The sequence below is a fragment of the Phodopus roborovskii genome, unplaced genomic scaffold (genome assembly GCF_943737965.1).
Source record: "Phodopus roborovskii unplaced genomic scaffold, PHOROB, whole genome shotgun sequence".
In the NCBI taxonomy this organism is placed as follows: Eukaryota; Metazoa; Chordata; class Mammalia; order Rodentia; family Cricetidae; genus Phodopus; species Phodopus roborovskii.
In genome coordinates this window covers 4,262,009-4,325,941 of record NW_026126434.1, presented here as the reverse complement: position 1 = coordinate 4,325,941, position 63,933 = coordinate 4,262,009, and the positions used below count along the sequence as shown (strand labels likewise).

At 48.0% G+C, this 63,933-nt stretch overlaps 2 protein-coding genes across 2 annotated transcripts; one reads left to right on the top strand and one right to left on the bottom strand.

Annotated features, from left to right (window-relative positions):
• Positions 1–3,735: 3,735 nt before the first annotated feature.
• Lamb3 (laminin subunit beta 3) lies at positions 3,736–42,731 on the bottom strand. Its single transcript, XM_051186684.1, has 23 exons — positions 42,658–42,731; positions 40,894–40,953; positions 39,754–39,908; positions 27,705–27,819; positions 27,104–27,177; positions 22,924–23,115; positions 21,530–21,593; positions 21,050–21,243; positions 18,914–19,034; positions 18,103–18,291; positions 16,484–16,639; positions 15,743–15,939; positions 15,278–15,389; positions 14,026–14,404; positions 12,204–12,364; positions 11,908–12,125; positions 11,496–11,693; positions 11,038–11,182; positions 8,636–8,843; positions 8,115–8,256; positions 7,583–7,759; positions 6,727–6,880; positions 3,736–4,288 (listed from the first exon to the last, which is right to left on the bottom strand). Exons 2-23 carry the CDS (start codon positions 40,919–40,921, stop codon positions 4,152–4,154), a joined length of 3,516 nt encoding a protein of 1,171 aa, XP_051042641.1. The 5' UTR covers positions 40,922–40,953; positions 42,658–42,731; the 3' UTR covers positions 3,736–4,151.
• Positions 42,732–60,943: 18,212 nt separating this feature from the next.
• Positions 60,944–61,875, top strand: G0s2 (G0/G1 switch 2). Its single transcript, XM_051186548.1, has 2 exons — positions 60,944–61,026; positions 61,207–61,875. Exon 2 carries the CDS (start codon positions 61,235–61,237, stop codon positions 61,538–61,540), a length of 306 nt encoding a protein of 101 aa, XP_051042505.1. The 5' UTR covers positions 60,944–61,026; positions 61,207–61,234; the 3' UTR covers positions 61,541–61,875.
• Positions 61,876–63,933: the final 2,058 nt, after the last annotated feature.

Sequence of the window (63,933 nt, the reverse complement as noted above, 5' to 3'; positions counted from 1 at the left end):
GCCAGACTGGGCTCTTTACCATAGTACCTGCCTAGTCGCATGAATGCCAGGCTGTTCCCCAGAGACCTGGGGGCAATCACAACTCTAGTCCTTCCCTCCAGGATCAGCTTCCTACTGCACTGAGACCCAGAACACTTCAAAGTGCTCCCTGCCTCTGAAGCACAGCAGTGCCCATCCTCCATGGTGGAGTAGAGAAAGCCAAGACCATGGACTGTGAGCACTCCTCTCCCAGCCACACACCTCACACACCACTAATAAGAATTCGGGGAACTGTTTTCCTGTCAGCCAGGTCTCCTGCCTCTGGCTTCCTCTTTTCCCCTGAAAGTCAGGTGCATTGTTCTGTCTGTCTGTGTTCGTGCAGTCACACCCTCAAGCTTCATGCTCTGTGTTGTGTTCAAATAAAATGGACATATTTTCTCTATGAGGTTTCATTCATTCTGTCCAAGTCAGAACAGCTCACGGATAGCTGGACAGCTAGAGATTGGTGCAGGAAACGTATATTGGAAGCCAACGGTCTGAACATATGAATCACCCAGCTCAAGTGACTGTGCACACTGAGCCCTTGGGTGACTGTGCACACTGAGACCATGGGGGACTGTGCACACTGAGACAGACCATGGGGGACTGTGCACACTGAGACAGACCATGGGGGACTGTGCACACTGAGACCTCGGGGGACTGTGCACACTGAGACCTCGGGGGACTGTGCACACTGAGACCTCGGGGGACGGTGCACACCAAGACCATGGGGGACTGTGCACACCGAGACCATGGGGGACTGTGCACACCGAGACCTCAGGGGACTGTGCACACTGAGACCTCGGGGGACTGCACACTGAGACCTCAGGGAACTGTGCACACTGAGACCTCGGGGGACTGTGCACACTGAGACCATGGGGGACTATGCACACTGAGACCATGGGGGACTGTGCACACTGAGACAGACCATGGGGGACTGTGCACACTGAGACCTCGGGGGACTGTGCACACTGAGACCTCGGGGGACTGTGCACACTGAGACCTCGGGGGACGGTGCACACCAAGACCATGGGGGACTGTGCACACCGAGACCATGGGGGACTGTGCACACCGAGACCTCAGGGGACTGTGCACACTGAGACCTCGGGGGACTGCACACTGAGACCTCAGGGAACTGTGCACACTGAGACCTCGGGGGACTGTGCACACTGAGACCATGGGGGACTATGCACACTGAGACCATGGGGGACTGTGCACACTGAGACCATGGGGGACTGTGCACACTGAGACCATGGGGGACTGTGCACACTGAGACCATGGGGGACTATGCTTAATTTCTCTCACTTGTCTGATAGAGTGCCCATTACATCATGGATAAATGTAGCATGCGAGACACACTGCTCAAAACCACCCAAATGATCAATAATCATGAAGAAATTAATTTAAGCCAGGCCTGATGGTATGTACCTATAATCTTAGCATTCAGGAGGCTGGGGCAGAGGACTGTGAGCTCAAGGCCAGCCTTTGCTGCATAAATAGTGAGACCATATCTCAAAGAAAGGGAGAAACAGAGAAGAGGAAGGGAAAAGGAGAGAAAAGAAGAAATGAGATGAGAAGGAAAAGGGTGGGAGAGAGAAAAAGTGCCAGCATAGTGCCTGGGCTATGGCTAGCATCCAAATATTTGTGACATTTCATATCAAGATACACAGTCATTTTATAAACAGTTTCTAGCCTTTACCCTACCTCTAGGACAAGTAAAATGACCCAATTCTCCCATTGGGACATTTGGCTAAGTGCAGAACTGATGGGAGATGTCATTCTGTATATGTTTTTCATACTGGTTAATGAATAAAGCACTGTTGGCCAATAGGAAAGGAAGATAGGAGGGACTAGGAGACAAGGAGGAAAGAGGAAGGAGAAAGAAGGAGTCAAGATGGAGAATCTGGAGAGAATAGAACCGCCAGCTGCCTTTCACTGGTAAGACCACGTGGAAATACATAAAAATGGGTTAATAATTAAGACAAAGCTAGCCGATAAAAAACAAGTACCTGGCCAACAAAATTATATCAAATACAGAGTCTCAATGTGTTAATTGGGGCAGGCGCAGTTGCGGGACAAGACCAGGCGGTAGGTGGAAAAACCCTATACCTTACACAGAACACTAAATTCTGTTAACACAATGTCAGTGTTAGGAACAGGCCATTATTATAAGCAGAGTTTTAAATGTTTATTTTCCTTTAAATAATAAATGTTGAGAGTGGAGGATGATGGGGTATGGATTTGTTTCCTTAGTTGGACCCCTTCCTTGGTGTCCAGTTGCCTTGAACAGAGGAGTTCCAGGCAAGCAGCTCCTCCCTAACAGCTGTGTAGATTGCATCCTGACTGCTTCAACCCCACAAGGATGCCTTAAGGAAGCTACCGTACGTCGCAGCTGCTTGTTACAGCTCTGCTTCAGACAACAATATTCCACTTACAACAAACATTCTACCATCACAAGCCTCAGTGAACTCCATAAGCCATTTTCACCAGGACCAGAGAAGGAGCACTTGGCCCAGCAGAAGAGACTGCGATTAGTACAAACACAGTCTGTGGTGGTTTGAATAAGAATGGTGTCCAGTGGGCTGATATATTTGAATGCTTGGAGAGAGGCACTATTTGAAAGGATTAGGAGGTGTGGCCTTGTTGGGGTAGGTGTGGCCTTGCTGGAGGAAATGTGTCACTGAGGGTGAACTTTGAGATTTCAAAAGCTCAAGCCAGACCCTCTCTTTCTCTCTTCCTGCTGCCTTCGGATCCAAATGTAAATCTCTCAGCTACCATGTCTGTCTGCGTGCCACCACACTACCCGCCATGGAAATAATGGATTAAATCTCTGAAACTGCAAGCAAGCCCCAATGACTTGATCATGGCTTCTCTTCACAGCAATAGGACCCTGACCAAGACACGGTCCTTCATGAAAACGTAGAGGGCTGTGCAACGACAGCACACCCTTCTGTGCTCCTTTCAACTGTACTTTTCAAGTTAACAGGGAGACAGCCCCCTGTGGCCGTAAGGCCGCCTGAGGTGTGAACACAAGGAAGAGATGGCAGAAGCACCAACAGGAAAAATACAGCAGTGAAGGGAAAGCAGACAGAAAGCCAAAGCTAAAAAGAGACTCAAGTTTTCCAACAGCCAAAGATAAGAAACTGTGGGTCCTGATGCCCAAAGAGTTCCAGAGAGCTGCCAAGCCTTAAGGGATTTAGGGTGCAATGAAAGCTAAGGAGTGTATGAGCTGCCCAGTGCCCTGGCTGCTAGTGGTGAAAACGAAGAGAAAATACACCAGATTGAGCATTGGCGTCCACATGGCTCCAGCTTCAAAAGTCTGGCTCTCGGGGCTGGAAGCTGAGAGCACTGGGGCCTGCTAAACCAGCCCTGACCTTGGGCAATCACAGGCCTGGGACTGCCACCTAGACAGCCTCCCCTCCTCTGGTACCAGCCCCAACCTTGGGCAATCATAGGCCAGGGACTACCAACTAGAGTCTCCCCTTTCCTCCACTGCCTAGGCAGAGCAAAGGATGCTGAGAAGTAGAAATAGATGAACTCCAGTCCTGAGACAGAGGAGCTGGAGATGCCTCAGTCCAGGAGCCAATTGAGCTAGACTGAATAATCAGGGCAAGCAGTAAGACTGAGTTCACAGGAACCTCAGCAGGGGGCAGAAAAGGTGAGGAAGGTTACTTAATGCAGAGTCAGGTCGTTTTCTTCTTGAGTTCCCAGGCTTCTGCTCAAAGATTATTTTTATTATTATTTTATTGTGCTTTGTATTTGTCCATCACTCTGTTCAGTTTTTGTGTTGATCCCAGATTCCACCACAGTGCAGGGCAAGAGTAGGTGCTGGGGGTAATACTGTGCAGCCCAGCTTCCTGAGCTGGAGTACCTTCAGCTATGACAGCCCTCCCCCTGCCACACACACACACACACACACACACACACACACACACACAAACACACAAAATCTCTCCCTTAAATGTGGTCATGCAAAAACAGGCTCAATGGCAGTCAGATACCTAGCAGCTGCACAGCCAGAGTGACCAGATGGTGCTATCAATGGTTTGGGAGTGTCCCAGGGCTAGGAAACGCTCCCTGCCAATGTGCCCTTCCAAGGCAGAGGGGAATGTGTATGAGGTTGAGGCTCAAGGTCACTTGCAGGTGGCATAGTAGAGCACACGCCCATTGATGTAACTGCGGATCTGCTCCACGTGCTTCTCTAGCCCCGAAAGGTCAGCCGAGCGCAGCATGATGGCCTCACTCCCACGAAGCAGCTCCGACTCCATGTCTGAGGCAGATGGAAAAGCCATGGGGAAGAATCAGAATGTGAGACACCCAAGGACTCCCAGCCTGTCCTTCCCCTCCCTCATCCTGGAGGCAGCAGGGACAAGAGTCGCCCCTGAGCACAGTCAACCACTGAAGCAGACGGTTATCACTTATGACCCACCTCTCCAGCCACCTCCCACTCAAAACCTGGCCAGCCCTACTCTTGGTTTTCCCTTTGCCTGTCCCTTTTCCTCCACTCCAGGCCCCCGGTTATCAACCCAGGTGAAGAGGGAGTGTGCAACCCAAATTGGGCTTGCAGACCTTTGAATCCCACCAATGAGCTTCAATGGATGCTGGAAAAAAATGGCCAGATAATCTTTCACAACTTTTTCCTCCCTAAAATATCACTTCAGGAAAATTTAGTTGCTCCTCACCCTTAGGGCATTCTCATACCATTCCCAGATAAGACACAAGGTCTGAAGTCCTCTAGAATGAACCAGGCAGCCTGGCCTCAAGCAGGAGTCCCTGCTACCATACTGCGATAGCTGTATTTTGCCAGGAGTGGGGAGGGAGTGTGGACTGCCTCACAGGGTAGCCCAGAGCAGCCCTAGCTGTGTCAGAAGCCATCTTCTCACAAAGACCAAATCTGACCACTTCTTGCTTCCGCCCTCACAGCTGTCCCACACCTACCTCCTGGGGGATAGGAGTCTGTCTCTTGTGCTCCTGTGGGATGATCCGTCCAAGACAAACACCTCAAGTCCTCAGTTGCTACAGCATACCTTCCCCTGCCTATCCCAATTACTCCTCTCCTATGGATGCAGGTCTAGCAGTATCATTTTCTAAAGATGAGGTAGCCCTCAACATCTCCAGCAGAGTGCAGCAGCATTGGCCATAGGCCGACATTCAGCCAGTGAACCTCTACATAGAATTTCAGGCTGATTGACACTGGAAACATCTATAATGTTAAAAAGCTACTCTTCCTTTCCTTGGTCCCCAGTCCCAGAGGATCCCATACAGACAAATCCTAGAAAGTAGATAAACTCCTGCTCCCGTGCTACGTGCTGAGCCTTTTCCATTTGCTGAGACCAGGCCACACCGGGTCTTAAGACATCTCACTGTCACCCTTGAGTGTTGCCTCCTGTTTGTCCAGATGCCTTGTGTCTTCTGGCAGTGAACAAGACATTGCTGGCTTACAACAACTTGCAGTAGCTCAGAACTCTTGAGTCTCTTTCATGTGAGCGACAGCTTGAGCTGGCCACCATTTACCAGGCACAAAACACAAGCCATGTTTTAGTGATGAGGCCCAAACAGTGGTAGAGGTAACTTCCCTTCTTATATAATTCCATCTAGCTGGTTCCAGACCACCATTTTAGACTTTTGCAGTGATTCTGTATCCTGTGCATTTTCTGCCGTCTCCACATATGATAAACAAATTGTCTGTAGACACAGAATTGCTGGACAAGGCCAGGGCAAATGCTGATCCAGCCTCCAACCCTCCTCTGGGGTACATGGCCACACTTCTCAGCAATTCACCATAAACCCTGGCTATAAATGAGACTTCTGCCAACCATTTTTATTGAAATTCAGGTGAACAATGTGTTTAGCATTTGCTGGACACAACAGTCAGTTCAGCAGTCCCACTATCACATCTGTAGACTGTCAGGTTCCTTAGGAATGCCGCCTTTCCAGGGCTATTATTGCTAAGTTTCCATGTTCCATACCCTCAGATGGTTCACAGCTGTGTCCATGGCTATCCTCGCCATCAGGGCAGCATGCTGCCGTTCCCCTCAGATTCCTCACCTATGTTCCTCTCCTTCAGGGTGTGAGGCCTGTCACGTCCTCCAAACACCCCTCTTCCTTCTCACCACCATCCTCCTGAGGTCCTTCATCATCCTCTAGCCTCTCCCAGGCCTGCCTGTACCTGCTTCCTCAGATCTGAACTTTTCTCTCCGGCGTTGCTTGCCCTCTGAGCCCCTGGAGATCTGTGTCTTTATCACCGACACAGGTGCCACTATATATACAGCCAAAGCACACATTTTGAGGGTCACAGGAGAAAAGGCTGCAGCTGGACTGTGAGCTTCTCTGTGACCTGCTCGTCTCTGCATTCCTGCAGCCTCATCACATGTACTAGCTGCTCAGTTAAGTCTTGGCTGCTTGTATTCCCTTAGCACTCCTGACTTGGTTCCAATAAGAAAGAGTTTTAGGAGCCCCGGATGGGATGGGCTAGTGAGATGGCTCACTGGGTAAAGGCCCCTGCCACCAAGCCTGACAACCTGAATTGGATCTCCAGAACCCCCAAGGCGGAAGGAGATAGCCATCTTCTACAAGCTGACCTGTGTCAATGTGTACTCACACACATGCACATACACACATATAGAACAAAAATATAATTTAAAAATTATTTTAAAGAAGTCATGGCTGGTGACTGTCCAGCAGTCTGTGGTCCTGGATCGTACTCACCTTTCATTTTGTCCATCATTTCCATGGTCTCCCCAAACAGCTCCTCTGCCTCTGTCCTGATGCTCAGGATTCGACTGCCTTGCTCACCCAGCATAGGACTCTGACCCAGACGGTCCCTCAACTCTGTATACTTTTGCTTGAGTCTCTCAAAGCCCTGGAAAGGTAAGTAGGTTATTCTTGATGTCACCCTCAACATCATCTAAAGTCCTAAATGCCAGTGGCTAACTGGCATTACCCAAATCAGTACACAGTCTCCTAGTATCCCCCAAGGGCTGGGTTTGCCTATAAATGCCCTACCTCTGAGCTCCAAGGAATGTCTTAAAATTTTGCCTTCCCTCCTGTTGTGTCACAACCCACCACACTTGCCGGCACAGAATGGCAAGTTAATGTCAAGACACACTGGAAACTTGGCCACTGGTCCAGGGTCGCATGTGCCCATCTTCCTGCTCCGAGTAAAGCAAGTGGTACACCTGAGATACCAAAATGATTCTTTGAATTTCTTTGTCCTGGTTCTGAATAGGATGGAACCAAGCATGTCTGTTTGAGCCATGGATGTCTAACGAGGCTGGAGACTCTGGAGGTGAGCCCCAGGGTAGGTATCAAGAAAACTACTTTGTAGATGAACTTGGACCTGGGCACAAGTCACTACCTCATTTGTAAAGGGACAGTATCTAAGATGGTCCTCGTGTCCTGTGTCAGCTACCCAGAGGAGCAGGGATGGGATTCAGACACAGACAGTGTCTGAGTCCACCTTGAACCATTCTGGTTCTGTCCGTGTGGTCTCATATAAGACCTTCCTGGCTCAAGAGTCCCACTCTGGTCCCATGTCACTGGGATGGCTCCACCCTATTTGTACCTCTTGGGCACTCAATGCCTGCTTGCTGGCACCCTCTGCAAGCTTCCGGGCCTGATTTGCCTGTGCCTGCTCCTCCTGGGCCTGGTGGCGGAGATTCTCCATCCGTACCCAAAATCCACTCATCTGCTCCTTCATGTCTCTCACCAGCCTTTTAGCTGGCACCAGGACCTGCTGGACCTTTGGGGGAAAACAGAGGAATCAGGGTTTGTGTTGGGTCTCACAGGCATCAAGGGACCTCATTTCCCTAGCTTGTCTCTCGCTCTTCAGGGAGGAAAATCTTCCTGACCATGACACTTTGACTCAAGCCACCAACCCAGCAGTACCCAGGCTTTCCCCTTTTCCAGCTCCACTGACTTCATCCCCAGTGCAGCTCAGAGTCCAGCTACCCTCCCCTCCCCGCATTTTGCATCCTGGACAAGTGAGACAAACCTGAAGCTCAAAGCCAAGTGAATCCAACCAGGTCACATTCTAGCACCTTCTGTCTTGTACGTAACTGGTTCATTCCCAAACATGGGGAGTTCCAATGCCTCACCTCAGCAACCCTTTCCTGGATGAGCCGAAGAGAGCGGCTGGTGCCCTGCATAGTGTCCTGAGCTTCCTGGAGAGCCACGGTACCTTGCCGAAGGTTCCCAACCACATCATCTACCTGGCCTTCCACAGTGTGGGCTCGGTTTCTGAGTAAAGGAAGAGGAAGGAGAATGAGCAAGCAGCAAATGAACAAAGATGAGCTCAGGCACCATCCACGAAGAACATTGTGCTTAGGCAGAGAAAAATCAGGGAAACATTAATTGTCTCCCCACAGGTCCCACCTAGAGGCAGGTGAGTATGAGAGTGATGCCTATGAGACTCTCGGGACACAAGCTCCCTGCATGAAGGACTAGGTCGTATGAATGAAATGTAGCCTGAACCATGTAGAAACCCCAACTTCCCTGGCATGGTAAGCCCCTCCCACATTACAGCCCTTGTACCCTCTCCCAGCCACAAGGTTGGGGAGCAAACATGAGCCCACATGAGCCCAGTTCCATTAAAAAGGCACTGGAGCCAGTGGCCTACCTGGCCTTCTCAGCCTCTGCCTGGAGCCTGCGGGCCCGTGCGATGTCCTGCTTGGTCTGGGACAGTACCAGGTCCACATTGGGAAGCCTGGCAGCAATGGCCTGGATCTCTTTCATCTTATGCAACACTGTGGCTGAGTCTGTGGGCAGCCAGAGCGCCAACACTGCTTCACTGACCTCTTGGATGGTGGCTGCATCTGTGTCAGGGTCTGGAAGACAGCCAACCAAGCCATCGAATTAGAGACTCCACTTGGCTCCTCTGGGATCCACAGCCCCTCCAGCACTATCAGAGGATGTCTGCTGTAGCCCCTCTATTTTGTTTCCCCAAGAGCCCTGCTCCTGGACAAACCCAGGCACCTTTCTCTGCTGCTGCTGCTGCTGCTGGTAGAGTGTGGGGTGGGGTGTTTGGGGAAGCTATAGAATTCTTGTCCTGTGTTCTACTGAGGGGAGGAGGAGTGTGAGCACAGCTGCGGCAGCTAAGTGTCTGGTGCCACAGGAAGCTGTGGGCTTGGAAGAGGAGGTGGTACCAGGCAGCTGGTACTGAACAATGCCAGCAGCACATACATAATCAGCTCCAAATTGGAAGAGAGAGGCCAGGAATTGGAGCTGCTTCCTTGGCAATAGGGCCCCTTCCCTGCACCCCTCTTTAGGCCTAAGTGCTCATTTTTTGCAAAGGCAGAAAAGGACTGCCATTCCCCCCCCCCAAATATCACCATCTCAGATAGGCCAATCCTAGCAATGGATCTAGAATCAACATTTCTATACCCTCACCCCACCACTCTCACCTCATCTTTCTCCCAAGCATGCGGCTTGTCCCTCCACCCCATGAAAGCACTCATCTTACTGGTTCTCCTGCTGCATTGTGAACCCCCTGAGGACAGAGACTGACTGGGTTTCATCCCATTTCTGTCCCTAGATCCCAGCTCAGGCCAGGCGTCTGGAGGTCCTTTGTATCTGAGGAGTAAATCAATGACTGCAAGGACACTCGTCCTTCACCTCTCAGGACACTCGGGTTCAGTTTCCTGGCCTGTGAAATACTTTGAATGATCCCCTTGTCCCCATGCTGAGCTGTGACATGTCACCATCAGTTAGCAAGACTTCTTCTTCTTCTTCTTCTTTTTTTTTTTTTTTAACAAAGTGTCTCAGAGAGATCCAGGAGACAAGGACAGAGGTGGTACCATCTCATCTCTCAGCTGCTTCTACAGATACCACTCTGGGAAGAAGTGTTCACTCGACCAGAGGTGCAGCATGGCTGAGAGCGAGGAGGGTCCTGGAAGCTCCCACCTGTTCCTAGGAGCAGATCACAAGCTACACAGAGAAGTCAGCCCCTCCCAGCCTGATCTGGGCCAGCTCAAGTTAACACAAGAAGGCTACTCAGCCTCAAGCCCCAAACCTTGTTGTCCTTTTGTCCTTACATGCCAGGCATCTTTGCCCTGTACTACTATAACCTGTTTCCCAGTGACTCCTCCTACTTAAGTCACAGGGCTGCTGTAAACCCCTCCTGGGCTTAAGCCATGCTTCTCCACCCACAGCTCCACGCATGGCCTACTACTGTCTGCACTCAGGAGACAGCTTTGGCTTACTTGGGGTGAAAACACTGCAGTAGTAGCATGAGCCATCACTGTGTGCCTAGCCCTCAGCTCATATTAACCAGGCTTCCAGCCAAGCAAATCCTGGCAAAGACCTGAGAGCTAATAATATCAATTCACACTCCAGAGGCACCTTTAATTTGTCAAAGCTCATTTTACAGCAGTTACTAGGTTCTTGGGATAAACCTGTAGAACACTACCAACTCCATTTTCAAGGGAAAGATAAGGTCAAGAGAAACAGCATGCCCCAAGTCAAGTCCCCTGAGTCCTACCTCATCCCCTAGGCCACGAAAGCAAGGATCTGGCCCATCCATTCATTTTTTATTCATCCATTCATTCATTCTGCCAGTCTTATATATGTGCTATGAACAAAACAGACATCCATCCTTGCCGTCCTAGAGGCACACTCATAACAATATTTCTGCATGGACAAATAAACAGGAGGGGGAAGGATACACAGACAAGGAGGCTATAAAAGGTCTCTCTGGGGAGGTGGTGTAACTGCAATGGGCAAGGGCCTGACAAGTTCAAAGTGATGCCCAGTGAGCAAAGGAAAGAGAAACATAAAGTCACAGAGAAGAGATGGACAGAAGTCAAGAAAGGAGCCTGTGTTCATCCAAGAACAAGGTGGGGAAGTTGGAGGAAGGGTAGAAGGGCAACAAAATTAATAGGCAAAGACCAGGCAAGAGATATTGCCAAACCAGTGGACAGAAGGCATGGTGGGAAGGAGGTGGTAGGCTAAAGAACTAGATGTGTTGTGTGCATGAGAGACAGATGGAAGCCAGAGCACCCACAGAGATGAAGGCCTGCTCACCTGTGAGGAAGCCCCGGACCTGCTGGATGAGAAGACGTGTGCGCTGGACATCCTCTTCCATCTGCAAGCGGCTGGTGCTCACCTGGGTCTCAAGGCGCTGAGCATCTGACTGGACCTTTGATGCAGCTTCCTCAGCTGCCCTAATCTGTTGAAACACAACGTGGGTCAAAAAAGGACAACACCTCCCAGGAGCCTCTTGGCAGCTCCCAAGAAAATCTGTGGGGCATCCTCTCTCTTGGGACTTGCAACTCACTTAGTCTGCGAATGATATTTATGTAGGACTTTAAGAGAAAGATCAAGATATCAACTCCGAATTCTCCCTCACACTTGCTGTGAGGCATTAGACAAATCACCTGAAATATCTGGGCTTTACTTTCCTGACTGTAAAATGTGAACTCTGAATCAATCCAGGGACTCTGCACCCTCTGCCTCTTGCCCCCATACTTTGTGGTACCTACCATTTGCCTGGTCTGCTGGAGCTGGGAGTTGAATCCCCGTAGCTGCTCAGCTACTTGCCCTGCTATGTGGAAGGCCCCTCTGGCTTTGGGCAGGGTTCCCACGCAGTGAGAACCACAGGCTGTGCCATTGTCATGGGGACACAGCTCTCCAGGGCATGCTCCTGGGGTGCAGGCTGTATGTCTAGAGCCTCCACAAAGCTGTAGAGAGAAGAGGGTGTCAAAGAGGCTCCTCTATAACCACTCCCATCCCATACTAAACAGCCACACATCTCCATGGCAACTAGAACCATGTTTCCTCGGCAACCCCTCAGTGCACAGCACAGACATGGGGTCATGAGGAATGAAATAGGTTCTGAATGAGACAGATTACAGGTATGAGGGCTTAGGACACTGGGCTCTCATTCCCAGTCACCTTGTTGATGGTGGGTGTCAAGTCAGGCAGAGAAGCCATCTCCAGGCGCAGGGTCACGAGCTGGGCTCCTCCAGCTCCTCCTCCCGCAGCCCGACTCTCCAGCCCTTCTATCTCCCTTCGGTTGTCCCTCAACTGGCTCAGTAGGCTGGAACTGTCAGACACCTGCTGTGCAGCCCGGGAGGACTGCTCATAGGCAGTGGTCAGCATGTGGAAGGATCCTGAGGAAGGAGGATAAGGAGTGGAGGCCGTGGGGTGCCTTTCTCCCTAGGGAGAGTAGCCTGTGCCCAGATCCTCACCTGAAGGGTCTGCATTGCCGAGCTTCTCAAATTGCTCCTTCTTGCTCTGGTATATAAGGAGGAGGCGATTGAAGCTTCTGTCCAGGTTTCCCAGGTCTCCAGAGAAGGACTCCATCTCCTCCTCTAAGGGTAGGTCCAACTGCAGGCCCTGAAGAGTCCGCCTGAGACAGAAGGATATTTGCTGAGACATAGGGACATGCTGTAACTGAGTCAGGAGAAGCAGACTATATGGTGAAGAACCTTCCACAAGGGCATGAGAGGGGACAATCCACATGCTACTAAGAATTCTGTTCAGCAGAGGCCGGACAAGCTGGAGTCCAGGCATAGCCTATGCCACCTCTTTGCAGGTGACTCGGAATGCTCTTTCTCCTTGACTTCTGTCAGCCTAACATCTGAGATACACCTCCATCTCCTGGCTGTTCCTGGTTTCCCTGAGAGAGCCATTCTGCCGGCTGCCCTGGATCCCCAGCTGATTGCAGCTTTCTCCTTATGTTTGGGATGGTTCTCAGTCTCTCCTCTGTAGCCCAAACCTGCCCATGGAGCTCCAACCCCATTGCATGCTCACTAGCCATTCCCATCTGACAGAGGCTTGAGGTATCATTCCAAACCCTGGGTCCTAAGCTTGAAAGCCAGTGGCTCTCTGTCTTCATGTCTCATGCCCTCTGCTACACCACTATGCTTTCCCCCCTTCTACACATCTCTACCACACATTCTTGACCAGGCATAACATGCCTTTCCAGAACCTACCAAAACACAGCGCATTCCTATGTTGACCATCCACAGACTGGTCATCTAATTCTGAGACTTAGGGCATAAAGTCCCTTCCCCTGTGAAAGCTGTGAAAGCCACCATGACCTCCCCTGTGTGAATCTTAGCTGCCTAACATATCCCATGTAGCACATTACTATTTATAGGACAGATACCTAAGACGTTGGCATGTGAAGACCATGTCTTAATATTTTAATGACCCTGGTACCTTGCACAATTACTTGGATCCTACTGGGTACTCAAAAGCCTATTTGGAAGGGCTGGGGAGATGGCTCAGCGAATAAGAATGTTTATGCTGCAAATATAAAGACCTGAGTTCAAATCTCCAACATGCACATTAAAAGCTAAACCTTAACAAAAAGCAGTGAGTCTGTGGGAGACCCTGTCTCAAGGCAGTAAGTCATGCAGGGACAGCTAGGAGACACCCAAAATCCTGCTCTGGCCTCTGTGTACACACGCCTTGCACACTCATCTGTACCCACCCACACCCAAACGTGAAATGAATGAATTCCTACATGCAGTCCCCCAACCCTCACACTGCCAAGGATGTCTTATCATCCCCATGGTTAACAGAGCCTCTTATTCATTTTGGACTTGGCAATATCCATCCACCAATGCTCAGGGAACACAAGCTAATTATAGAAGCTTCCAGAACCCAAGCTCCCAAAGAAGGCGCCTCTGCTGGTAGGAGGGGGGTGTGGGTGGGACCGCTTCCATTCTAAAGACAAATTCAGAGATATTTTTAGTGCCCTGCCTCTTGGGTGCCCTCTGCCAAGGTGACTAATCTGGGGCTGACTATCCCACTGGCAGTACTGGCTCAGGAAGAGTGCTGGGCTCGGGCTCAGGCTCTGGGTCTTTGTCTGCATAGTTCATCACATCTGTGCCTGTCTCCACAGAATAGAATCAACACCAGCACTCTACCTTCACAGACCTGCCTTGGTAGTTAAGAGAAAATATGCATAAAAATGCCCCATGGACTAGAATTGACCAGTGTAGCTTTCACCCAAACCTGCCAGTATGATTCCTCTATCATCTTGGTGGGAAAAGGACCTACCTGATAGACAAGATGCCATTTATCACCTGAGCCACATCCTGCTCTGTGACAGAGCTGCCTCCTAGGATCTGTCTGATCTGTTCGATCTTGTTCTTGGCATCTAGCAGCCGAGAGGCCAGGCCACGGTCTTCCAGACCTGTCCCCGTCCGCAGGCCTTCGGTGGCATTACGGAGACCACCAAGGCGCTGAGCCTGCTCCTGGATATCCATGTCATAGGTCTGGAAGCAAGAGTGGCAAGCCACACATACTGGGTAGCGGTTGCAGTAGCCTCGCTGGCACTGGTCACAACGGGGTCCCGTCACACCAGGGCGGCAGAGGCAGCGGCCTGAGGCTTTGTCACAGCCAGGACCCTCGGTCCCTCTGAAGTCGCAGTCACAGGCTAGAGTCAGGAGAAATGGCATTCAGAGGCTTGGGTCAGGAAGAAGCATGGTGAGGATGAAGGAACTATCAGGCCACGGCAGCTAGAACATGCATGTGAACCCATCTGATCAGCACACCCACACTCTGATTTCCTGCTTCTGTTTAGGAGGTAGCCAAGGCATAGAAGGGTGAGCCTTAAGAGGTAGAAGTGTAGAAGGGGATCAGCTTGCTCAGGCCCTGCAAGGCAGGAATGAGACTAATGCTGCTCATTAGACTCTTGTTCCATGCCATTGCTGATATATAAGCCCTGCAGGGAAAACACCTCAGCCTTCCTCAGGATCCATTTTCTCCACTGCAGATGGTCACTGCTCTTGGGGAGTGGGAGCAAGGTCCCCTGGTGTTAAGGAATTTCCTGCCCAGTTCTGCAGACATCTAGCCCCAAATAAACATGCAGACGCTATATTAATTATGAAACTATTGGCCATTGGCTTGGGCTTCTTATTGGCTACCTTAAATACTAACCCATTTCTATTAATCTAAGTATTTCCATGTGGTCTTATCTTACCAGAGACGGGTCCTCTGTGTGCTACTACATCTCAACTACCCTCTGCCTACAACTCCCAGAATCCCCCTCATCTCCTAGTTCCACCTATCATCCTGCCTCATTGGCCACAGTGCTTTATTCATCAACCAATAAGAGAAACATATGTATAGAAGACATCCCATCACCCTGGCCCCCATTCTGAACTGTGAGGACCACCTTAGTTAACCTGATCCAGCCATAGGGAGGCCAAGCAGTCACAGAGCTAACCATCTCAATGCCCTCCACCATGCACCCCTTATCCTGCCCCTCTACATGCCTTTTGCCTGGCCATGTAATAAGTACACACACCTCGGCACCCCGTGGCTACATCTCCATGGGTCTGGTCAGGACACTGACGGATGGCTGCAGAACTGCATGTCAGGCCACCAAACCCTTCTCGACAAGGACACTGCCCTGTAAACTGAATAAAGAGAATGCCATGAGGGGATCCTTCCAGTATTTTCCTGGCCTTCCTACAGGGTACTATGCCCAGGACCCTCACTCTACAGTTCTGGTGTACCCCAAAACTAAGGTTTCAACTGGAAGATAAGCCCAAAGTCAAGTCCCAGTACTTAGCTGCAGACAGTGTAGGGGACAAGCCTGGCCCAAGGCTGAGAATCACAGAGGGAGGGCCATCTGGTGGCCTCCCCCAAGGGGGAAGGGGACAGATGTATCCTTGCCTGACTGTAGGAAGGCCAGTGAAGGAGAGATAGAGACATTAGTAGGCAGGATGCTTCCATGACTGAGGAGCCCCTGGACCAATGTTACTCATACCTGGTTGCACTGAGGGCTGAGGGAGTTGCGTGGGTCACAGGCACAGGGCTCACAGCCCCTGCCACTGGCCAGCTTCCAGTAGGAAGGGGCACACTGGTCACATTTGGGGCCCACCACATTGGGCAGACACAAGCAGCGCCCACTTTCCTCCTCACAGGGCATATCTCGCCGGGTACCTAGGATGCTGCAGTCACAGCCTGCAGAAGGGAGGGCTGGTCAGTATAGACAGGCTTCCACAGAGAGGCTGGCCCCAGAAAACATCCACCAGAGAGGGCCCCAGTCCTGGAAAAGCACCCGTCCTGTAGCTTACTAGAGAATGTGCCCCCAGGGACCCTTTCTACCAGGCTCTGTGTGGCCCTGCTTTTGGGGACTGTGTCCCAGACTCTCGTGCAGTAGACAGAATCCAGGGCACATGTTGTGCAGAGCTGGCACATTCCCCAAAAGTTGAGCTCTACTATGAGACCAGCCTGAAGTCACAGGGCCTGTCCTTATGCATAACATGGCTGACTCATAAGGCCACTGAGCCTTCCCAGCCACCTGGCAATTTGGCAGCTGGCCTGCCCACCCTGGCACAGACTGACTGAAACCCACCTTCCAACCCAGGCCTGTGCTGCCACTTGCTGGAGGACAGTGGTGCAGCACACAGTGCCCAGAGTGGGCCTTCCTCTGATGAGAGAACGCTCCAAGGATCCATACGTCCTGCCCTGTGCCACATCACACCTCCCCAGGCCCTCTACTCACGGTGGCAGCCCTGTGGGTTGGCAAAGGTGAGTCCAGTGAAGCCAGGCTTGCAAAGGTCACACCGCTCCCCTTGCACAAACTCTTTGCACACACACTGGCCAGTCAGCGGGTCACAGGGAGCTCCTGGCACTGCTCCATCTGGATCACACTCGCAGGCTGAATCAGAAACACAGGAAAATCAGAGCTCAGAGGAGGTGCCAGATAGCCTGCTCCAAATCCCCATTCTACCATGGGCTTCCAGCCTCAAGACCCCAGGCGTGCTTGGAGCCCTTTGTGCCTGTTTTCCTATCTGCCTCATGAGAAAAAGGAAATCGTTCTGAGTAGTGAGTGATGAAGACGAGGCAGGTGGGACAGCACCTGGCTCCTGATGAGTATCACACTCTTGTTCCTGTGGCCATCGCCCCTCTAGTGACTACTGTGTTCCAAACACTGGGCAGGCTCCTTCACAGGACAACCTCAATGGGTGGGTAGGAGTTCCCATACACATGAGGGAACCAGTGCTTGTTAACATACTGGAAATTGTACTTGGAGTGGGAAAGCAGTCAGTCTATTGCACTCTCCAGACACCAATACCAGCAAGTTGCCTAGGTGCTGCCCATTCCTTGACTGACTCCTTCGTGCCTTTCAAAACTCAGGGTTCCTTTGTCCAGGTTTTTCCTGATCAAACTGGTCTCAAGCACTTATTCTATGCTGTGTTTCTTCTCTTAGGTCAGTGATTCTCAACCTGTGGGTAACAACCCCTTTGGGAATCAAATGACACTTTCACAGGGGTCACATATCAGATATCCTGCATATCAGATATTTGAATTATAATTCATAACAGTAGCAAAATTACAGCTATAAAGTAGCAATGAAAATATTTTTATGGTTGGGGGTCACCCCAATACTAACAACTGTATTACAGGGTCATAGCATTAGGAAGGTTGACAACCACTGTCCTAGGTTAATTCAGTGGTCTGGTGGGCATATTAAGCCAATCCACTCATTTATTCACTTATTCAGTCAACAAACACTCAACCATAGTGATTTGCCAGTCATTGTTCGGGGGCTAGAGAATTAAGACATAATCTCATAGCAACGTGGCAGTGGCGCATGCCTTTAATAGCAGCACTCAGGTGGCAGATGCAGGTGGATCTTTGCGAGTCCAAGGCCAGCCTGATCTACAAAGCAAGTTTCAAGACAGCCAGCGCTGTACAGAGAAACCCTGTCTTGAAAACACAAAACAAACAAACAGAAAGATATAATTCCATGATGGAGGAAGGAGTTCTCAACACTGGAGAAACAGAAAAACAAAAGTGGTGCACATGACACCCACAGCAGCATCAGAGACACGGCGCTTGCACCCCTGGGTTTCACAGCGTGTGTGCACTTCAAAGGCGGAGCTATGCTCTATGCTTTCTTCTCTGTGCCTGTTGAATAAAAGCTACACACTGACCAGCAAGATCACTGCTTGATTGGTGCAGGCGGGGAAAGTGATTTACTCAGTAGAGCACAATAAAACAATCCCACAAGTCCTTCCTTGGGACCAAGACTTCCTTGCTTCTTGATGGTGTTCACATCCCCAGGGATAAAGTGGGGAGAATGAGTGGATGGCACCTGTCCCTGGAGCCACTACTCACGGATACAGGTCTCCTGAATGGGAGCACCAGGTCGTCTATTCCGGAAATAGTGTAGCTGACAGCGCTCACAGTTCTTGCCCTCAGTGTGGTCCCGGCAGTTGTCACACACACCCCCATGTGCTCCCTGGCTGGCGGCAAACACAGCTGGGTCGAAGTGGCAGGTCTCTGAGTGCCCGTTGCAGTCGCACCCTAGATGGGGAGATCCAAGATTGACTCTATGGGACAAAAACCAACCACCATGGCAGGAGCCCAAGTAGTGCTTGGCACCCCTATCAACTCTGCAACATGCAGAGCTAGGAAGTGGGGCCCAATTTCAAAGGAGACTGGGGAAGGGCTGCATGACCAGGAAGAGGGCTAAGTGGACAAGGCCTTCCAACTCCCTGTGTGAGATGACTCCAGAAAAATGGAGGTTCCAGTATATACCCTAGCCCTCAATGCAGGCACAGACAGGTCCCTGTTGCTTTGTGATCTGCACAGATAGAGGTCTTATATCCAAAGACCATTGGATATAGGGATGTGATCACTGGAAGTCAGACATGTCTAACACAGAGCAAGGAGCCTGGAGAGGCCACAGTGGTTCTGGGAGCATATACTTCAGCGGGGGGGGGGGGGGGGGAGCCTGGCTCTTTCAGGGCTGACAGAATAGAAATAGTGAGGGGATCCCAGCCCCACTGCAAACCAGAGATCTGAATGTAGGACTATAGTTCAGTTATTAAACAACAAAACCAGATTCCTGGTGTTCCAGGTAAGAAACAGAGCAGTCAGCTCCCTTCCCAGCTGCTACGGTCAGGGGCTGACCCCAGACTCCTACTTTGGCACTCATGGGCATCCTGGCCCTCTGCAGGTCCCCATGGCCGGTTGTTGTAGAAGGGGGCACAGCGCTCACAGTTGGGGCCAGCTGTGTTGTGCTGGCAGATGCAGACATCCTGGACCTGGGGGAGGAGCCAGTGATTACCAAAAAAGTATTCATGCAGGAAAGCTTGAGGGCTGGACCTGCCTACTCCCTGAAGACCAGCTCACCTGCCCCTCAAGACCTTGCCTAGACACACACCCTTCCAGGACACCAAACCTAAATGCTTCAGCCCTCACCCAGTTTTTGCAACACTGTGGTGGCCTGGATCTTTATCATGCTGTGTGCTCATGGGAGGGCAGCGTGAGTTACATGTATGCGTGTGTGTGAGTGTGCATGTGTCCTGCATAGCAAGCGTTCCACCGGTTTGGCACCTATGACGTACAGGCCAGGACTCAGTGTAAGGTAGTGGCTATTGTGATAACGAACTGTGGGACTCTGGAGTCTGGCGGGCTCTCTGCGGCTTCATTTTGGCAATGTGTGACTAAGCTGTTTGGCTGGTGGAAAATGCATGGTGAGCTGTTACTAGACTCATTAAGATATAAAAATAGAACCACTATTGTATGCTAATTGCCTTCCTAATTAAGCCCCACCTCCACAGCCTGGCATTCAGGGACCTGTTCACTCTTAGCTCCTCTTCTCTTTCTGCCACAGCTGAAAAAGCCATTCCCAACACAGGCTGACATTTCCTGTTGGCCAATTCTGATGTTTCCCTGCCTTCCATAATTAATTTCTGCATTCACCAGCCAAGTGGGGCATGTTTGTTCCCCCTTCCTAGGCCTGCCCAGGCCCCTTTAACTCTATGACTTGCCATGATAACTGCATGCATAGTTACCTGGGCAGAGGTTTACAAACACTAGAGCCCTGGCCAAGTTCCAGCTGAACCTTGAACCACAGGGACAAGGCATTGGTGTGGTCTCATGAGTTCCTTCCCACACCTTTGCATTCCTCCCACTAGGCCTTAGGTCCCCCCAATCTATCGTCTCTGCCCTAAGAGGTCCTATTTCCCCTGGGCTCCTTTGCAGCCTCCAGCAGGAATTGTCCCAGAAGTGGACAGAGAGGAGAATGAGCTGCTATCTCCACTAACCTCCCTCCTCAATTGACGGTTGTGACTTCCTCCTGCCTCTCTGCCCCCAGCCTGAGCACCACACACCTTTAGGCTGGCAGACAAACTAACACCCTGGGCAAAGCAAACAAAATGTTCTGGTGCTCCTTTGCTGCAGCCTCTCTCTCCTCTTCCCAGGGTCCTCCTGTTTGGGCTTACAGTGAACCCCAATATCTTGCTAAACTGGAGCTTCTCTACACAACCTTACTGCATCAATACTGGCCAGTGTCTAGGGTGAACTTGGCGTTCATGCTAAGCAGGGACCTCTTACCCAGCCCTACACCTTTCTTCTAGGCGACTAAATCCCAAAGCCAGTGGCTCTCAACCCCTCAGGACATTACAACAGCCTGGAGCTTCAAACGTCAGTAATGAAATCAGAATATCTGAGAGTAGTGGTCCACACAGGTTATTTTGGTTCTCATTTCTTATAATTCATGATAATATTTTCATGGGTACATAGGTACATGCAGTATAATAATGCTGTGAGACCCAGGTTGAGACTTTGCCTCACCTTCCCCTGGACCCACACAGAAGCTGAAACCATCCCCACCTATAACGCAGACCTAAAATACACAGTTTGGATTTCTGAAACAGTAGCTTTGCCTTTGTTCTTGAAGACTTAATAAATGCCTATGTCTTTTTTGTTCTTTGTATTGTTTGGGGATTCTTTTTTTTTTTTTTTTTTCTTTAAACAGGATGGTGTACAGCCTGGCTAGTCTCAAACTCACTATGTAGCTGAATACAACCTTGAACTCCTCTTCCTCCAGCTTCTGCCTTTTAACTATGCTGGACTTACTAGGCATGCACCACCATGCCTGGAGTCTTCCCCACCCCCACCCCTTTTCCCTACCCTGCTTTGACATTTTACTTGCTAGCAAGTGCTCTGCCATTAAACTGTGTCACCAGTTATATCCATGACTTAAACTAAGCAGCTGCCCTGCTTCCTGGGAAGGTCTGCTCTGGTCCCACCCCGTCCCCTCTGTCCTTCCTACCTGCACAGCCCTGGTGTGACCAGTAGGGCCTCCGGCATTGGGGGCACAGCGGTTGGCATGTCCATGACAGTAGCAACTTCCCTGTAGACGTAGTTGTGACACTGCAAAGTAGGCGCTGGGTGGAAAGGAGCCCCTCTGAGGCACAGAGGCCAGCTTGGTGAAATTAACTCTTAGGTTTGTGATGTCCCCTAATTCTGAGAGTGGTATCAACAAGGAGGGGAGGGAAAACAAAGACAGAAAGTTAAAAGCCAGTGGAGTCTCCCTCTTTGCTACCTTCCCATCATACTACAGACATTCCAGCCCTCAGCCTTCCCATACCATGCTAAACACATATTCCTGGAGGATGAATGGGGATGGCACTACTTCCCAACCACACTGAAGATATAGGAAGGAACTGGAAATCTCCATGACCTGGGCCCCAAGCTGCTTCATGCCCCTATTAACAGCCCCGTGGGAAAGAGGAAGAAGAGTCGAACCAACCTTGAATCTTCCTACTTTGGGATGCAGGGATACCTGATGCCAAATCCATAAGATTAAGCTGGACCTGCTCAGAGAGAAGAAAGGTTGGATCAGAAGTGTACACCAAGCTCAGATGCCCCCTTCCCTTCTGTACGCATTCTGTACCCCCTCTCACCAGAAACCTGAGACAGACCATGGCTGTGAGGCCTGGTGCCTGTGCTGGGATAGTAGATAACCACTGAACCTTAAAGGAGCATGCACAGACATGTGCGTGTGTGTGTGCGTGTACGCTTGTGTTTTGGAGAATACAAGTCTACCTGCTATGTCATCTATTACAGAGACGGCTTTGATGATACTATTTTATTATTAGTTTTATTTTTCTTTAGTATTAGTGTGTGGATATGGTGAGTGTGGGAGCACATGATGTGCATGGCATGTGCATGGCATGTGGTGGAGGTCAGAGGTCAGCAGTGTGGCATTGGCTTTCTCCTTCTAGCTTTACATGGGCTTGCACAGCAAGCACTTTACTCGAGGAGCCATCTCACCAGCCCTGCTGCTATTTCTTTTTCACTCTAGCATACATGATGATAGCTTTGGTCTGGTATTTTCACACACGGGATACAGTAAGGTGTGGTAACTGCATGGATGTGGACTAAGTGAATGTTCAGTCACCATCAGTTCTGAGTGGGCTTTTACTTATTCCACAGGCTTCTCACCACATACCACCCAGTTTTCATCCCAACCCCTTACAAATAAGGACAAAGCCTTCAGCTCAGCTCAGGGCTAGGAACAAGTGGACACCCAGACTGGGTAAAGATTTAACCAAATAGCTCACAGGTGGACGCAAGGACATCCGTGGCCACATGGGGGCAGCACTCAGCCTGCCTGTCCCCAGAGCTTCTGAGGAAGGGGAGCTACAGCCTCCTCCATATGGAGTGGGATATGCTTTGGGGAAGAGTGTGAACACAAAGGAAAGATTCCAAGAGAAAACCCTGGGTGTTTCTAGAGGCAGGTTGTCATTTCATTACAGATGCACTCAGAACTCTGGGTTATTCTTGAATCTCTCCATGGACTATGTCTGGCAGAGTGATAGATTAAATCAAAATAAATAAATAAAACTTTTTTTTAAAAAAAAATTTTGTGGTAAACCCTATGAAAGTGAAATTACATGTGTTCTTTGCTCACTTATGTATAATTATGCATCCAGAAGTCCTCATAACAAAGTCCAAAGAGGGATGCAGCCATGAGCCCTGTAGGAGGAAGCTGGGGGAAGTCAGGGTAAATGGTGTAGTAGAAGCCTCAAGATGTTTCTGGGAGGCCCCAGCAAAATTATCTGGTCTGGCCTTTTCTCACTCTTTGACTAAGAGACATGGGCTTCCTCCCTCTGCCTGCTGGTTCAGGTTCCCTGTACCCACCTTTCCTCCAGTTAGATGTCCATTAGGCTTCTGGGGCAGGGGCTGGCACCGGACATCCTGCCAGTTCTTGGGCTGTCCCTGTTGGACCTGGGGAAAGGTGCTGGCACAGTCTGTAGCTAGGTACTGGTACACCCTCCAAGTCTTGCCAAAGTCAGAAGAGCGCTCGATCAACAGGCCAGCTGGCATGGGACTCTGGGGAGACACAGGGCACGAATGTGGAGTACGTTTGGGAGACTGAGGAAAAGAGTCACTGGTAGTATCCAGTGGGGGACACAATTGCAGAAGGAGGCTCCTGTGGAGAGGAGGGAGAGATGGACCAGCAAGAGCATGGGCTGTGGGAGTGACAGGGACGAGTCCTGTGTTCCAAGACAGTAGTCAGCACTCTACCCCCACCGAAGCCACCATGAGGTAAGAAGCCATGCTACACCACATTTCCTGCCATGATGCTTAGCTTCTCCATGGGTCCAAAGCAACAAGATAAAGTGGGCATGGTTTGAAACCTCTGATCCTATGAGCCGAACATCCCCTTTCTGCTGTCAAGTTCTTCATCCCGTGCATCTTTTCAGTGACAGAATGCTAACCAACACACCCACCCTTCTTAAAATCTAACCCGACCTTGTGTGAAGGTCTGCCTTGCTTGGCCCTCACCAGCCTATCTCAACAAGCCCACCCTGCCTCAACACCCCATCTCAGTGAGCCCACCCCTACCTCAGCTTCCTACTTGTCTCCTGCTTGGAAAATTCCTTCCCTGTGGGTTCCTTCTTATCTTTTGTTAGGACCCTAAATATCACTTCTGCATTGAGATTTTTTTATACCTATCTAATTTGCATTCTCCCACCCAGTCCACGGCACTGTCTTCTAGTCTACCATCTGGTTTCCCTTAGAAATAGCACTACCATTCTAATTATTTACTAGTCAGTTCCTGCTTTCTAGGCAGGATTTCTCAGCTTCAACGCAGCAGTTCCTACTTGGGTTTGGGCAAAGGAAGCATCCAGGCTGCCCTGTGAATTGCAGGACACTTGCCAGCATCCTCAGTCTACCTGATGTCATTGCCATACCCACGGCTGTGATAATCAAAATGTCCCCAGAAATTGCCATATGTCCCTAGGGAAGGGGATAGCAGAGCTGGGTTCAGAAACAGTACCCTGAACACCCCCCTTTCCCCTGCCTGCTTCCAGATTCTTCCCAGCATCTAGTGCACAGTGGGTGCTGAGTACACACTGTTGAGTGAGTGGTAACTTGTGATGATATTTTGTTTATGATCTAACAAATAAAGTTTGCCTAAATCAAAATACAAAGATAGCCACGCTAGTTATCCATAGAGGCCAGGCAGTGGTGACACACACCTTTAATCCCAGCAATTGGGAAACAGAAGCATACAGATCTCTGCTAATTCAAGGCCACCCTGTGATGAAGGGTGTCCTTCTATATGTTGTGAATGTTTCTCTTATTGGTTGATGAATAAGGCTGTTTTGGGCAATGGACAGGCAGGGTTTAGCCAGGCTGGCAATCCAAACAGGGATAGAGAAAGGAAGTAGGCAGAGTCAGGGGGATGCCATGTAGCTACCAGGAAGGTAGGATGCCCAGGCATCACCAGTAAGATAAGGCCGTGTGGAGATACACAGATTAATAGTTATGGGTTAATAATTAAGAGAGAGCTATCCAGTAAGAAGCCTGAGCCATCGTCTAAACAGTTTATAGTTCATTTAAGCCTCTGTGTGTTTATTTGGGACTAAATGGCTGGGGGACTGGGCTGGACAGAAACTTCTGTCAGCAACCCTGAGCTACTCAAAATTGATCCAGTCTAAAAGAGAACCAGATCTCATATAAAGGTGATCTCAGCATTGGGGATCTCATGCCTTTAATCCCAGCACTAGAGAGGGACATAAGACAGTAGGAGGCAGTTTGAGGTTTGGCGGAGAGCATTGCAGTCTGAGGAGCAACACAGTCTGGAAATTCAGTCTAAGGACAGGATGGCCCCTTTGGTCTGAGGACTGGTAGAGGTGAGGACTCTCTAGAGGCTGGCCACTTTGCTTCTCTGACCTTCAGCTTTAACCCCAATATCTGACTCTGAGGATTTTTTGTTTTGTTTTGTTTTTGTTTTTGTTTTGTTAAAACCAACTAGAATTCATGCTACAGTAATTCAGAGCTCTCTCACACCATAGACTTTCACTCCCTAGGCCCCTTGCCTGCTGTAGGCTTCCTTGTCCCTCACTCCTGGCTTTAGCTTTGAAGCTTTGAGAGAGCCTTTGCCTGGAATGAGCATTGCCCTTCACATGGCTCCACAGTGGATTCTCTGACAAACCCACCCCAAGACTAGCCAAGCTAGATGCCCTTTCCAGGCTCATCAACACTAACACCACTGCACCCCCACTCAGTCCTCTCTGATGTACTTAATGAAAGCAGGTTCGTTGTGACGTCATTTTATACACCTTTCTATCCCTAACAACAGATGCCAATTCTACTATACTGTGTGACCAAACCTGAAAACCTGACACACGGGCGGGAGACAGCAGATAACAGTATCCCCGAGTTAACACTGCCTTTCAAAACTGTCACCTTGAGGAACTGGGCATCAGTTCAAATGCTGCTGGCATTTCTCAAAATACTTTGACCTTTTGTAGGACAGGGCTCTCGGAGCCAACTTTTCTCTGTCAGATAAGAAACTAGGTCCTGTGTGTTTCACCCCACGCTCCTCTCAACTCTTAAAAGTCTTAGAGATTTTCCTGGTTGTCTCATCTCATTAACCTAACTATCTTTTCATGCTTGACGATTTCTGTAGAAAGAATGTAATTAAATCCTCTGGGAAAGAAAGAGCACAAATGAACGAAACCATTGCCTCTAAAAGGGATATCTCAGGAGGAGAGTCTAAGACAGGGGGGAGGATCTGAGAGGCCATAGTGCTGATGGGATGGCCTGTTCACAAAGCGAATTCCACAGCACATCCTTCCCATGGGTAGGCAAGTTCTTGGCCACTGATTAAACTTGATCTCCTCTTCAAAGCTGTCAAAGTAGACCCACCTGGGACTGGGAAGACGACACAGCTGTGCTTGCTGTGTACGCTGAGGACCTGAGTTCAGATCCCCAGCCCTGTCTCTCTCTCCATCATTAGTGATCTACTCCACTCCACTCTATCTCATGCTCCCTGCCATGATGTCCAGCCTCGGTTCAGTCAATGGAGCAGCCACCATGGGCTGAAACCTCTGACACCATGAACCAAAATAAACCCTTCCTCCTCAAACCGGTTTCTCGGAGGTTTTTGTCACAGCAAGGAAGCCTAACTAACATAGTTGTTTACCATGCAAACTTATGGTCCTAGTATAGTCTACTTATTTATGTGTGTTTATGTGTACATGTTTGTGTGTTCACACATGTGGGGGTATGCATGTGTGAACAAATGGAGTCTAGAGGTCAATGTCTTCCTCAATAGTTCTTCACCTTATTTTTTGAGGCAGGCATTATTGTTGAAACTGGAGCTCACTGATTTAGCTGGAATTGCTGGCCAATTAGCCCCAGGGATCCAACTGACCCTGCCCTCCTCCCCTGATGCAGGGATTATTGGTTACACACTGTAGAGTGGGGTAGAACACATTGCTAAGGATGGACAGAAAGACAAGGAGTGGGCAGAGGGAGAGAAACAGAATGGCAATGCCCAGGATAGATAGGGCCCTGAAGGGTATTTCTCCCTACCCCACCCCATTCACCTACTTCTTCAAACCAGGCTCCACCTGAAAATTTCCATCACTTTGAAATAACACCTCAGATCATCAGTCCATCAATGCATTGATCCATGGGTTACATCAGAGACCTCATGATTTAATTACCTCTTGATAACTAGATCCATTCACTGGGAACCAAGCCATCAGCACATGAATCGTTTCTAGGACATTTCATATCAAACTCATAAAAAGCAACAAAGTCGAGTAGAATTGGTACGTGCCAGAGTAGAGTCTATTAGACAGGTTAAAGTCCTTGGCTACAGAGAGAACCAGGGTTGTAGTTGACAGCATGGCCAGGACAGGGGGCTGGGAAGGAGCCCTCTTCTGGCAGCCAGCCATCTCTTGTCACCATGATGTAAAAATCATAGCGGGTGTCCCTACTCTGAAATAGGACCCCTGGCATATGGTGCCATCATTGTTCTCCTCTCTTCTCCTGTCCCCTGAGGTCCCCAAGAGCAAACCTTAAAATCCATCATGATGTCCTGAAGCTGCATTCTCTTGTCCAGGTCCAGCTGCAGAGAGACAGGGTTCACATCTGGAAGAACGAGAAGCAGAAATGTTGAACAAGATGCTCTCCCCAACACCCCTAAAGAAGGCCTTGGTAACATCAGCTCTGGGCAGTCAGACATCTCCTGACTTGACTCTGAGCCACCTCTGGGAAAGGAGTGGACAGGTGTGCTACTGATTATGTTAACTATTCAAATGTGTCCTTATCAGATGGTAATGTCTTATCATCACTGACACCTCTGATACCACAGAAGCTCCTGGCCTGTCTGTCACAAACAGGTTTATTCCCAAGGCCCAAGTCCTATGTGCACTCACCCACAGAAACAAGGCAAAGTGAAACAGGTGTGTTCATCTCCCAGCACACTTTTTTCCTCAACCTAAGTGAACCTTTTTGCCCACAGCATCCAATAGATCACAAAACAAAGCTAGAAGGTTCTGCCTGCCCACCTCCCACACCTTTTGCCACAGAAACCTAAATTGTCTTGGGATGTCTCCAAGTGCCCCAACCTATGGAGCCTCCATAATCATGGGCTCCTGAGGGCACCAGGTCCTCACCATTCTGTGACTGCCACCAGCGCATGGGGCCTGAAGATGATGCGACGTTCTCCACTCTGTGACTGTTGTAATGGTGAGGCAGCCTGGAGTCACACTTACAGCATTTCATCTGCCACTGTGGGAAAGGGAGATGGCTCAGAGTGGGTCCCCATGGGGCTCTCCCCTACATCCTGGGATGGCAGTGTCTTCATCTGGGACACTTGCCCAGTGGAAGGGACCTTGCCACTGTCAATAACACACTAAGAAAGAGGAATTCCTAACCCGGGGCTACTGGTCACCTCTTAATTTAATTCTTCAGCTTTCCTCTTACAGCAAAGTGAATCAATGTTGGGGTTGGAGAAGGAATGCACAGTGGTGGAAAATAATTTTGGCTCATGTCCTTCCCTTAAAGAGAAACTGCAGAGATGTGAAATGGGGAGGGAGAAGAAAAGAGGAGAAACTCATACTGACTTGGCACCTACGTTGTCAGGGAACACTAGAAGAGAACAAGGAAAACTGGAGGTTCTGGTTCTAACTCCATTATTCCACTAGGACCAGTTGTATTTTTCCCCTGAATAAACTAAATGAGGGTTGCGTTAGCATCATTCTATGCCTATTTGTTGAGCATGTCTTATGTGCCAGGTGTGACACTAGGATCCAAAGGTAAGAACCCTCTCTAAGAAAGCCTGTATTTGGTTACCATTTACAAGCTCCAGAATATCCGGTCCACAGGAGAGAAGCCAGCTACATTAGTTTCTTTTCCTGTTGCTATAATAAAACCTCCGACAAAAGCAACTTAATGGAGAAAGGGTTCATGCAAGATACATTCTGTCCTTGTTAGATTTCCTCCAACCATGGAAGCTACCTCTGCCACCTCAGAGGGTTTCAACCTGTCTGCCACAAAAGCCTGCTCACAATGTCCAAATCCCTCCAGGCACACACCCACAGAGACTAAGCAGAGTGAAGTAATGGTGATCCTCTCCCAAACCATCTTCCCAACCTCAGTGAGCTCTTAGCCAACAGAGGTAAACAGCCTTCCATACTGGAGAAGTCAAAGCTGCAAAAGCTTGAGGCAGCTGGTCATGTCACATCCACAATCAAAGAGCAGAACAGGATGAATGCATGCTGCTATATATACCCTCATATACATATGTATAATTCAGCACACATATGCAGGCCAGGATCCCAGCATACCCACAGTTAACATAATGGTAATCCCCCATAGGCTGGCCCAAAATGATGGAATTATTCTGGAGTCCAGTGAGTTGACAACACTGACCATCACAACTGCCTTCCTAAGGCAGGCCTGGCACACAATACCCACATCTTCTACTGCCTGTACCTTTCTGAGTGGGACAAGGGACTTAACTACAGAGCTGCATGCATGGATTCCAGGTCAAGGAGACAATGGAGGAATGAAGGGGATGAGAGAGGTGGTTTGTCTCTGAGTCTGTACCCATGAGTGTATGTGCACTGTGCAGCACTCCCTACAGGCATGGTCCTGTCCCAGCTTCCTTGGGTTCCACACACAAACATCGGCTCTCTCTGAGTAACCATAGCCCCAAATCCAAGAGCATAGCCCAGAGACCTGAAGACTTGCTCACAAGCAAAGCAAGGCTCAGATGAGACCACTGGGCCCCGCTGGTTCTCCACACACACCCCAGGCCTCTGCCTCCCAGGGGCTTCTAATCCGCAGCCATGCAGTTATTCAGTATCAGCCCTGTGTAGGGAAGGCCATATGGTGCCTGATCAGTGTCACAGGTCTCAGGACTCTGTTCAGATATAGAGACTCTGTGACCATGCTAGACCTGCTCATGGGCTGTGGACACTCCTTCCTCAATACCATTTTCCCTCTGTGTTCCCACAGCACCAGCCCAGAAAAGAAGGGAAACTGAATGCCTTGCTCTTGGGTCTCTGCTCTCCTCCCCATTTCCCAGTACCTAACCTTGGTCAGTGAAGGAAGAGTACTGTTGCCCTTCCTTGTCACAACCAAAAATGCTTTAGTAAGTACTGGTAGCTGAGCTCTAACTAGACTGTACCCAGCACTCACCAGCCAGTCTCCATCCTGATCATATCCACCCTCCCCTGCTGGATTTTTTATACCACACATCTCTGCTTCACGCTATATACTTACTGTTGATTTCTGTCATCATCTACTGTCCCCTTTTAGAGTGTGTTGTTCTCCATGAGGGCAAAGGTTTGCCTTCCTTCCCTGCTGCCTCCCATGTGGAGAAGGTGCCTGACACACCACTGACTCTAGCTGAGCAGTCACTGAATCAACGAATGAGTAATGATTGGCAAGGTTCAATGTGTGTCAACTACTTTCTACCACTTGATCAATACCTATTTCTTTCCTGAACTCAGCATGTTTGGAAGGAGTGTGGAGAAGGAAGGGATCAAGTATTAACAGTGTTATGCACTGCTTAATTAACAGTATTAAGCAGTATGCCCATGGTGCCAGATCTTTGGGAGGCTGAGGCTAAACGATAGATAGCTTAAATTCAAGTTTGGTGTCAGACTGGGCAACATAGTGAGACCTACCTCTTAAAAAAATAAAATTAAGTGATGGAGTTCTGGACAGGTACCAAGAATTGTATTAGATAATTTAACAGAAGAATCTATTTAAGGGGTTAGGGATGTGGGCTGGGTGGTAGAACACTTGACTACTATACACAAAGCTCTGGGTCCTCATCCATAGTATGGCATAAAACTGGGCATGCTGGTACATGCCTGCAATCCCAGCCCTGAGGAGGCAGAGGCAAGAGGGTCAGAAGTTCAAGTCTTCCATATGTATACAGTGAGCGCAATACCAGCAGCTCTATAAGGTAAATAATGTTTCTCTACCATTTTCCCCATGGAAGTTGCCGAGTGGCAGACCCCACCCGGAGCATGCTAAAGTTTACTATCTCTGCCTTGTCCACAGAACAGCAAGCAGGGCCTTTTGCTGACCTTCAGGGAGACCGCAGCACAGAAAGCACTTTGGGAAGGTGTAGGCTTCTCCAGCTCACTGGGCTCAGCTGCCATGGATACTGGAGATGTGCCACTAGCTGAAATGCCTGGGCATTTAGTGTCATCTTTTCTGGGCAAGAGAAGGCTGGAGAAGGATGTCTCTCTGGACCCTATTTTGGTCCCTGGCAAGAATGTTCCGTTCCCCACGTTCTGCCCAGCCTCATGGGCAAATTTTCTATCCCCATTCTGTCTGCACTCAGCACATGTGTGGAGGACAGACAAGGCCAGCTGCCTTCTGGAAAATGCTGTTACCAGAGCTCCCTACCCCAGGCTGTGCTGGGAGTTGAGGCCAGCCCTTGCCTGGCCAGGGCAGCACCCAACACGAGACTCTTTCTTAGCTTAGGACATTGGTGGAAATGGCCTAGGTACTCCCAAATAACAGAATATTATGTAACCATTATGAGGAGTTTGGAGAAAATTGTTAACTGTATGATTACAGCATAATGTTTTATGGGTGAAAGTTAGGCTTAAACTTGAATATATAATATGACATATATATATATATATATATATATATATATATATATATTAAGAAACAGACTATGTTGGAAAAGAAACATGCCAAAATAGTAGGGGAAACAAATAAAATTCCTAATATTCATCAATTTTTAAAGTTATAAGCATGCCAGCTATACATAGCTCAACCTATTATCTCTATAACAGGATTTTAGGTGACTTTTTTTTCCATGTTCATTATTTTTCCATATGTTTTATATATTGAATATTACTTGACTTTTAAATGTAGGAATATAGATAGGGTTGTAAAACAAAGTAAACTAAAGCTGTCCAGTGTCAGTGTGGGTCACTGCTCTGAGTCTCCTTCTGACACACAGACAGCATGGGTGCCTGAAGCCATCTCCACCATCCTTCCATGTGCACAAGCACTAACAAAGGATCAGATGGCCTCATGGGCTCAGACATGCTACGTGTTTCGTGCTTCATGTCTGGGAACACAGCTGAGGAGGGTATTGGCTTCGCCCTCAAAGGGAAGCTAAGCCTCAGCTTCAAACAGGTATTTTAAGTAGCTCTGCTGTCAACTCACCAGCAGGATGATGGCCCTGAAATAGAACAGCTACAATAGAAGCTCAACTGAAGATAAGCTGTGAGCTTTCCCTCTAGGCCTTGGTTTCTTTCTCTATGGTGTGTGTGTGTGTGTGTGTGTGTGTGTGTGTGTGTGTGTGTGTGAGAGAGAGAGAGAGAGAGAGAGTGTGTATATATGTGAGTGTGTATGAGTGTGTTTGTATAAGTGTGAGTGTGTGTGAGTGTGTGTATGTGTGAGTATGAGTGTGTGTATGAATGTGAGTGTGTGTATATGTGAGTGTTGTGAGTGTGAGTGTTTGTATAAGTGTGAGCGTGTGTGAGTGTGTGTATGTGTGAGTATGAGTGTGTGTATGAATGTGAGTGTGTGTGTGTGTGTGTGTGTGTGTGTGTGTGTAATACATGTGAAGCTCTTCTCACGGGTTCCCCCTTCTCTACAGCAATGGCTGCTCTCAGAGTCTGCTGCCTCCCTTCCTGGTGTCATATAGACACCATGTTCCCTGAGTTTTACCAAGAGATGAAGCATTCCTATCAGTCCAGCCTGTCAGGCTTCTAGCCAGTTTGGCTCCTGTTTGCTCTCCAGCTGGAAAGGCTGGGCTTTCTCCCGGAGCCTTCTTGAATCTCAGAAATCTGGCTGAAAGACAACTGCTTCCAGAGAGCTTAAGTAGGGCAGAGGAAAGAACAAGAGCCAATGGGGCCTGCATCAGAGAAGAAAGGAACACTCACAGGAAAGCTCTGAGGAACAGAATAGAGACTAGGAAAGCAAGCTCTGGCTAGCCATGATGCAGCTCCCTTCAGGGTTGATCCAGGGAGCTGCCTGTATCCATCTAAGCTGTCTGGTGTCATGGCCACTAGCCAGGGTCTAAAGGGGGAAACCAGGAACAAAATAAGACAAAGTCCTACTGTCTTCAAGAAAAGCAATTTCTAGAAAAAAAAATTAAAAAGTCTCCATGTCAACTTCCTCCTTGGGAAAGCACAGAGTAAATGTAATAACAAGTTAGCCCTGTTATAACATGGGTTAGAACTCCCTGGATTGGACTTACCATCCCAGAATCACAGAAACATGGGTGTCAAGAGAAAAAGAAGACACTGACTAGAAGAATGCTGGGAAACCCAGCTCCCAGAAGAGAAAGACTCATGAGAGGCCAGAGAGGACACTCTGCTGCAGACCTTACTCAACAGGGGGTTTATCAGTTCCCAATAAAAGGTCAAGGTCAGCCCACAGCAGGAGCCAGGTGGGAAGAGGCCCCAGAGTGCAGCCATTTTCAACTTCATCTCCCCTCCTGTAGAGCTCAAACTGTTTAGACAGCTCTAGCACTAAATTGAGAAAGGCAATTGTCTATGGCTGATTATAGAGCCCAGGTCCACCACACACCCCAAAATTGCCTTACACTGCAGTTGCTCTCCTGAGTACCACAGTCATGCCCTTGGCTCACTCTTCCAAGAGCTCTGAGTCAGGTATACTGCATTTGACCTGGTAGCTATCCCAAACCTAGTGGTCAGGAATGCCACGGGGATGAAGCAGGGATCTGTGTACCAGACATCTAACTCCATACTGGCCTGTGCCATTCTGACTAAAGGCATACAGAGGTCACGGGGCCACCACTACACACAGCTGAGACTAAACAGACTTTCCAGACATTGCTCTTCTCTACCTCTCACCCAAAAAGGAAGGTCCCTCTAAAGCAATAGTTCTCAACCAGTGGGTCAGGGTTGCATATCAGATATTTATGTTATGATTTATAACAGTAGCAAAATTACAGTTGTGAAGTAGCAATGAAAATCATTTTATGGTTGGGGGGTCACCACAAGATAAGGAACTGTGTTAAAGGGTCAAAATATTAGGAAAGTTGAGAACCACTGCTCTAGAAGCAAAAATGCCCCCTAGCCCTGAGTGTGGGGAGGCAAGTCTACCCATGGCAGTGGCTGTCTAAGTCCATGTCGGCACCACAGACAGAGGACTTAGTTGGCAAAGAGGGGCCTAACAGACATGGATGGAGGCTTCCATGGTGTGAGGTAAATTTCCTAGAAATCCCAGACCCATGTTGAATAATCTAAAGATAATTAGTATGTCATGGCTGTAGAGAGAGTAATAGATTCAGAGACACACCAGTCTTGAGCTATCATCAGAGCTACCTTATGCACTGTGCCAACATCCTTTGACTATCAGGGAAAACTTAAGAATGTATAATCTTAGCAAACAAAGAGCTGCCACCAATCCAATAGCTGAGATTGCCATCAGACATCATCTGAAACCTGCCTCAGAAATTGGCCCTCTTTGTTGTAACCAGCTAGTCAGCTGTCCCCACTGATGTATGTGGTGATATATATTGTTTGTAATCTAATAAACCCACTGAAGATCAGAATGCAAAGCTAGCCATTGCCATAGAAGCTGGGCAGTGGTGGTACACACCTTTAATCCCAGGACTCAGGAGACAGAGGCAGACAGACTTCTTTTCTGTGAGTTCAAAGCCACCCAGGGCTACATGTGAGTGAATCAATCTAAAAGAGAAACAGAGCTCAATGCCTTTAATTCCAGCACTAGAGAGTATGTAAGGAGCTCAGTGCAGTCTCAGGAGCAGTCTAGGATTCTGAGGCTTTGTGGCGAGCAATGCAGTCTGGAAATGCAATTGGCAATGCAGTCTGAGCTTCAGTGAATTGCCCCTTAAGTTACTTTTGGTCATGTTATTTCATCACAGTAACATAAAAGCAGCTAATACAGTGAGTGCACACACACACACACACACACACACACACACACATGCACACACACGCACACCCATGTGCACAATCTCTGCCTACACACTAGCCTTTTAGAAAGTCACAAAATAGACTATTTCCAAGCAAAGAAGGGTAGAGGCTGGTGTGAGTACAGGTGGGCATGTGGGTGCTTTTGGGCTTATGAACCGAGGGACCTCCAACTGGCTGCAGCTCCCTTCTTTGCAAGAGATTAAAATGGCAGCTGTTTGGTTTCTACAGGTAATTAACCTGGGGAATGTGCTGTGCAAGACTGTCATTAAGACAATGGCATGATTACATTTCCCTTAGAAAGGGAGGGAATGTGGGGAGAAAGTAGAGGATTTGAGAAACTGAGCAGACATGTTGTCAACATTGATGGGAGCAGAAGCCAAGGCTGGGAACATCCAAACCAAACAAACAAACAAAACAACAACAAACCCCAAAACAAACAAAAAACAAAAACAAAAAACATGGGCTCTGGTTCTCTGCCTTGCAAATCCTTGGGATGGGCAGCCATTGTGTCATGGTCCCAGGGGGGTCTCTGAGAAACAAGCAGACACCAGGGCTGAGCAAGCAGGAAGTTTCCAATGTGGAGAAATGATGATCCAGAGAGGAGTCATAGCTCTCCCAGAGCCACAACTCTATTCTGAGAGTCAGAGCAGAGAAGCACAGCCCCTGGTCAGAGTTGTCTGACTGTGGCTCCTCTAGCAGTCCCCCCACAGGTCAGACAGGCAGCAGTGACCTTGGGAAGCTGAGAAGACAAGGAACAAAGATAGTTTGACTTTCCTGGAGAGTCAGTGGCCTGACAAGGAAGAAATACTCAGATCTGTGAGCAAAAACAGCCCCCAGGAGACAAGAGGGGAGGGAAAGAGGGACATAGGGAGGGAAGAAGGGAGGCAGAAAGGGTGAGAGTGAGTGAGGATGGGAGGATGGTAGAGTGACCTGAAGGAGCATGGGCCTCTGCAGGCACTATGTTCATTTTGGACATTCTGGCACATAGTCCTCACAACGGTTCCCTTGAACCCAATGCTACCATTGCTTCCTCTTGCCTGGGCTCAAAGGAAGAGCAGAGGTGCATCAGGGTGGGACAGAGTCACACATGATTTCATCCAGGCCCTGAGACTGAGGAATATCTGTGCAATGAGCCTACCCAGAAGACACCAGGAGCTGGAAGGAGGAAAGCATGGGGATGGCTAGCTGGCTGGCTAGAACCAGAAACTGCAGTTCAAGCTGTTCTGCTGTTCCAGTAGAGTGTAGCCCACACAAATGGCCAGACCATTAATGGGTCAGGAAAGCAGGCTGGCCCAGAAGCACAAAGTTGGCGGAAGTGCCACAGGGCAAAAATAATGATGTTCAATGTCCACTGCAAAGGTTGCAATACCAAACTGAAATCCAAAGAAACCAGCACTGGAGGCACACAGGACTCAGCCAGCCACAGGGGGAGGGGGGACAGGGGTGCTGAGGAAGGAACGTGCAGACCAGTTAAGACTGGCTTGTAAAGGAGTCATTTCTGGAGGCCAGGAGCAGAAGGGACACTTTTAGAACTGGACAGATTCCCAAGCATGCCTGCAACTCCCTCCCATCCACTCAGTCCAGCTGGGGAGTGGGGGTGGAGTGAATAGAGATGAGACACCTAAGGTCATAAGTCCCTCTATGTTCGCCCTCATGCCACCTCAGCAGGCCACCACCATCACCCATATATAGACAGAAGAGAAGGATCAACTCCAGAGATCTGCAGAGAAGGGGGATGAGGAACTACCTACCTAGTAGCACTCCCTGCAGAACCACTCAGGAAACACAACATTTTCTTGTTCCTATCTGGATTCCAAACTTTCACATAGCTCATGGGAACAACTAGAGCTGTTTTATAAGGTGCTGTGACAATTACTTGACATATTTATATAAGATTCTTAGGAATGATGCTGACCATGCATTCTTCAGGGGAGGGCTTGGGTGCACCCAACATGGGAATGAGAAGAGGACTCTGAACACTGTGTGTGTGTGTGTGTACATGTGTATTCATATGTGTATGTGCACATGTGTGGCTTAATCATTGAAAACCACGTTTTAAGAAGGAAGAGAAGGGAGGAGGAGGAAAGAGAAACAAGGCAGAGTGCAGGATGCACAGGAGAGATGACCCTGTCTGCATCCAACTCATTCCCTGCGTCTGTCCCACACTAGCTCATGGAAGAGAGAGTGAGACAGAGTTCTTCCCCAAGGTCATAATGCAGTTATCAGGAGAACTGGAATTCTACACCACCTGCAAGGCATCCCATATTCTACTCTCCAAAAGGCTTCCTGAATTTATTTCTCCCTTAGAAAAAGGGAAATGAGCCAATGCTTCTTAGCTTTCACAGCAGAAAATAGCTAATATTTATCCATTCCCAGGATTGCAACAGTCTAGACTTCTCTTTTGCAAGCACCCCACTTTGCTCTCAGGGGGCTGCTTATAAGCAAGAAAGAAGGCCAGTTCCTGAGGGCAGCTGAAAGAGGCAGAGGGCAGGACAGGGAGAAGCCAAATACCAGGCCAAGTGGAAAAGGGGCTCTTCTCAGTCTGGGTGGGATGATATCTTCCACCATGGGGTCCTGATCTCTCCCTTTTCTACCTTCTAAGGCAAGTCAGTCCCAAGAAGAGGGTAGAAGTCTTCCTGAAAATCAGGCCTGGGCTTAATGGCACATGATTTGGGGAGTCTGTGGGTGGACATCTGAAGTCTCCCTACTGCCTAGAAAGCTTAACCCAATCCTGTTGCCTGACCCACGGGGAATAGTCTGTTACCCAACCTGGTCAAGCAGACTTCTCATATCCAAGTGGGTGACATGCAAACGGCACATCCATCTTCACTCAGCATCTCCACCCAGTACCTTCTTTGTAAAAATAGCCACAAGAATGCCAGGGCTGAGAGGACAGTGAGGCAAGGGCATTTCAAATACCCTCTTTCAGGTCCTGAGGACAGGGCAGCCTGGGAAGGTATAGCCACAAAAACCCTTGCTCCTTCATCAGGGTCATTTCCCTCCATCTTTCTCTTTTCCCATAAAGGCTGCAGACACTCCTGGCAAGCCTTTCCCTGACATTCTCTTGTACAAGCCCATTTTGAAGGGAACAAAGTGGGTAACAACTCCAGCTACTCAGGAGGCTGAGACCAGAGTATTGCATGTTCAAGATCAGCCTGGGCAACTTAGGGAAACTGAGACTTGACATAAAGAGTTAAAGTAAAGCTAGGTATAGTGGCACACTTTTAATGCCAACACTTGGGAGGAAGAAGCAGGTGTGTCTGAGGCCAGCCTGATCTATGTAGTGAGTTCCAGGACAGCCAGAGTTACATAGTGAGACCACACTTCTCAAGGCTCAGGAACTTATGCAGAAGAGAAGGCAGAGAGAGTGTAAGAGCCAGAGGTGGTAAAGAGCTTCAAGGAAATGGCATTTTCTGGATACAGCAGGCATATATGATCTCACAGCAACTATGACAGCCTGCACACAACCTGCACAAACTAGAGGAAATTCCAGTGTGGAGCAGGGGAAATGCACACAAGTCCCACCCTAATTGAGAAGTTATTTGCAAGTGATAGCTGCTGGAAGAGGAAAATTCAGTTTTCTTTAACTGTGTGATACCAGGTATATCAACCAAGCTGCAGGGCAGCCCTTAAGCTCAGGAGTAATTGGCCAACTGAAATCTAACTCTTTGTTTCTATGTGCTGTTTTGTTCTGTTTAAGTTTCAGGTTTTTCTAATGAAATAAAAGAATAATCTTGTTGGAGCCCATTCCCTATGGTAGGATCCTATGCTTGGTCTTAATGCATGAGAGAGGGCCCTGGCCCCGCTTCAAACTATTGTGCCAGACTATGTTGATTCCTTATGGGAGCCCTTACCCACGAGGAGGAGTGGACTGAGGGTAGACTAGAGGGGAGGTGAAGTGGGGTGGGAGAAAGAGTGGGAGGTAGAACTATAGTAGGAATGTAAAGTGAAATAAAAAAGAATATGAAGTTTTGAAGTTTGGCAGGTAGGGAGAGAGGTGGGATCTGGAGGGTAAAGAATATCACCATAATATATTGTGTGAAATTCTAAAAAAAAGAAAAAGAAAGAAAGAAAAAGAAAAGAAAATTCCAATGGCAATGCTGGTGAGAACATGGACAAAACAGAACCCTCAGCACACTGCTGGTGGGAATGCAAACTAGTCTCTAGCTCTACAGACATCAGTATGGAGGTTTCTAAAAACACTAATGGTAGATAGTCCATATGACCCAGCCATATTGCTCCTGGGTATCTGCCTAAAGAACACTGAATCAGCCCATCACAGAGACATCTGACCACATGTTTGCTGCAGTGCTATTAACCATGGCTAAGTTGTGGATCCAATGTGGGTGTCCAGAAACAGAGGGATGCATAAGAAAAATGTGGAAGATTTTTTTTGCCATAAAAGGAATAAAATTACATCATGTGAGGGAAAATGGATGCAACTGAAGATAATATATTAAGTGAACTAAGCTAGTCTTGGAAAGATCAATTTCAGATGTTTTCTCTGATTTTATTTTGGTTCCTAGATTTTATGTAACCACATATGTATAAATTAAATGAAAGAAGAAGTTAAATTGTCTAGGGGACAAATGGGGCAGAGAATACACTCGAGATGCAGAATATAACTGTATGAAATATTACAAAAGAAAAATTGCTAGAGAGAGTGAATTCGATCAAAGTATATTCCTATGTCCTGCTTTCATTTGTGCTGCTATAAATAAAATAATAATAATAAATACCTAGCAAACAGCATTGGAGGAGAGGAAAGGGCTTATTTGTCTTACAATTGCAGGTTACCATCCATCATTTCAGGGAAGTCAAGGCAAGGCAGAAACTCATGCAGCTAATCACGTGACAGCATAGTCAAGAGCAGAGTGGGATGGAAACACCTATTCTGTCTGCTGGCTTGCTCAGTACTCGACTAGCTAGTTCTGCTCTTATATCTATAGCTGTATCTATATCTATACCTATACCTATATCTATACCTATACCTATATCTATGTGTGTGTGTGTGTGTGTGTAATGTAATATAAAATATATTAGGAAGGTTGGTTCTCAACCTTCCTAATGGTGATACTCTTTAATACACTTCCTTATGTGTTAAGAGAAGTCCTGTTAATTCTCCCTACTTGGAAGCAGGGATCTGAACTTACACCCTTCTGCCTCTCCCAGAGAATAACCCTCTCTTGGCCTGTGCCTCCAATAGCTTATCTAGTGGCTCCATTCTCACCCACCTCCCTCCTGTCCTGGAGACCTTGCAAGGAGGACCTACCTCTCCATACTGGGTGCAGTAGGTCTCCGGCTTGGTCATTCCACAGGTAGATGAGGCTCGAAGAAGCTGAGTCCTTCCAATGAGCAAGTCCCCAAAAGGTGGATAACAGGCCCCTTGGGAACAGGCTTGTTGGGCACATAGGAGGCCAGGCAAGCCTGAAATGACAGGGTAGTGTTGATGTGGGTCCAAAGGGTAAGATCCCAGCTGGTTACTCCAATATTCCCTCTGTGGAGCTGACATCAGCAAAGCTAGGCCTTCTCATCACCAGTACTAGTGACATCTACAGTCCTGACTCGGGGAGTTGAAGGGGCTGATTTCATATCTTATAATCCAAGCTTGGAAAGGAGAGGAGGGCTGTGGATAGTAACAGTTAATAGAGTGTTTGCCCAGCATATATGAAGTCCTGGGTTCAACCCCCAGTACTGCATAAACCGGAGGTGTGGTGGCTCATACCTACAATCCCAGAATTCAGGAGCCAGCAGGATCAAGAATTCAAGGTTATCTCCAGCTACATAAGGAATTCAGCCCAGACTGTGTTACATGAGACCATACACATATATGAAATTGTCAAACTATGTTTTTAGTTAAAGGAAAAGAGGAGGAGGAATTTCAGCCGATAACCAGCAGTGATCCTAACACATGATCCATGCCATCTATATGTGGCTTTAGAATCAATCTGGAGATACATACAGGGCCATGTAGACACTGTTTGTGCCTGTCTAGTATCCTCAGTCCACAGCCCAGAGGCGGCTGTTGCTGTTATTTCTACTCTGTCTGCACAGGTGACCAACCTAGCCGTTACCTCAGAGCAAGCAGACATGACTCCTCAGAAAACAGAGAACTCAAGCCATAGTGGCTCTGCAGCCAGCTTGAGAGTGGAGAGGATGGGATTGCATGGCAGGAGAGCCACTCAGGAAGACACGCGCCACCGTGGGGTGAGGGAGGACAAGAATACACAGGGAGCCTTCTGAGAGAATCAGAGAAGCCCCTTCTCCCTGAAGCTCAGAGAGCTGGGAGTTCCTGCAGTTGGCCCATCAGGCAAGGGTTTGAACCCCAAGAGCCCACAGGGAGCAGGTGGTACTCACACCTTTGGCCAGCTCTCTTCTACTGGTGGCCTGGAAGTGGGGAAGGGATGCTTACCAAACCACAGGAGTAAAAGTGCTGTCATTGTAGGCCAGTGCAGGTCCCCAGAGAGGTCACCTAGAACAAAACAAAACATCCTGGATGGTCAAGTCCCCACCCTCCCCTTCCCTGCTTTGTGCTAGACTACTGTCCTCACCAAGTCCTCATTCTGTATCCTCACAAAGACACCTCTGAGCAGTGGGCACATTTGTAGCCAGCGGCAAGAACCTAGGACCCCTGTCCTGACAGCAATGATGTGCAGGGAGTCCTGGGGAAGTCCTAGGCTTTAGCTTCCTCCTCTGAAATGGGTGGGAATGTGGGGACTGTTCAGTAGGATGGAGGTCCAATGCTTTGTTTCTGCCTCAAGGGAGAGGTCTTGGGCTAACTCATGTCTTCAATCTAAGCCAGCCTATAAACCAAAGGCTCATAGGCCAAAGGTGCTGAGGGCCAAGAGGCAGTTCTTTTCCTGAATTGAGGGGGGTCTCCAGTATTACAAGGCTACAGTGAGGTTGAAGCTGTGGTGTCCACAACTCTAGGCTAACCTCGTTGCAGGAATGCTATGGGAATTTGTGGGATCTTTCTTTTTTTTCCAGACAGGTGGGATCTTTCTTTTTACCAGACAGGTGTAGCTTCAGAGCCTGTCCTGGCACTTGCTCTGTACACCAGGCTGACCCTTCAGCAAGATCTGCCTGCCTCTGACTCCCAAGTGCTGGGACTAAAGGTGTGTGCCACCACTGGCTAAGATGTGGCACTTAAGAAGATAGGTGAGGAATTGTAGGGAGAGATGGGGTACTATGAGGAGAGGCAGGCCTGACAGTTTTAAGAAAAGTGAGAGAACCCAGACAGTGGTGATGCACACCTTTAATCCCAGCACTTAGGAGGCAGAGGCAGGCAGATCTCTGTGAGTTAGAGGCCAGCCTGGTCTAAAGAGTGAGTGCCAGGACAGCCAACAGCCAAGACTGTTACGCAGAGAAACCGTGTCTCAAGAAAGAAAGAAAGAAAGAAAGAAAGAAAGAAAGAAAGAAAGAAAGAAAGAAAGAAAGAAAGAAAGAAAGGGAGGGAGGGAGGAAAGGAGGGAGGGAGGGGGAGAAGGAGGGAGAGAGAAAGAGAGAGAAAGAGAAAGAAAGAAAGAAAGAAAGAAAGAAAGAAAGAAAGAAAGAAAAGTGAGAGGAAAGAAAAGTGAGCTGCACCAAAGGCAGCTCAAGATGTCTCCAGTTGTGGGCAGGGATGCTGAAGGCATCTGGAAATAACACAGGAGGCAGGCATGCACCACCTTCGCTCCACCTGGGATACCACGTAAGGTCTGCCCAAAGAACTGAGGAAAGTTGGGATTGTGGGCAAGCAGAGGGGCACCAGGCAGCCTTTCTGCCATCTTTATATCCCAACACTGCCAAGTCCTTCCTATTGACCTCCTCCAGGGCAGTTAGGAGCCCAAGCTGGGGCATGTGGCCTCAAGTCTCAAGGCCACTGTCGGCCAAAGACCGAAAGAATCTCAGCTGTTTTGCCTGAACTGAAAACCCGCCAAGAAAGAGGCTGAGTTGAGCCTGACCATTTCTCCCACCTTGCCTTTGTGCTAAGACTGGATTTTAGCTGCTTTCTTCTCAGTTGCCAGGTGCTTATCAGATATGAAAAGCAATTCAAACAGTCACAGACATTTACCCAAGTGTACTCAGGTGTGCCCCTATGAAGAGTGCTGCATGGGCCCCACACCCAGGCTTCAGAGCATGGAGACATAGCCCTTCTCCATCCTCCCCCACAGGACAGGTAAAGCAGATAACCTACCTCACCCCGAGGTCCTATGCTCCCCTGCCTTTTTCCAGATCCCTCTCGGAGAGCTCCCCGGGAATGTGGGGGTCCCCTCTCTTGGCTCCAAGGTTTTAAACAACAGCCTCACCTCTGGAGACTCCCTGGCTGGGTGTAGCCTCAGTACAGGGCGGCCTCAGGAATCTGGCAGCCACCACGCCCATCTGACGTCACTGTCCCCCCACCCCCCAGGACAGGACTAGGCAAGTGGGTTGGTCTTGGAGACTGCCTGCCCTTGGGTGTCTGGAGGGCTGGAAGGTTCTGGAAAGAGGCAGCAGCAAGGTCTTCAGAGATGGGGGGAGCAGGGGGGTTGTCCCTGGGGCAGGGAAGGGCCCAGGTATTGGATATGGCACCTTCCCAAGTCTGCTACATGTGAGCTTCTTCTCAAGTCCCATCCTGGTCAGACCAACCAGGCTGAGGACACACAGCAGACTGAGGACTGTGTCAAGCATGTCACTGGGTTGGACAGTGTAAGACCCAAATATTTAGAACTCTGGAAAGCACCAAGCCCATCCCAAAGGAAAAATGTGGAAAATCCCGACCTCTTGGGGGAATTTGGGGGGTCCTTACAAGGCTCAGGAAGTGGTCAAGGCTCAGTTCTCCCACGGAAGTTGAGCAGAGCAGCCTGCTCCAATGCCCCAAACTCCCTTGGCAGGGCTGGCAAAGAGCCCCAGGACAGGTAACTGCCTGTGAGTCACTGTCCCAGCTGCTTCTGAGCCCCACCCTCTAGGCAGGAATGCCAGCCTGCAGGGCCAGGAAACAGACCTGATCACAGGTAGGAGAGGCTAAGGCATAGCTGGGCTGGTGAAACCAATGCAGACTTCCCATGTCACCTGCCAGGTCTGCGACATCCCTTTGTGGGATCTCATGGGCTCCAGCCACTATCAGTGCAGAAACAGGACCAGGGGGAATGGCTGGCCAAGGACACTTCCCCTTCCAGGGTGGGTCAGGTGGCATCTCAGGAGACCTGGAAGGTCACAGTCCCTGCCCTAGCCCTGAAGACACTGACATCATTCTGGAACACTCTTTCCTCAAAGTCACAATTGGAAGGAGACTTTTTTGTTTTAAGACCAACCCAACATTGGCCTCCAAGCCATTGAAAAGTCAATGATGATCTTAATTTTCTGATCCTCCTGCTTCCACTTCTGGGATACAGGGGTTACAGGTGCGCACCACCATGCCCAGTTAATGCCATGCTGGCCAGCACTCTACCATTGACTAAGCTACAGCTACAGCCACAAGCAGGACTTGGCAACTCTCTATTCCTGTGTGCCAAGGTTTCCTCTACATTAGAGGGATATGCCCTTAAGGGAGAGGTAGACTGTTTTGCAGACTGAACTGGACAAGTCTCACCCCAACCTTCAAATTTAGCTCAAGTTCCAACTGCAGCTAGCAAGTGGACAAGCGGCATGCTGATGGTTTCTGGTTTAACTCTGCAAGTGGGGTCAGAAAACAAAGATCCCCTTCATCAGTCCCTGGGGGGCACAGAGCGACCCCCATCAGTTTGTGCAAAGAGGATCACATCAGATAACATCTTCAAATTTGAGAGCCCACTTCTATCACTTGGTCTGTTTCCGCACCCGAAGTCCAGACTTCCGGAAATTCCCCCTTCACCAGAGGATGTGACAAAGAGCTCAACAATAATTAGCTCAGCCTGATAAAAGGCTTAGGTGTGGCAGCCCCAGTCCCAGAGGAGGGGAAGTGAGATGGGCCTCACTGTGAGTGGGTCCTTTAAATTGCCCTCCCCCTTTCTGAGCCCAGAAGCCTGGGTAAATAAGCATTTGGTATCTCAGCCTTTGCAAGCTGGGGCAGGTCCTAGGTTTGGCTTCACAGGAGGCAAGCATCAGCTGCTCTGCAGAGGCCTCCCACGCAGGAATGTTCTAGAAGATGTCTATGCAGCTCTCTAAGAGAGGCCCAACTCTTCAAGCACATCAATCATTGCAAAGTGCCCCCCAGAAGTCCAGGTCACCTGCACAGGCTTTAGAACATCAGAGCCCAAAGTATCTAAAGATTAAAAGTGTAAAACAGAGCCCACAGCTCCATGAGGGTCTGGCAGCAGCTACAGGGCCATCGGGCTGTGGCCTGAGCACCTCATCTCCCCTGTGTGACCAATTTATTCTTACCCTACCAGTCAGTCCCAGCTTCAGAGCAACTGTCTGCTCCAGAGCCTGGGCTGTCAGAACCGTTTCTCAAGCTAGTGAGGTTATCCTGGGCTGGGTTGTTTTGTTTTGTTTTGTTTGTGTTCACACCAGCAACTAGCAATCCCAAATTCTCCTGGTTCAGTGTCCAAAGTAACCAGAACACTCCCTGCCCCCACTGCCCTCCTGGCTGAGCCACACTGCACTAGTCTCCAGCCTGATCCAGAATCAAAGCCAAGCACAGGAGGTCTGCAATCTGAGCTGAGTCCTGCCAGGCTCCCTACCTCTCAAGGCCAAAACCAAAGCTCAGGCAGTCTGTGAGGCCCTCTGTGATTAGAAGTGTACCCTAAGTTGGCTCTCCATCCCTGCTCCCTCCCTTCCCTGTCCTCACATCAGTGGTACAGCCTCCTGACTAATTCTCCACACTGCCAGATCTGCTTCTGACATGTGACCTTTGCCCCAGCTGCTCCATCAGTTTGGGTAGCTGTGCCTTGGACATCTGCAAAACTGTCTCATCATTTTCAAGCTCTTTTTCCAATCCTGGATCCTGACCAAGGCTTCCTCTGACCACCATATTTAAAATTACAACCATTCTCCGTATCTGTCTCCTCAAAACCTTACCTGCCCTTTGCTGTTAGTAGGATTTTTAACTTTTCTTTTTAAAACATTTTTTTGTCAACACCACCTTCTGACCAACTACCTAATTTACTCAAGGTCTTGTGTAGCCTAAGCTGGCCTTGAACTTGATTTGTAGGTGAGGATGACTTTTAACTTCTGATTATCCTGCTCCACTTCCTGTGTGCTGGGATTACAGACATGTAGGAACACTCCTGGTATATATGGTGCTCGGATCAAGTTCAGGGTTTCACGAATGTTAAGCAAGCATTCTGCCAACTGAGCTACAGCCTCAGCCCCCCAAATTTCCTTATTGGCCATATTTGTTTTGTGTCTACCACTGGGACATCGTGTCTGAGGAAACACAAGTTCCTTTCTACTTTGTTCATTCACCCCCAACCCCAAGTGCCTGGAACCTTGTAGGAAGGAGCTTGGTGTTGGTAGAACATGTCCTGTTGACATGAAAATAATTCATTCAATTTCTAGAGTCTCCAAGGTCTGTTTTTCATCACTGCATCCTCAGAGGTCTTGGTGCCAGGATCCTGGTCACTAGAATGGGTCACTCACCATGGATGTTCTGCATTGCAGGCGGCAGTGGGGCCTCTCTTTTAAAGCACCTACTCCAGATTACCAAAATGGCACTCTGTTGATAAGGGTGTCATCCCATTTGCCTGCACATAAGGCCCCCTTGGGCAATGATTCTGATGAGTAGACACTGGAAGTCACTGTCCCCATTATCCATCTGTTGGGCACAGCATGCAGGGAGCTAGAAAGGACCATCTAGGATCTGCTCCATGAGCAATCACAGGGGAGGGAAGAAAAGATCAGAAGAGGACTAAAGGGTATGATTCTGCATCTGACACTCAGGAGTACCTGGTGACTAAGTCTTGGCACACCTGTCATATAATGAATCATGGCTGAATCCTTGTCTGTGAGGCAGGATGGGCTCCAGCACTGGCTCTGAGACTTTGCAAAGTGACTAATCCTAACATGGTCCTACGCACCAGTTATCCAGGCAGCAGAGAGAGATTCTGGTAAGTTGCTGAAGCACAGAAGGAAAGCAGTCTCTGGTAGGGGCAATGATAACAGGACAGGGTTCTGAGGCTGTATCCCTGAGTGGTTACTCCACAGCCTCCCTTCTCCTGCACACTCATGTACCCTGTTTGCCTGGAAGACAAACATGCATGCTACTGGATAAGTCCTGAGGTGTTGGAGAAATCAGGATGTCAGTCTAAAATAACTTTCTGTAGGCCTCCAGAGGGCCTGGGGCTCTATAAACCCTTTCCGTGCATAAACCCATTCAGCGCCTACCAGGACACTGCATGTGGCACTTGGCTGGCCTTAACTTCTTAGATAAAGAAAATGGGGCCCATTTTCAATAACTGGGTCCCAGCTGATGGGCAATGATTAGATCCTTTGTTGTTTGTTTAGGCACCCACATTCTTATTAATTACCAAGGGTCACAGACATGACATGGGCCTCCATTCTGGTCTTCAGGTTTCCTAGGCCCAGCCAAGATCCAGTAGCACAAATATCATCTTTAGGAGTTGGTGAGATGGCTCAGTCAGAAAAGTGCTTGCTATGCAAAGATGGAGGCCTGTGTTGGATTTCAAGAACCCATGTTTAAAATTAAAAGAAAGGAAGGAATGAAGGAAGGAAAAAAGAAAGGAAAGAAAGAAAAAGAAAAGAGTAGCAGGCACTGGCAATTCCATTTCTGAGAAGATGGAGAGATGAATGAAACCTTGGGGCTTTGGCCAGGCCAGGTGAATCAGAGAGTTCCAGGTTCAGTGAAAGACCCTATCTCTAGAGGCAGAGGCAGGCAGATCTTTGTGAGTTTGAGGCCAGCCTCGTCTACAGAGTGAATTCCAGAACAGCCAGGGCTACACAGGGAAATATATCTCAAAAAACAAAACAACAATAACAAAAAAGAGTGGCATCCAAGGTTGTCCTTTATAAAACACACACACACACACACACACACACACACACACACACACACACACACACCTCCTCTTGTGTCTTGTTCCAACCTTGGAGCACTTGTGTTGATTATGGCCCCTGAGTGTTGATGCTGTGACCACATCAAAAAACAGACACCATCAGGTTTCCTGACTGACAGCTTCTCACATGAGTACCAAGGTGCTGCATCAGAAGCTCTTGGGCTACTCTTGGACCTTGACATTCTCTCTCTCTCTCTCTCTCTCTCTCTCTCTCTCTCTCTCTCTCTCTCTCTCTCTGTGTGTGTGTGTGTGTGTGTGTGTGTGTATCAAAGTATTTCCCAAATGGCTCACTACTGTGATATAGGTTCAGTGCAAAGCAAGACATGATGGCCACTAGCTAGCTGGATTCCAGAGAAACTAGAATATCTCTGTATGCTCCTGTCATGTCTATCCTCTCCAATGTCCACAGTATCCTGCAGCAGATAGCTGACCCATTGTCATACCCCCTCTTGAACTCTGGAAATTAGGTTCTTGGGAATTAAGTCCATCTTTGTGAACTCTAGCCATTGATTGACTCAGCACATTTAGAGCTAGCTGTGTCTGTCCTTGGCCCAGCCCAGCCAAAGGAGAGCTGGATATCTTTCTGAAAGGGCAGCCCATAGCCCCTTGAGCAGTTTTGTGTAACTGGACAGGGTATAACACAGTGCAGCAAAAGACAGGACATGGGCATATGAAGATCTGCTCCCCATGTTATAGAAGGCTAAGTATGATCTGTAAAGGTCTACTAAAGACAAGCTTAAGCTCCTAATGTTCAGTCTAGCAGTGAGGGCTGAGTATGGGGAAATAAGAGCCCTGTGTTTGGGGAGGAAGGGGCCAGGTATGCCTGGCCTGTCTGGACCAGCACCATCTAGCACTCAGTCAGCATCTCCTGCAGTGCCTGAACCACACACAGGTCTGTGTAGACTTGACCTCACTCCTGCCCTGCTATTCAAACATGGGAAAGCATGGAGCTAGACTGTAGGGCAGTGTAGATGGATTTTTCTTTGGGCCGCCAGCTCACAAATAATGAGACAGAGACTTATTATTAATTATGAAAGCCTGGCCAAAGCTTTGACTTGTTTCTAACTAGTTCTTATAAGAAATTAACCCATATCTTTTAGTCTACACTCTTTTATGTGGCTTAGTTACCTCTACTCTGTACTGCCCATCTGTTTCTTCTGCATCTGGTTGGCAACCCTGCCTTTTTTCTTCCCAGAGATCTCTGTCTGCCTGGAAGTCCCTCCTATCTCTCCTGCTTTGCTATTGGCCATTCAGCTTATTACACCAATCATAGCAATATATTTTCACACAGTGTACAAATAATCCACACTTCTCCCTTTTGTCTAAATAAAAAACAGAAGATCTTAACTATCATAATAAAACTATATACAACAACAAATACCAGGTAAGATTTACATTTACAATGTCCAATCTGTCTGCATTTGGCAAATTCAGAGAAAATATTTCATTATCTAATTTATCTTGGTGAGTCAAAAATTTTGTGCCTAATTTATTTTTTTATCCTAACTTTCATTACCAACTCAAAACTATCTTTTTAGACATCAAACCCTTTTCTTAGATAAACAATGTAAGCTTTTATGTCCCTCAATCCTATATATTTTACACTTCTCTTGTGAGTTTCTTTTCTGAATTTGCTAACAAGGAAAACTGTAACTATAATTATCTAGTCTTTAACCCTATCAAAAATCCAAGAAGGATATGATATTACCTAAGCAAACATGAAGTGCTGAGCAAGCAACTTTCAAAACTACAGAAATGACAGAGACACCTGGCTGTCTGAACAGTCACCCAAGCTTCCTCTGCAATGTTGGGGCATCCATCTTTAGCCTACAGGCCTAAAATATCTATCTGACAGACTTTTTTGTGAGGCAGGAAAATGTGAAGGTCTGTCCTACTTTGTCCTGATTGTCCAGTTTTGACAACATAATGTCAGAAGTTGAAGCAAGGGCAATTTCTTGCCCAAGATTATTAGCTTTGCCATATATAAATCAAATTCCATAGGGAGGTTCTTCAATGCCCATCACCCTTTTTTGAAGTAAATTTGTGCTGCCAGGAACAGATCTGTCTCACTATCACGAAAGCTTTATGCTATTAAAACATTTTAAATGTCATATTCTGTAGGCCTCTGAGGTGTTTGAAGACCATCTGTGTATTTAAAATATATCTCTGTTTGACCCTGAAAACATACCTAACATAATTTGTTTGTTTGATTGTTATACACCATTAACTATTAACCTGCTTTTCTTAATTATCCTAAATAGTTTATAATAATAGCTTTCAAGGACTAGAAATTTACATTACATTGTTAAATGAGCTGCATAGGTACAATAATTTAAACTAGAGTAGAAGCATATATACAGTATAACAAAAATAACCATAAATTTGTATCTGTATATAAAAATCCATACCAATGTGAAGGATTTGAAACTAATTGTTCTTTTTAGTTCAAAACTAGTCAAATATCAACCTTTTATCCAATCATTTCTATGCTATATCCCTCCTTTGTTCTTTCAGAAAGAGATCCCTAAATCTAATCTCTTTTGCCCAGCTTTTTTCCCTGACCATGACCAACAACAACTTGTAACCAACCCCTGAATGATGACAAACATTCAACCCCACCAAATGACCAAAACCATCCACCCTACTTCTTGGAAATGTGGGTATTGTGTTCTCTAGATTGCTTCCTGTTGTGTAGGGGCACTAGCATCTCTAGAAGACCCTGAGAAAATTGGGGTAATGGTCAAGTCCTGGGAGAACTAACTGTATTATTTTTTGTTTAGTTTCTATGTGGTGTGCTCCCCTTCACCCCAGAATTTCTCTGTGTGATCCAAGATTCCATCCTGACTGGACTGAACCAGAGTGCAGAGAGGCCACCACAAAGGGCAATCTGGAAGTAGAGTTGAGGGGAGGGCCTTAGCTTCTGGCCTTCCAGGACAGGACTAGGCAAAGGGTAGAGTCGAGGATGGGAATATTTACAAACAGGGAAGGCAGAAGAACAAGTGTGAATGTGACAGAGGTTTGGTTTTATGGTTTCTGAGGGAGGGATCATACAGACAGAATTAGAAGAGAAAGACTGAATCAAAGCTGGTGTACTGAGGGAAGCTGAACTCCCTCCTGCCAGCATGTCTGAAGCAGCAGAGAAGACCTCTCATTCCAGGGCCTCCATATTCCCAGGGTTGCTGAGGCTCTGCTGGTTTTATTTGTTGCTGTAGTTTTCTTGTCCAGCCAGGTCCCACCACTTCAGCCCCAAATGAACACACAGAGATGCTAAATTAATTATAAAACTGTTGATCATTGGCTAGGGCTTCTTACTGGCTAGCTCTGCCTTAATTATTAACCCATTTCTATTAATCTAAGTATTTCCACATGTCTTATTTTACCAAAGAAGTGTCAGGACCTGTTACTCCTTTGAAGGCTACATTGCATCACCTTCTGCCTACCTTTCCCAGAATTCTCCTAATCTCCTAGTCCTGCCTATATTTCTGCCTCCATTGGCCAAACAGTGTTTTATTCATCAACCAACAAGAGAAATATATATATGGATATTCCCCATCATTTATACTCTAGGTTTGTTTGTTTGCTTGCTTGCTTGTTTGTTTGTTTCCATAACTTTAGGGACTGCTTGTGAAGTTCTGTTAACTGCTGGGGCCAGGACAAATGTGCACAAAATCAACTCAACTTCTCCAAAAGGAGAAGTACTCAGAGAGAAAATGGAGAAATCAATAACATTGAGACTTTCATCTCTCTGTTTCTCTGTGTTCTCATATTTTAGTAGAATAATCAACAACTGAAGAAAACAGATCTGCAAAAGGAGAGCGGTTTGTGTCCAGAAGTCACATGCCCCCTCTGCTGTACCCCACCCTCTCCCCATTTACTGCTTTACATGGACCCCTTCCACTGAGCCCCCAGGCTCCCTGTTGGTACTGTAGGTTTTTCTAGAAGGTTATGGACTCTGTAAGATCTGGGCTTCCCATTCTAAGTTTTGTTTCAGGGACTGAGAAAGACTCACTATGTCAGCAGAGCTCTTGACACACTTCTGGGTAAACACAGGAACCAATGAGAGCATGCGGTAAAGAACGAGGAGGGAGGGGCATGCTGAAAGCAAGAATCGTAGGACCTGCTGTAGGGTCAAAGACTGCAAAAAGAGCCAGCCCTTCTTCTGATAGACTTGGGGAAATGGAGGGAACTAAAAGCACTGCCTTCACACAAAGCTAACTCTCTCCTGCAACCCTTCCACCTGATTCTGATTTTCCTGAGGCCAGCTCAGAAAACCATGTCCCCAGCAGTGGGTGCTGCTTGGTTGTCTGTGTGTGTGGTTGTGCTCATGACCATGGTGTGGGTGATGTCTCCAATGAGAGACCACAGGTCCTCTGTAACTCATGCACCCAACAAACATGGGAAACTCAGAAGCCTAGATCTCTAGCTAAACAAAGAATATGCTGGCCATCAATAAGTAAGTTCCAAAAACCAGTAGCATTGCTATACTACAGTGTTCACTGCTTCTCTGGAATTATGAGCTTCCTGACTTTTTATTTGCAGAATTCAGCAACCTCACATGTATTAGAGCTCTTTGCCCAGTTCCAACTTTCAGGCCATTCCTGACCAGGTCACCTTCTTGTGGACTGTGTCCCATCTGCCAATGCTTACACATGCCAGAGGGCCCAATGCCTCAACATCATGGTGGCATCCTCTGGGCTGGACCCTTCTATCATGAGCCATGCCAGGTGCAAGACCAAGAGCTGAGCTACAAGTAGGGAGAAGTCCATCCCACCAACCTCTGGGGTGTACATGTATGCTTCCTAGCATTATAAATTCTATCTATCCCTTCAATTAAGAACTTCAAGAAATAATATCTACACATCTTCCTAGAGTAATAAAAGAGAACATGGCCTAGGGTGTGACTCAGTGGCAATGAGGGCCCTAGGTTCAAGCTGTGTATCAGGCTGTTGTAGGCCAAATGCCTCCTACAGTCATTACCACATTCCTCTAGGCTAGATCCTGAGGGAGCCACTGTCATCCTCCTTAGGCTGACCCAAAGTCAAGGAGCTAGAGTAAACCATGCTAAAGCAGCGAGTTACCCTCCGGGTATCAGCATCTTAAGCTGAAAAAAAATATGTATTTTCACTTTACACAAAGTAAGAGGCAAGATGGTAGTGGGGGAGGGACCCTTTGTTTCATATGGTCACCTGGGGACAACTCCAATACACATTGAAACTCTCTCTTCAGACTGCTGTAAACTCTCCATGAAGATGTGCACTGACTATAGGAGGAGACACAGCCTGAGTCCAAGAATAGATTAGATGGAAACAGCCCATGGCAAGTAGGGTATGGTGGCTAAATGCTTGTAACGTCAGCATTTTGAAGGCTGAGCAGGTGGCAGGGGCAAAGGTTGTGATGAGTTTGAGGCCAGCCTGGGCTACAGAGTGATTTTTGAGGCTAGTGAATTACAGAATAAGATTATATCAAAAACAAATAAAAGGAAGGAGAGAGGGAAGAAGGGAGGGGAGGGAGGGAGGACAAAGAAAAGAAAAAGTCCACAAATAGCCCAAGGAATAACCCCCCCCCCCCCACACACACACACACACACACAGGAAGGGGCTCAGGCTCCTGGAAGAAGGGTGGCTTGCTGAGAAAGGCATCCTCTTGTGGATTGGTGGCAGAAGAGAGTGTGCTGACCTGGCTTTGTCCTGGAGATCACCCCAGTACTGCAGCCAGCTACAGGAGGTTTCCCCCTTCTGGTGTCACAGCACCAATGGTGTAACAACTCTGGTTCAAGTCAAATGCCATCAAGGCAGGTTGCACCATCTTGAACGTGCACTGTTTTTACACCGTGTGAGCACAGATGCATGCGCAAACATAGAACTTTGCCTCGTCCCTGTTTCATCTTGTTGGTTTTGGCTAGCACTCCATTACTGAGTTGGATTTGGGGTAGACTTTGTCCTGAATATATTCCATCATCTCTAGGTTCAAGTCCACAAAATTCCCAGCCAGTTATTCCAGGTCCATCTGAAAGTTACCTGTTAGTGCCTAGGCCCCACAGCCCTTTGTAACACGATAAATAAAAGACCCAAAAACTGATATTGATGTTCAAGTTTCAAGCTGAAGATCAGAAAAGCAGAGCAGCTGAACACTAGCTCAGACCAAAGGGATGATCCTCAGACTGCCCCCGACTTCATTGCTCCTCAGATTCACTCAGACTGCTATGCTCTCCTTAACTTAGCTAAAGACTAATCTCAGACTGAATGTCTCTACCTTTTATGGCTCTCAAATCCTGGGATTAAAGGCCTAAACTCTGATTCAGTCTCCAGCTTGGACTCAGAGACCGGTCTACCTCTTAATCTTGAGTCTTGGGATTAAAAAGGTGTGTGCCACCACAGCCTGATCTCTACAGCTTGAGGCTGGCTTTACTTTCTAAATCCTCAGGCAAGCTTCAATAAATCACAAATAATATATCACCACACAAACTCTTCATACAAGCCTTCTAACCTTGCCATCTAATACCATATTTAGTCTGGATTCATCCTACACAACCATCTCTCTACCTCCTGTGAGCTTGACAAAATCTTAACCCAAGACTCAGCTCTGATTTCTGGATCTGTGATGGCTTTTCTGATATTTCCTGTCAGTTCTCCTCACCTCTGGCATTAGTTTCCTGTACAGTTATCTCAGAAGCCAGTTCTGTTCTGCTGTAAGTCCTTTTGTAAATATCTCAAATTCACATAGTTACTATCATTCAACCTTTAAATTTCATAAGTAGCCCTCAAGAGTGACAGGTACACCTCTCAAGGTCACTGTGTCCCCAAGTAGCCAGCTTAATGTTTCCATTAGCAGGTATTCAAACAAAATTACTATAGATTCTTAAGTGACAATAATAAAATACTATTTGAAGGGCATGTACTTCATGAATTTACATACCCACCTTGCCCCTCTCAAAACTCCTGCTCCTGAAAATCAAAACCAAATAAGCAAAAAACAACAACAAACAATTTCCCTCAGCTTGGAATCATTGTGGAAGAAGGGCACAAAGAAGGTAGGTGTTGGATGAATAGGGAGTTTGCTACAAGACTGTGTCTCCTATAAATGTCAGAAGCTATACCCAGGAAGTCTCACCAACATGACTGCCTAAATATGACCTGAATGAGGACAAGACCCATAAACATGCAAATGTGGACACAAGAAAATTCATGAGGCCCCAGGTAACTCAGAAACATGAAAATACCCAGAACCATTTATTCACTAGACAAATATTTATTGAGCACCCACCCAGTGCCAGGCACCCAGAGACACAGTGGTAAGCAAGCCAGTCCTGAGAAATTCAGACAATGATGCAATCATTGGAGAGGAAGGAATCATAAGCCACAGGCTTGGAGAAGAGCTAGGAGAATGTGTAGCACAGAAACCAAGGAGACAGCATTTCTAGGATTAAAGAGTACCCCATGTTTCCTGTGTGTGACACAAGGACACATAGGTAACTTTGTATGTGGCTTGTTCTTTATCTGGTCACTGCCCATGACTTCTCCCTTGTCTCCTAGAATTACCAAAATTCTCTCTCTATGCTGTAGCTACTCTTGCCTAACTGCTTTTGACTAATCAATGGCTACACAAGGCTTCCCCATCCTTCCACCCCCCTTTCATCTGTAGTCCTTTCCAGGTATTTCTCAGCCTCAAGCTCTAACCCCTCCCTCCAGTATCACCTGACAAGTCCCTGTCCAACTTTGACAACCTAAGCTGCTCAGAGATCATCCATTCTCATGCCTCCTTTAACTAGTACTGAAATGATTTGTTCTCCATCCGTGTCTCCCTGACATGCATTGCTGCATCATGCTGTTCCGCACATTGTGGTACTTGCTCGTCGTTGTCTGCTGGGCAGGAGTAGCCTGTTTCTTGATTCCAGTAACTATGCATAAGGGGCATAAGGCAGTGCTGCATATGTGAATGGCTTTGACAAATGTTTCTGGAAGCTACATAAATGTCACCCAAGAAGTGACAGTGGGCTGTCGGATGTGGGCTCGGATGTGGGACTGTGGGACATGCAAACCTGCATCAGGAGGCAAAGACTGCTAAATCATAACAGTGTACAGATTGCTTTAGACCTCATGTAGCAAACCCCCCATCTCCATCAGCCCTCACCACACTGCTTGACAGGCATTATCTTCACTCTCACTTTATAGACAATAGAAGCTGGTAAAGCTAGTCACTTGTCCAAGGATAGACTCCAGCAAATGGAAAGGGCAGAGCTTGAAAGAACCCAAGTCTGCTCAACCCCAGATCTCCATGCTCTTACATCTAACTCCCACTGAAGCTTAGGGAAGTCATTTGAGCTGATTCAAACTAAAGCCTCTATTGCCATTCAAAATATGCTGGCAGCAGATGCCAGGTGATCCTGGGCAGTATGTGGGTCCCAGAACAGTCCACCTGCTTTAGTAGCGGGTGGCTCTATTTTACTCCAACCACGAGGGGCTGAAGCTCAATGCCTTGTATATCCTCAGGGAATAGTCCCAAAGACAGGCTGAAGGGGTGCCTCAGCGCAGTGCAGTGAAGTGGATGCCAGAGTGGTGATGGAAGTGAAAGGTGAGGAGGCCAGAGTTGAGGGAGTGAAGGCAAATTGTCAGCTCTTGGGCAACTTCAACCTCAAGGCTGAAAGCCAAGGACGGGCCACTGAGCCTAAAATAACCTCCCAAGAGGGTCTAACAGGTCATTTTGCAATCTATTCCAGCACTGGCTTTTAGGTCAACGTAATTAATATTGACTGGGCCCCTGTTGCAGGTTCACACCATGAAAAATATGAAGGTTTGGTCCTATAAACAGAGAGGAGGCAAACTGACAAAAGACAGGGAAAAAAAAAAAAAAACAATGAGAGCACTGTATAAACCAGTGTGTATTCTAGTGCCAAGCTATGCAGTTGGAGCCATGCAGGCAACCAATATTCACAGAAAGGTTGGAGCACAGTGTGCTGGCAAGGGAATGAGTGACTTCTGGGAGCCCAAGAGGGAAGGCAGGATAAAAGGACCCTAGCTTTTCAAGAAGAAGGCACACAGCAGTGTGAGAAAAATGGCAGGGAGAGTTGGTAGGCACTGACCGCAGCAGTACAGAGAACAGACTGTGTCTTGGCCTGAGAAGGAAGGGACCTCTCTCAGCTCCCTATGGTGAGCACAGGTATTTTACAGGAGAGGAACAAGAGGTGAAGGTAGGCCAGCAGAAAGACCACACCAATGAGGTCCCAAATACCAAGACTATCAGGACATGCAAGGTCAGCGTACAGAATCCAGGAGTTCACTACCTCATACTTAATCAGGCAGCTAAAAATAAAAGAAAAATAATGAGTACTTGAGAAAATTATTCATTTGGTGATTTTGTTTGGGATGGAACAGATGGAACTAATGGCCCTTTGTATTGACCAAACGTCTGACTGTGTGTGAACATACATCCCTCCCTGCTGAGCTTCATAGTTCACTGAAGAGACTACTCTTTAAACCCACATTTATCTACAAGGACCTCCATTGTGTGCCAAAGGTTGTGCTAAGAGCTGAAGAGCAGAGCAAAGCTCTAGCCCTCATGAGATGTGTCCTTCCGTGGGAGTGAAAGACAATACAAAATTCAATTGACAATTCTATCGCCCCCAACAAGCAAAGGTTCCCGGTGGGTCTTGTGAGAGGGTGTGCTTAAGGAAGACCTCGCCAAGAAACTGACATAGTATTTAAAGTCAAAGAAGCAATAAATTGAAGTGTATCTGCTGGGAATACAGATTCTAAGAATGGGCTGGGTTTGGAAGAGTGCAGGAAGGTGAGTGTGTCAGATCAAGCATGCTAAGTAACGCCTGCAGGGAATCCACAGAGACATGTCTGAACTCCAAAACTCTAACCTACAAATGCAGAGAACATAAAGGTCGGATGTGTAAATTTAAAAACTGTCCATCTGGGGCTGTGGATTAGTAGCAAGGTACATGTTTGTCCCACACAGGAACCTGGGTTCCATCCCAGTACAGCAAAACAAGTCCTAAGTTATCCACTGAGGCTTGAGTTCCAGGAAGCTTTCCCTCTAAAACTGATATGAAGTGACAAAGTCATTAAGGTGGGATGGAGAGACAGCTTAGTTGGTAAAGTGTTCAATTTGTAAACATGAGGACCCTGTCTCAAAGAAACAAGGTGGACAGCATCCCAAAGAATGACATCTAAGACTGACCTCTGACCTCCACATACATGCAACTTCCCCCCCTGCCCACACATACAGAGAGAGAGAGAGAGAGAGAGAGAGAGAGAGAGAGAGAGAGAGAGGAGTAGGGTGGCGCTGAGACTCAAAGGTGTTTTACGTTGGGTGTAAAATACAAAGATAGTTCAGTACTATGTCCATTGAAAATCCATTTCCTCCAAGCTTCTGGAATCCCAGGGGCATACAGTGATTTTTGTGCAGGTAGCAAGCAGATGGGAAATAATGTCAATGACAACAATAGCAATCATAACACAACAGTCCATCTGGAAGACTGCATTCCCTTGCCTCAGCAGCAGAGGCACAGTTGCAGGGACAGATCTTGCTGGGCCTTGGATGACATATTGCCCCTTTGTGGGTTTTCCCTCACCAGAGGCTACTGATGTTTCAATGTATCGAGAAAGCGATTTTAGGGGGGAAATGAGATAAAATTTGGAAACTGCCTCTCCTAGCATCCCTAGAAAGAATAAAAACTGAATGTCAGGGTAGACTTTGAGGTTTGAATGACACTCCAGGATTCTAGGTGTTGAAATGTAAGCCCCATTTGAGAGATTAAGAAAATACAGCATTTAAAGAAGTGATTAGGGTTAGACAAGGTTTATAAACAGAGTAGAGATATAGAAGCACACATACATACTCACACTCATGCCTTTTATTTTAGCTGTACTCTATCACAAATACACACACACACACACACACACACACACACACACACACACACACACACACAACCAGATGAGTCCCTTGACCTTGGAGCTCCAGAGCCATAAGCTAAATGTACCCACACTGAGGTACTACATATTAGTAACAGAAAATGAACCAACTTGGAAAGGAGGATACCTGTCCATCCTGCACAGGACTGTCTCTGCTCTAACACGGGAAGTCCTCATCAATCCTCAGCCAAATAGAAGATTGGTCACCTTGTGGCTTGATTTCATCTTAACTGTAACCTGTGTCTGACCCAAATGCAGCAAGGATCTGTGCTTCTGAAAGTGATGTCAGCAGAGTCAGTGTGTACATTTCATTCTCAAGCCCTTCCTAGCCTCCTCACCTCCCTCCAAAAGCCAAGGGGTCTTTCTCTAGCAGAGAGTTGTGCTGAAAAGCAGAGAGTTGTGCTGAAAAGCCTCCAACTCTAGACACTCTGCCTTTCCACCCCTGTGATCTGCTCCAACCCCTGCTACTCCCTTAACAGGCACCACCAAATCCACCACTGACTTCAGTCCATATGACTTGCTGCCTAGCCAGTGACAGCAAGCTACTGGGGTCAGGGGTCAAGGTCGGGTTAGAGGGAAGAAAGATGTTTATCTGACACACCCCTGGGAAAGGGAAGCCCAGCTAAATTACAGTTCTGTGGCTGAGGAGGATTATGTCCGAGGTCTAAATTACAGAAACATGGGAAATACTTGCTGCCCAGTCAGTTTTTGGAGCTTCGGGTCAGACACTGGGCTGACTCACCTTTGGAGGGGAAACCAAGTGGGTGCTCTTCTCTCAAGGTATACATCATATTCTTTCCCAGGAGCCACTGTGTCTGGAACCCTCATGGTCATTGGGGAAGCTCCATGGTCACTGCTGCCAGCTACTAGGAGTGCTCCAAAATTAACAGGAAGGCTTAAGAACAATGCCAAGACTGAAGTTAAATTTGGCTCGGATCTTTCTTACAGAACTTTCTGGCTCGACAAAGTTAAAAGAACAATAAGCCAAGCCATGCTCCTCCAAGAATAATCCACATTTGGCTGTGGTTACCTTGATCACTTACCTATAATCTAAAGTGTGAACTTTAAATTCCCAACTTTCTTGGCCAATCCCCACCTTTGACTAGACCTGAAGGACTAGTAGCAGAACAAGGGATGGTTATTAATGATGCCCTCTGACTCTGGCCAATGACCTCAGATCCCTAAGAATGGCATCCTTTCCCCTCTGGCTCTGGGCTCAAACAGGGAAGGCTAAGCAAGCTGTTGCAAGATTGCATCAGTGACCTTTGCAATTTTCTGGCCAGCTGGTTCCCCTTCCTCCCCACTCCACCCCCTGCTTCAAGCCCTTTGGCCTACCTGCCTCTCCTTTTCCCCTACTTTGCTAACTCAGGTACACCAATAGTCAAAGCTAAATTAGAGATACCCCCACCCAGGGGATCATGTTTAATTTTAAGCTAAGCAACTTCTAAGAGTACTTTCCACCCTGGATCCTCACTCTGGGGTCTACAGTGCACTCTCCCAAACCTGGGCAGGGTGGCATGGAAGCTTTGCAAGAGGAAGGGATATTTCCATTGCAGACCAACTTCACTGAAGTGAATGTAGAAGAGAGGACTGTGTGTGTGTGTGTGTGTGTGTGTGTGTGTGTGTGTGTGTTTATGTGTGTGATATACAAATATATATATGTCCCACACAGCCTAACACACGCTAGGCAAAACACTCTATCACTGAACCATGTCTATAGCCCTCTTTTTAATTTTCAAAACACAGGGTCTCAGTAAGTTACCCAGGCTATGCTTGGGTTTGCCATCCTCCTGCCTCAGTAACTGGGATTACAGGTCTGTGCTTTGATTTTAATGGCTGTTCCCTGTTATACAGAAAGACCTATGGAAGCACCTTAGAGGCAGACACTAATTCTCCCCCACCACACACACACACACACACACACACACACACAATCAATGAACAGCTTTCTATTAAGTGACTAGTAGTGTTCTCCATGTTTTAGTAAAACCCACCAACCATGGAAGCAGCACTCTGGAAAGACATTCTGCTTTATTTGCTCCCTGGAGATGCAGGGTTTCTTTTGTTTGGTTTTATTTTTATTTTGTTTTGTTTTTTGTTTGTTTTTGCTTGCTCAAGGCAGGGGTCCCTCCCTTTTCTTCCCTCCCACCCATACCCACTCTGCATGGAGAGAGAAGGTAGCCTTCTAGATGAAAATGAAAACTTTCAACTATAGGGAACCCCACATTTCCTCATGGGGTCTATGTTGGGTTCCTTTGTGACTGCAAGAGTTGAGCACCTACAGACAAGAAAAAGAAAGTGTGTCCTGTCAGGAGAGGGTGTCATCACCTCCTGGTGTGGGTCCTCCCCCTTGGTGCCTTGGGCTCTCAGGCTCTGCAGCACTGACGGTCTAGGGTCTCAGGGCGCAAATGGCAGGGGCGTGCACCGCTCGTGGCCACCTCCCCCGGGTCCCCGGCAGCACTACCCTTCTTCTTCCTCCTCCCCCTTCTTTTCCTGGCGGGTGCAGACAGGGCCCAGGTCAGCGAGCCAGGAGGCGGATCCTAGGCAAAAGATATAAGGGCTCTGGACGCTGAGCCCTGCAGCGGCTGAGTACGAGAAGAAGAACGCCAAGGCCAGCCTGACCCACCCATCCCTGACTACCGCCAGCAAGTGCTTTCTGTTCCCACTGCACCCTGGGTGAGCATCCTGCTTGGAACCGGAACCGAGGGAGGACGAGCGGGAAACCGCAGGTCCCTTCCGCAGTTGCCTTCTCCCCTCTGCCCGCCGACCCCCCTCTCCTGACACAGGGTCCCCTGCTCTGCTGCTGTCCCCCAGAAAAAAAGCCTCAACCCTCTCTCTTCTCTACTACCTCTGCAGGCCCCGCCACCCACAGCCCAGAGCCCAGATGGAAAGCGTGCGTGAGCTGATCCCTCTAGCCAAAGAGATGATGGCGCAAAAGCCCCGAGGGAAGCTGGTGAAGCTGTACGTGCTGGGCAGCGTGCTGGCACTTTTCGGTGTGGTGCTCGGCCTGGTGGAGACAATGTGTAGCCCTTTCACAGCTGCCAGCCATCTGCGCGACCAGGAGGCTGCAGTGGCCGAGCTGCGGGACGCTTGTGAGCAACAGTCCCTCCACAAGCAAGCCCTGATGGGCAAGGCACAGGAGGCGACCCTGTGCAACCGGGCCCTGTCTCTCAGGCAGCATGCTTCATAAGGCTGTGACTGGCAGAGGAGGGAGTGAGACAAAGACAGAGACATAGGGAAATCGTGGCTGTGGTGGGAGAGAGCAGAACACATGCTGTTCCTAGGTGAAGCCACCGAATCCAGAACTGACCATGAACAGATCACCCAAGGGGTCTGGGATTGACTTTTGCTGCTATGCAGCACGCACTGTGATTTGTCCAAGGCTGTGGGAGCGATCAAGGAGCTATCACTTTGCATTAGGGGAGGAAATGTGCTTTTTATACCGTTGTTTTTATTGTTGTTATTATTTTATTAGTACAATGACTACCTGTTTTTCACTTTGAAATAAAAACATTTTATACTCTATCTCATTACTTAATCCCTGGCAGGTGTGGTGGCCTTTCACCCAGCACTGTGGTTAGCCCTGAATCATACATGCTGCCTGGCACAGGTCTACTCACAGAAGAGTGAAACTGCCAAAGTTCCCACAAGTGTTAGCGTTTTGGGATCACAAGATCCATTTCTGACCTAGAATACACGAGAGATAACCACTGAATTTCTAGGGCAAAGTAAAGGTGATTTGCCATTTACCCTTTTGTGCTGGCCACTCCTGTGGCTGACCTCTACTTAACTATTAAGAGAAGGGAGGGAAGAAGAAAGAGGGGAAGGAGACGGGAGGAGGAGAGGGGAGGAAACTGGGAGAGAGAATGAGAGAGGCAGAAGAAAGGAGAGAGTAAAGAAGAGGGGAGAAGAAGGGAGAGGGAGGATGGAGGAAAGAAAGGAGTTAGCTGTCTGGTGGGAGCAGAGGCTCTGACTAGTGAGAAGTTACAGCTTAGAAAGAGAAAAGATCAGACCTTAGCAGACTTGAGCCCTCTCCCTGGAGCCAGAGCTGATAGAATGCCAACAGCTAATTTAGTAAGACTATGGGACTCCCCAGAGGTTACCCCTCCCCACCCCCACAAGGCCTAGAGGACAGCCTGATGCCACTCCCTCAGGATCTTTAATGTCACCTACTCTGACTAGATGTGGGCATGTTACCCTGCCTCTTGCTCCTCCCAAGCTATCCTTACATATAGACACCTCCTTTCCATTTGGTTACCCAAACCCAAACTCCCCAATGCTCCTGGCTCTGATCAACTGTCAGCTCTCCTTAAAAATCTACCCTTAACATCCTCCAAGGAAAGAGCAGTGGGTGGTTAACAGAAGAAACAACATGTTGGAGGCTTCAAGAGAAAGCATGTCAGTGACACCAGAGTTCTTCCTGTTTCCAAATCCAGACACTTGACCCTGTGCTAAGGCAGAGTCCAGTCTTAATGGCCACAAAGCTCGCTGGAGCTCAGCCAATCCAGCCCTTCAGTCACTCCAAGATGCTTCTTCCACAGGCTGCTTGCTCCTCTACTCATTCAACACTTGGTCCAGCTCATCTCCTACATCACCTCACAGGCTGGTCCCCCTTCAGTCCTTGTCACCTTGCTGCCCCTCCACCAAAAGTGCCAGAAACTAAATTCCTATGTGACTCTAACGGTTCTGTGACCATGCTCCTGTCCACCTCTTGTCTGCCTTTGTAGGCCTCCCAGAATGGACGATGATATTATCTCCTCATATCCACATTCTCTATATCTTTGAGGAAGATAAACCTCAATGCTCTGAGGATTTCAAATTTTCTGCCCATCAGTAAATTATGTGCTCCGTTTTTTGGGGAGGTGTCCCCCCCCCACGTGTGTGAAGGTTATGTTATGTCTATAGTTAGAGGGTTGGGCTATGTGCACAAGCATGCAGATAATACTAATTTACTTAGACTACAATGTAACATCTCTCAGATTCTCCTTCATACTGTCTACTCTGTCAGCCTGAGCTGCTGGAATCTTTTCACCTCCCATAATCTTACACTTGTAAAGTCTAGGTCTCATGCTGGCCCATGCTAGCAGACTTTCCTCTCAGGGCATTGTGGGCAGATCATGCACCTAGTAGCATGGAACCATGTCTTCTTAATTTTCACACAAATCATCAAGGTTTAGAAAATCATGATGTTTTCAAAAATATTTGATTTAGTGTCTCAACTGCTCTCAGGAAGAGAAGCATATTTGTCCCACAAGGATGCTCACAGAGGAAAAGAAGGTTGATTAATCACAACAGAATCAAGTTTTGCTGTGGTCCCATAAGACATTTGGTCATGGTCAAACATAACAAGCCCCCTACTCAACACAGAGACAAAAACTATTCTTGGTCATATTCTATTTGGCAGTGTTAACACCAACCTAGGAAAGGTGATAGAGAAATGTTTGTTGGTTCTGTTGATGACATGGAACCAACATAGTAGAGTCAAGATTAATAATTAACAATAATAATATTTCACCAGACTGGAGCCAGGCACTGAAGCAAACTGAAACTGAATAGGAAAGAGTTGTTGGATGTTTTATAACT

Bases quoted from the DNA above. Each gene is read 5' to 3' on its own strand.
- Lamb3 (XM_051186684.1), bottom strand. From the start codon at position 40,921: ATGACAGCACTTTTACTCCTGTGGTTTG. The intron at 21,594-22,923 runs GTGGGTACAGGG...CTCTCTGAGCAG, and splicing joins GACATCTAACTGGAGGAAAG to GTCCAGCTTAATCTTATGGA. The intron at 12,126-12,203 runs GTGAGGATCTGG...CTCCTTCCTCAG, and splicing joins CGGCAATGCAGACCCTTCAG to GATCCTTCCACATGCTGACC.
- G0s2 (XM_051186548.1), top strand. From the start codon at position 61,235: ATGGAAAGCGTGCGTGAGCTGATCCCTCTAGCCAAAGAGATGATGGCG.